Raw genomic sequence first — 69,935 nt, forward strand, 5'->3', positions numbered from 1 at the left:
TCGTGGGCAGGTGCCCGTGTGGCAAGGAAGGGCACTACTTTCCGAGGGCCCCACTTTCAATACCTCTGTGTCTGCTGAACACAACCCCTCCACGCTGCAACTGGGGAAACCCTTCTGACCCACCATTTGGACCGAGAGGGAAAGCCAAGCATTCCAAAAACTAAAATTGGCCCTTTCCCAAGCTCCAGCATTGGCCTTACCAGATTTGACCAAACCCTTTCTGTTGTTCATTGCAGAAGAGCACGGGATAGCAAAGGGGGTACTGACTCAGATGTTGGGACCATGGTGCCGCCTAGTTGCTTATCTCTCAAAACGGCTGGACCCAGTCTCTTTCGGCTGGCCAAATTGCCTTTGAGCCATCGCAACCACTATCTTGATAATAAAAGAGGCAAATAAATTAACTTTTGGACAGAAACTCCCACGTTGTGGCTCCTCCTGCAATTGAAACCCTCCTCCGGGCCCCACCTGACAGATGGCTCTCAGTGTGAGGGTTGTTCATACCAGGCCCTCTTGTTTCACTCTGACCTTATTGAATTCAAGGAGACTGTTGTCTTAAACCAGCAACGCTGCTGCCAGATGATGACCCACAGGAACCCATCCATGGTGGCATGGCCTTGCTCTACCACTGCCAGCCTTTGTCAAGACCGCACTGATCTTCCATGAGAGGATCCAGATGTTGAATATTTCACCGATGGTGGCAGCTTCCTTTTTGAAGGTAAACAGGTGGCAGGGGTGGCCGTAACCACTCAAACACAAGTAATTTGGGCCCAACCGCTGGATCAAGGCACCTCCTCTCAAAGGGTCGAACTCATTGCCCTCACGGAGGCCCTAAAGCTGGCTAGGGATCTAAGGGCCACTATCTACACGGACAGCCGTTACGCTTTGCCACCGTTCATGTGCCTGGGGCAATCTACCAAGAGAGGGAGGCTCCTAACTTCTGCTGGTTCAAAGATTAAGAATGCCCCTTTTATCCTGGACTTGTTAGCCACTGTCTGGCTCCCCAAATCTATGACAGTGGTGCATTGCAGAGGCCACCAATTGGGAAAGCCCATTTTCTGCCAGTTCTGCCACCCCTCCGTTTGCCCCAAATTGGTGTATTCCAAGTCAGATCAAGAGCAGGGTAGACAAGTGAAAGCAAAACAAGATGCCCCTGTGAACTGGTTTCAATTGCCAGACAGACAAATTTTAATACCCGCTGCTTAGGAGGAGACTTGATTCTGCAGACCCACCAGGCCTCACACCTAGGAGGCTCAAAACAGGCCGAGTCGCTTCGGCACAGGTACTTCATTCCTAAGCTGACTCAACTGGCAGAGGAAGTCAGTCTAAGATGCCCACGATGTCTACAAGTACATACCAAAGCCACCACCATCTCAGAGGGAATTCGATACCAGGGAACTTTTCTACAAGAACACTAGAAAATTGACTTCACGGACATGGGAAAAACAGGACCACATAGACATAAATATTTGCTGGTTTTGTTGGATACTTTCACCAGTTGCCCTGAGGGATAGCCAACAAAGACCGAATTGGCCTCAATTGTTCTCAAAAAGCTTTATATGAAATAATTCCTAGATTTGGCCTTCCCTTATCTATGGGGTCCGACAATGGCCCAGCTTTCATAGCTTCCATCAATAATGAAGTTGCTCAGTTATTACAGGTTGATTGGAAATTTTACTGTGCGCACCATCCCCAAAGTTCAGGTCAAGTTGAAAGGGTGAATCCAACTTTAAAAGAGACGCTTGGCAAATTGATTTTAGAGTCTGGTGAAAACTGGGTGAGCCTCCTTCCTTCTGTACTCCTGCACGTGCACAGTACTCCACATATAAATGAAATAACCCCTTGTGAAGCAGTCTGTGGGAGACCACCACCCCTGGTCCCCTGCCTTGATAGTACTCATTTGGCAGAGACCGCGCTAACCACACTTTAATTAAGTCCCTGCAGGCTCTTCAACCTGTGCTGACATTCATCCACCAACTCTTCCAAGACCACCAAGCCAAATCTCTGCCCACACCAGAAACTCGGCTTGTTGCTAATCTGGGAGATCAAGCGCTTAAGCGCCATTCCTGCAACTCTTCCCTTGAACCTCACTGGACCAGACCATACACCATCGTCCTCAGCACCCCTACAACTGTCAAAGTAGCAGGAAATCCTACCTGGATACATCACTCACACATCAAGGTCCTCCCTCCAGATACCCAGGACACAGATCAGTGGACTGTTACTTGGACTGAACACCCTCTAAGACTCAAACTGTCAAAATGTTCTTGATAATGATGGTTTCTCTTGCTTGTTGGGAAATGGTTGCTTTGTCTCCTGAACATGACCCATCCTTACCTTGGGAAGTATTCAAGGTAATAGAACTTGTGTCAGATCTGCTGCCTACCACCGCAACTCTAGCCCCTATGCAAACTTATGTTCTGACTGTATTGTAATAGCTAATGTCTCTTACGCACTGAGTCAACACCTGGAAGCCCCTACAGGATCTTGGTTTGCTTGTACTTCAGGTTTAACTCCTTGCGTCATGCTTGATATATTTACTAGACATACTGAACTCTGTATTCTTGCACATGTATTTCCCCAAATTTACTGGTATTCTGGCACTAGTGGAAAAGAACACTTAAATTTAGAATCTGACCTCTTTAGGACAGCTCCAGCAGCCCCTGTGTACCAATTTTGATGAGACCGGGTCTCTCTAGAGCCACAGCATTGGGAGCTGTATACAAGCTTAATAATTGGTGACCAAAGCTATCCAGAATTAAGTGCCCTAATAGCCAAAGGTTTGGCAACACTAGAACATTCTGTATCCATATTGGAAGAATCTCTGGGGTCTCTGACAGAAATGGTTCTCCAAAACCATTGGGGCCTAGACCTGTTATTCATGAAAGAAGCCTTAGGAGAGGCTTGCTGTTTTTAAGCCAATCACTCTGGAGTCATACAAGATAGCATAAACAAACAAAAAGACTCCATGAGTGCGAACAGCAAGGACAAACCGACCAGAATTGGTTTCAAAACTTATTCTGACTGTACCCTTGGCTGCCCACCTTGCCCTCCGCTCTGATAGGACCAGTTTCCTCTTCCCACTTGCCATGACCACTGGGCCATGTATTATAAAGTGCCTCTTGAATCACATCCAGGACGGATTTCAAGCTGTTAAAAATGTTTATACTTAGACAAGCAAGATATGAGACAGAGTCAATGATTTGGCTCAGTGACCAAAAGCAGTGGGGAACGTTATAAGCTCAAAACCCCAAATGTGCTGTACTTATTATAACTTGTTCTCTTCCTGTAAAACTTGGGCAATTGCCAGCTAAGTTGCAACCTTGTGACATATCCACCCTGTCACCGCCTCCCGCCTCCCTGGCTCCTGTACTGCTTGTTCTGCCTCCCTGGTTCCTTGTATGGGGATAAACTGCTCCTAAGACCCAGACGCTCCCCTGCAGTTTGCTACTTTATAACTCACTGCAGCCCCTGGCTTGGGCACACACTTTCCTGGCTGCTTTTCTGGGACAGTGCTGAGGCTGAACTCAACTAATAAAGTGCTTTTTTAAATTTTTGGAGTCCATCATCTTTCTGCCCATATCATTTTCCGTACATCAGGAGGTCATCAGGTAGGTGAGGGCGGACCCATAAAGGAGTTAGTCTGTCTCAGTTACTTTTTCTGTGGCTGAGACAAAATACCCAACACCCAAAATTGAAGGAGGAGAGGTTTATCTGGCTCACAGTTTGTGGAGGTTTCAGCTCCTAACCAGAGAGTTCCAAGCAGGATGGCTGAGGGACCACAGTGCATGCTGGTAGAAGACAGCAAGGCAACGCCAGGGTGAGAGGAGACAAGCCTCTGTTTAATGGGAAAAAAGTAAAATGAAATTTCAAAATGAAAACGTAGAACAACAGTGGTCAATGCATTATTTGCTCCTGCTCGGCTGTCAGACTTCTAGGGATCAGGACCATGAAGGGCAGCAAGGAGCAGAAACAGGAGACGAAAGAGCTGCGGTCTGGTGGGGCTGCCTCCGCGCAGCCTGCGACGTTCCAGGGTGAGGACGAGGGGATGGAGAAAGGGACAGGAGTCGGAGTACAGCACACCAAGGCCCCATGGAGGCCTCTCGCTGAGGGAAGGGAAGGAGGAAGCCGCACTCCGGGCTGCAGCGCGTTCCCCATGCGCTTGGGAGTCGAGTGTCACGGGAAACCTCACGGCCAGGAAACCTCACGGCCAGGAAACCTCACGGCCAGGAGCTCCTCCACAAGGCGTGGCTCAGGTGTCCTGTGGTCTCTGCACCAGAGCCTGGCTGCAGATCCTGCAGCTTCAGCCTCTGCCCACAAATACTGTTGTCTTTAAAGTGGATACTTAGTGTACAGGATACAGGCTTGTAAAATTTTCCAAACCATATTACCACAGACCTTTCTTTTCAATGAACTGCTAGAACTACTAGTATCACTAACTTACATGTTTTTCCCTTACCCCCACCCTAGTTCCTATTTCCTTTTGAACAGTTTTTTTCCCACGTTACAATATCTATTGTACATTTTCTATCTTATTTACTCTCAGTTTCTCATACCAGGGAGACAATATAATGTCTACACATGTAAATCTGATTTATTTTACTTATGAGTATGCTCTCTAGTTGCATCCATTAACCTATAAAAGTCTCACATTTGTCCTTCTTTATGGCTGAATGAAAAAGACCACATCTTTTTCATCCATTCCTTGATTGATGGGCAATTAGGTTGTTTCCAAGACCTGGCTACTTGGAATGAAATGTGCTGCTATAAACATGGGTACATATATGCTGTTGTGGTATGATGTTTTTAATTCTTTGGGGAAGATACCCAGGCAAGGAAAAGCTGGGCAGAATGAGGCCTCTGATCCTAGTTTTCTGAGGAAATTCCACACGATTTCCAGTGGTTGCACCATGCTGTGTGCTGCCACCAGCAGCTCCCCAGCAGGATTGCTCGGCCTGGGGCAGACAGCAAAGGGACTGTAGCACCAGCCAGCCAAGCCTTTCTGCAGCAAGTTGATCCACCTTCACCCACCCCAGGATTAGGGTGGTGCCAATCTGATCCGTGGACTGATCCAGCAGTCATGCCCCCCACCCCACCCCAGCATCACACTGCGGATCACTCTCTAGATTCAGCCACCTTGGAAAGCACCCTGCACCCTCAGAGGCCCTGGGAAATTCTGGCTGCAAACCGAGGAGTTGCCTGGCTGTGTGACACGTGCATGTGTGTCAGACATGCACTAGACCAGGCACCCTTGGCGGGGACAGCAGGGGCACAGGGGACGTGGGGGGTATGGCCAAGGCTGCCCTGGCCCAGGCTCACCTCTGCCCAGTGACTACACACATGGGGATCGAGAGGGAAGCCCCAGTCCCCTGCGATGTGACTTAAACCCTGTTTCACATCTACCTTGCATTGCTTTTAACTTTTATATGATCCTTGCATCGCCTGTTTATTTTCTTAGACCAGGAGCCCAGGGCTGACAGCAGGGAGTGGACCACACAGAAGAAATAAAATCACAGATGAAACCCTCAAAAGCTCAGCGCAGTGCCACGGCAGAGCCAGAGAGTGAAGCCTCAGGCCCAGGCCAGCTGCCCAGCGCTAGGAGCAGCTCAGTTCTGCGGGGAGGCCCCACCCGCGTCCAGGGCCCAGGCGCAGGGCACCCGGTTGCACTGCAGAATCCTTGAGTGTGGGAAATGCGGTGAACCTGTTTGGTCCATTCCCACCTAAGTTACCATCAGAGCATCCCCTCCACGCACCCAGGAGACAGCTCCAAGTTTACTTCATGTACTGGGAACTGATCTCAGGGAAAGCAAGCAAACATCCCCTACCCATTTATTACTTTATTTTATTTTATTCTTCTACTGAGGGTTGAACTCATGACCTTGCACTTGCCAGGCAGGCACACTGAGCTATATCCCCAGTCCTATTTTATTTTGTTTTGAGGGTCTCACTAAATTGCCTAATGTAGCCTGGAACTTGAATCCTCCTGCCTCAGCCTATTGCTTGACTGGAATCGTAGGCAGATGCTTCGGGGCCTGGTTTGAGACAGGCCTGTTTATAAATGTAATGAAGGTGGGAAAATCTTGGCTCTTTAGTCTGATGTTCAGCACCTGAGGCCACGCATGGCGAAACCACAGATGGTAACGGCTGTGGGAAACTCTTCAGCCAAAAATATCACTCCGTCCAACATTTGCAGTTCTTTCTCATGGAATCCTCGTAAGTTCGTCCTGTAGAAAAGTGCTCGGTGAGAAGTCAGGCTGCTGTGGACAGCAAGAAGTCCAAGGAGGAACTTGGAACGTAAGCAAGGCAAGCATGGTCCCAAGCTTGGGTGGCGAAGCCCTGGACGGACCCGGCCTGCCCTGCAGAAGCTGCTGCCACCCTCGGCACCAGATTTACTGTGGCCGGCACCGCGCTCACGCTGGTATTTAGCACAGGAGTCTAATACACGCAAGGTCTAGTTTTCCACGCTTTCTGTTTTCGTGACTAGCCTGTTTCCCAAGGCTTCTCCAATAATAGCCTCCATAGAGAGTTCCATAGAGTTTTATCTTCTGCCTTTCCAATTTCCTGCACATCCAGGAGTGAGTAAACACAAATTTACATGCATTCATTTAGCGAATATTGCGTCTGCCTTGAGCCAGCAATGAGTAAAATGTACAAAGTCTCTGGCTGTGGAAGTCACATCCTGGGGCAGCCAGAGGGGCTGACGGTGGCCAGAGCAGCCACGGGACCAAGTGCACCCAGACAGAGGCCCCGGGGGCTTGGGGGCCACTGTCTCCTCCCCGCCCTCTGGGCTGCCCTACCTCTGTCCTGTGCCTGGAACAGCGCTCTGTGCCTGGCACTGCCGAGGCTGCTCCTGGAGAGCTGCCCAAAACACGCAGGCTCTGGCCCTGGGCAGCCGCGAGCAGCACTGCAGACCCCTCAGCGAGTTACTGCGGCTGGGTCTCCAAGTGCCCGCTGCACACCAGCTCGGTGTTCACCCACTTCCCACATGGAATCAGCGCCAGTCCAGCCCACCCAAGCTCCCCACTCTCTTCCTCAGCCTTCGATCCCATCACCTGCAGCCCAGGGCCCTGCTGCATTTTTTGGTTCCAAACATCCAGCTGTGTTACTCTGTGTTTTTCACAGTGTGAAGCTAAATAGCAAGCAAAATAGCTCATCCTCCTCTAGTGCAGCTCGTCCGCTGCCCAGACAGAAACACGCGTGTTTACCTGGCATCAGGCTAGTGTGGTCACATACGGACCACCTTGTATCTGAACACACCCAGGTTTTAATTGCTGAAATCCAGATGCCTTACAGCATTCTCTGCTGAAACATTTTTATTTCTTAGTGCTACATAAGGTACTTGAGGTCTACCTTAGAATCATACCTTACCTCAAGGAGGTGACAGTAACAGATGGAGCCACAGACAATGAATGTGCTGGGTGCCCTTAGTTCACTGGGGTCTGCGCACCTTCACTCCAGACACAGCAAGCTGTACCCACTCTTGGGCATCATTTGGAGACAGTCAGTGAGAAATGTGTTCAAGAGCGCACAGCCTGAGATACTTCAGCAATAAAGCTTGTCTTGTGGTAGGATATGTAAACCATGAAGTTTTCCTTTTGACTTTTTCTTCCACGCTGGAGACAAAACCTAGGGCCTGGTGCATGTCAGGCGCACCACTGAGCTGCACTCTCAGCCTCAAACTTTAGGGTTAAATAAAAAACTCAGTGGTAAAATACTTGGCCTAGAATTGTAGGGCTGTCATAGCTATGATCACCAATACTGTGATCGCCACACACACACAAATATATGTATATATACACACATGTATTATAGGAAATAGTTCCTGCAGGTTTAAAGGTAAGAAGGGTCCATGTGGACATTTATATTATCATTTGTAGTATGTGTAGTATGGGCCCCCTGTGAGTATTTAACTGAATCAAAGAGCATAGCATGGTGTTGCATGTCTGTAATCCCAGCACTTGGGAGGCTGAAGCAGGAAGATCATTGTGAATTTGAGGCCAACCTGGGCTACACTGTGAGTTCAAGGCCTGGCTGAACTACAAAGCAACACCCTGCCCCACAATGAAACAGAACAAATCCAAAAAAGACTCTGTCTCACTATAAAAAAAAAATTAAAAAGGAGCTGGAGATGTGGCTAGTTTCAGTCCCCAGTACAACAATCAGTCAATCAATCAAATCAAGAGAAATATGGTCACTAGTTTGCTGGGGCCACTGTAACGGAATGCCACAACCAGGGCGGAGAGACAGAGGCTCACTGTCCTGCAGTTCTGGGGCTGGCAGCACAGGCTGAAGTGTCAGCAGTTCCTCCTGGCTTGGACACAGCCATCCTAGCCTGCCTCTTAGCTGATCTCAGCCTCCATTCTCCACTCGGCATTTTGCTGTGTGCATGAGTTGTGAGGGCCTAATCTCCTCCCTGTGTAAGCACATTTGTTATATTGGATTAGGGCCATTCAGTTCATCTTTCATTTAGCTCTTAAATACAGTCACCATTTGAAAAATGCCCAATATTTCCCCTCTGGTGGAGACACTGTCTGACCCACACTGGTGTTGAGAGTGCCTGCCACATTGACAGGGCTCAGTGGGCCAGGGCTGGGCTTTCAGCACAGACAGAACAGCCAGGGCATGCTGGGGCTGTGCAAGGCCCTGGAGGGCTCCTGTGCCTCCCTCCGCGGTGCCCTCTGCAGTGTTAGTGAGGGGGAAGATGGCACTCACTGCTTACCTCGAGGTGCATGTGTTGAGTCTTTCCTTGCTGCACCAGGACCTGGACTGTTTTGGGCCCAGCCAGCTGTAACAGCCTGACCAGAACCCTTTGGCCTGGGGTTAGTAGTTTTGGCCAGGCTGGATCTTTACTGGGTTCTTTTGGAGAAGAACACTGCACGAGTAGAAGTCCGACCAACAGAGTGTCCTGGAAAGTCAGTGTCAGCCTAGAGGTGAACGCCACTTCTGATGAGCTGCTTCATGGTCTCTGTCCTTGCTGCTGTCCCCGCTGTACCACTACCGAGGGGGCTCTTCCCGTGTGGCTGTGGAGGCTGCTGGTACAGGGTCACAGGCTAGGCCACATCCAGGGAGGCCTCTTGCAGGCAGGGAGGCTGCAGGGTCCCTGAGCACACAGCAGGAGGAGCAGCAGAGCTCCGAGAAGGCCCAGTGACCAGCTCACTCCTCAAAGCCCAGCCAGTCCCGCCTAGCACTGCCATACAGTGGAGGTAAAATTCCAGTGTGAGGCTGGTGGGGATATTTGAACCCAAAGGCAGCCTGCTCACAGCCGGCGGGCCCTAGACCCAGTGGGAGCACAGAGACCAGACAAACTGGGTGTTGTCAGGAGGGACGAGACCAGAAGCTCAGCCACCACGTGTGGTGGGACTTTTCTGTGCAGAGCAATTACCTGCATTAGTGCTTCTTTGTGGTCTTAAAAAACAAAACAGAACAGCTTCACCGAGATCTAATACACATGCAACAATATTCAGCAGTCTTTAGAGTAAAACTTGACAGGCTTTGACAAAGGTATGGATGGCTAGGACTCAGTCACAGAAGCAGCTTGTGTTCGCTCCTTGAAGGAAGACCTTTCCGCTCCCCTCCTGTCCTCTCCCCTCCCTGCTCTAGCCTCTGCTGCTGTCCTGGCACAACCGTTTCTAGAACTTAGCAGGACTTGCAGGATACAATATCCGTACGTGAGCTCCTCCCCTTGGGAGAGGCACCCACATCGACCAGGTCGTTTTCCCCTTCCATGGACCTCGGGGTCCAAACAGATGGATGTGCTGTTTTGCTCACTGTTGTCCCTCTCTTCACGGACCTCAGTAAGAAACTGTGCTTTTCTTTCCTTTGGACATGAAACTGTCAGGAGCTCTGAGCTCTGAGCCAAATGTAGCTGATGTAGCTGATTGGCAGGGTCCCCCACCCTGCTCCTGCCCTGCTGCTGTGATGGTGCCCGAAGGGGTCCCAGCTTTTGTGCCCAAGGATATCAGCAACACCAGAACAGGCCGGGTTCTCAGGCTGTGGTCTGAAGCCACTGTATGATTCCTAACTGTGATAATACACCACGGTGAAATTAGCAAATTTAGAATCACCAAATACCATTGAAGTAGGGGAACTGCTGTGAACCCACAGGAAGATGAAAAGACTGTAGAGTGGGCTACACCAGCCTGCTGTGTGGCTGAGAACCCTAGACAAAAGGCAGGATGACCTGCCCTTGTCCTGGCTATTTCATTGTACGGAAAACCCTGGCTGGTGTATGTGCCACAAAGGATCAAGACAAAAGTGTACATCCCAGTACTAGGGAGGCTGAGGCAGGGGTTACAGTGAGTTTGAGGCCAGCCTGGGCTACAGAAGCAAGTTCAAGGCCCGCCAACACTACATGGTGAGACCTTGTTTCAAAAAAAATTTTTTATTGAAAAGAAAAAAGCATACGGATGGGGTCTGGGGTGTCAGGAAGTGGTAGAACACTTGCCTTCCATTCCGTGAGGTTCTGGGTTCCATCCACAGCACCATATAAAAAAAGAAACAAAAGCAAAACCAGCAAGATGGGCATGGTGCACACATCGGTTACCCTAGCAGTCGGGACCGAGGCAGGAGGGTCACCTGAAGTTCAAAGCCAGTCTGGGTTATATACTGAGACCTTGTCTCAAAAAACCAAAACAAATAAAGAACAAAAAGCAATGAGTCATTAAAAAAAGGAATGCTGTCACTGAAGCCAGCTTGAATGAAATTGGAGCTCACAGCCAAGAGGAGTAAGGTTAGACGCAGAAGATAAGACGTCACTTACCTGTGGAGTACGAAATGGCTGATCTCGAAGAGGCTGAGAGCAGAATGGAGACCACCAGAGGCTGAGGGTCGGCACGGGAAGAGGTCACTGGTGAGGACAGTGAGGGGTCACTGGTGAGGACTGGTGAGGGGTTGTAGCTGACTAGGAGCTGGAAGTTCAGGTGACTAGATCAAGATAACAGGGCTCAGCCATTTTTTGTGTCTCTCAAACTACCCCATGCCTGTAACTTAGAGCAGAGGTTGGTTTTGGCTCCCAGTGTCACAGGTCTCCAGCATGCATGGCGGCCAGCCTCAAGAGACAATGGCACGGCGGAAGGGGCTGCTCACTTCAGGGTGGCCGGGAAGCAGTGCAGGAGGAGCCAGGAGGAAGCATCTGTGGTCACAGCCGCAGTGACCTCAGCAGCTGAACGCATCACCGATGACTCCTCTGGTGAATCTGGTGCCCCAGGATCCAACCAACCTCCACACATATGAAGTTTTGGGGGGGACTGTTTGGTCCTCCAACACGCAAGAGAGAAAAAGAAAAAACAGAAAGAGACCTTTATTGGGGGCACGAGAGGGCTACTGAACAGAGACAAGCACCCTCTGGAAGCTTCTGGGAAAAAAATTTGGAATTTGACAGTGGCAAGGTCAAAGGGGTGGGCTCCTTTGACAGCTGATTGGAGGAGCATTGTCACACGTGAAAAGCGGGAAGTTTAACTTCTGGATTCTTGAGAAGAACGCGGGGAGGTGCTGTCCAGGACCAAAAGGAGGCACTTTTAGCCCACACATGGGAAGAACCTATCAGGGACACCACAGACCTAAACCGTCACAGGAACCACATATTTCAAAAGCTGAGGCAAGAAGAGTTTGGATGTTTTCACCATAACTGACAAATGTCTGAGGAGATAAGAAAGAAAACTAACCTGATCTAAACATTGTAATGTGTGCATCAAAAAATCACATGATGTTCCACAAATAAGTATAATTTTGTGTATCAAAATAATTTCACATTTATACCTATGTATTTCATTTTTTAGTGATAATGTAAAGAGTATTCTGTTTTTATTTTTCTTTTGAAACAAGATCTCATTATGTACTTTAGGCTGGCCTGGAATTCTTGGTCCTGAACGACAGGATTACACCACACTTAGATTGGTACTCCTTTTAATTTCAAATTCCAGCTCCTTATTATTTGTATGTAAGAATGAGACTAACTGTTGTATACTAGCCTGGGCCATCCATCCTTGCTATAATCTTGTAATTAATTAATTAATTTGCGACAGTCTCACTAGCAGTTCAGGCTGGCTTTGAACTCACTTCTATAGCCCAGGTTGGCCTTGAACTCATGGCAGTTTGCTTGCCTTAGCCTCCACAGTGCTTGGTTTACAAACTAACACCATCATGTCTGGCCTATAACGAATTTTAGTTCCAAAAAAATTTTTTTTTTACATTTTTTACCTAGATTTTACATCATCTACATATAAAGATAGTTTTAGTTCTTTCTTCCCAGTCTGCACACATTTTAATTCTATTGGTCTGGGCTCCACCACACTGCTGAAGGGGAGGGTAAGAGGAGAGATCCCTGCTGTGTCCCCGTCTTATCAGGAAAGCTTCTTGTTTCTCACCATGGTGTATGACACAGCTTTAGGGTTTTTTGTTTTTGTTTTTAGATGGCATCAAGTTGAAGAAATTCCCTCTATTCTTAGTTTGCTCAAAGTTTTTTTTTTTTTCTAACCATGAATCAGTGTCAGCTTGTTAATGAAATGTATTACATTGCTTTTCAAATGAGTAAAGTATATTTGGAATAAATCCCACTTTATTGTGGTGTATAATTCATTTATAGATTACTGGATGTAATATACTAATATTTCATGAATGACTTTTGTATCTCTGCTTGGAGGAGACGTTGGTCTAGTTTTCCTGTCGTATGTCTTCATTTAGCTCTGGCATGGTGGTAATTCTAGCTTCATAGAATGAAGAAAGAACTGCTTCCTCTGTTTCTGTCTTCTAAAAGAGACTGCAGGGAATTGATAGCATTTTTTTCCTTAAATATTTGAAAATATCACCAATACACCATCCAGATATTGTGCTTACTGTTTGAGGTATAAATTATTGACTCAATTCCTTTCATGGTTACAAGAACTCTTCAGATTCTCTATCTCTCCTTGCATATGTTTTGGTAAACTAGGTCCTGGGATTAGATTAGGTTCTGTGCTTCCTGTTTTATGAGTTCATTCCTGTGATTTCAATTTCAGCCCCAGGTTTCCTGAAGCCCAAATACACGATTGCTTCCAGGTTCCACCCATACAAAAGAAACAGCCAGGAGGAACCCACGGAGACAGTTCAGGTTGTAGTGACTTTTGCTCACCGCTCAGATCCTGTCCACGGAGACGCAGAGAGGGAGTTCCTTGCCACTGGAAGAGGAAAAAAGCAAAATGCTGAGAAGACAAGGGGCGGAGGTTCCAAGGAAAGCTCGCCTTTGGCTTTAGAAGATCATCCTTTTCTTTTACCGTTGGAACCACACCCAGGAACTGGCCTGAGGTAGGCAAGTGCTTGTCACTGGACTTACCCTAATCCCTGGGCTACCCCAGGTGAGCGCTGGGTGCGGTTGGGGCCCATTCAGAGGCTGCTCTCCTCCTTGTCTGTACTCCCGGAGAGCTCGAGGTACATAATAGTGTGATGACTAAGATCACAAACTGTTCTTTCTGAGAATTCCCCGTGTCCAGGAACAGGTAACAACTTTAGCCACGAAAATTATTCACATTATCACAACTCTGCTTTACTGACTGCATGGACAGGTATAATTTGATGTTTCTTTGTGGTGCTGGGAATCCAACCCAGATTCACACGTGCTAAGAAAGCACTGTCTTGCCAATGAGCTACACCTCAGCCTAGGAATGAAACTCTGATATCTCACAGCAGGGCGTATCTAGGAAGCATTTCACTGAGGTAGGGTCAACACCAAAGGAGAAAGGCTATGCAATTCCACTTACATGAAATTCCACAACAGGCAGATGTACAGACAGGAAATAGTTTGGAGAGGAGCAAAAACCGAAGGACTAGTGGGGGATGAGGACCAGGAGTTAATGGTTCAAAGAACTTCTGTTGAGATGATGAAAACATTGTATTTTACATTAAAAAATTAAAACAACTTTTATTTTGTATATATTTTACATAGGGAAGCAATACTGAATCATGGCAATAAACAACAAAAATTTATTTTAAATACTGAGACTCATTTCCAAAAACAACATATTTTGGCTTAGTTTCCAGAGTTACCTCTTTGTTATGCAGTTTTGGGGGAGAAGCTACACCTTTTTAGGTATGGGTCGAGGCTCGAGGTTGGGGTGATGCGGGCACAGCGAGGGTTAAACCGGGGTGGGGGTGGGGATTGGGGCGCGCCTCCACCCTGAACCTCGGTTCTGGCTTCTTCCCGAGAACCCCAGCACCGCGGGCAGGAAAAACGTCGACCACGAAGGGACTCGAACCCTCAATCTTCTGATCCGGAATCAGACGCCTTATCCATTAGGCCACGCGGCCAGTGGTGGAGATTTCGGGCCACGTGGACCCAAAGACAGGGGCGCGGGGCGTGCAGGGACGCCGCCCCGAGCTGCCTGCTGAGCCCGAAACGCAGCGAGCGCCGGCCGGGGGCGCACGGCTGCGACAGCCGCCCTGATGCCTCGCGCCCGCCCGCCCGCCGCTCACGTGGGCGCCGCCGCAGGAACAGCGCGCGGGAGGGGCGCGCCCCGCCCGGGAGGCACGCTGGGCCCCGGCGGCCTCCGAGCGACGTCGTTTGAAAGGACGCCCCGCGCGCCCGTACACAGACTGAGGCCGCAGCCTCCGCTGCCCGGCGCGGCCCTCGTCGGGAGCCCTCCGCCCCGCTCCGGCCAGGCGCGGCCACCCCCGACCGGCGACGCGAGGTCCCGTCACCCAGGCCTCTCCCGGCTGCTGTCCCACAACAGGCCGCTCGGTCACTCTGAGGACACACAGACAGTATGTGGGGTGACGAGCGAGGCCCACAGACTGGGGGCGCTGCCGGCAGCCGCGGGAGTCTTTGAAAGGCGCGGCGCGGCGTGGCGGGCGGAAGTGAGGTCGCGGGGCGTGGCATCGAGAGCGGGTATCTGGGCTCCCGCACCTTCCGGTCCCCTGCTGCTACCGAGGAGAAGGTACCCCGCAGTTACTGCTGCAGTAAAGGAGCGCAGCTACTGAGGCAGGAGGGGCGAGGACAGATTCCTGCAAGCAGGAGGCCTGAAGGGCAGAGGAAAACCGTGCAGTCTGGCTCTCCAGAGCCCGTGGAGTGCCCGGTCCTGACAGCTGGCCGCAGCCAGTGGAGACGCAAGGCCTCCTGTGCTGTAGGATTCGGGGGACCTGAGATAAGCCGTCCGGAAAACACATGGAGCAGCCGCCTTCAGCGACCGAGCCTGGGGCGCGGGCGCAGTAGAATATGCTAAATGACTAAAGGTGACCCCACGCGGATGCAATCTCATTTACATTGTGGGTTTTTACCACCAGCTAAGAATCTGTGGACCAAAACCCCTGAAACATGAGCCAAAAGGAACATTACTCATTTTAAACTGATTTTCTCAGGTATTTTGTCACAGCAATGGATATCTGACAGCGCAATATTCTGGTCTACCAGTCATATCATGGGGTAGCATGAACCGAAGCTGTCAATATGAATCCAAACCCAAAATCATATATAAGGAATACATCCGTAGTCAGCTTATTCTACTCACATACAAAAGCAATAAAAGAAGAAAGAAAGAAAAAGCATAAAACCAATCTGTGTGAGGTGTCATGTATGTTTGTAATTCTAGAAGCCAGCCTGAACTACATAGTGAAACAGTCTAAAAAAAAAAAAAAGTACAAAGTTGAGCAGGGAAGGTCAAACCTTATTTGCAAATTGTACAGACATGAGGATGAAAATCCAAGGGAATCCACTAAAGACCTTGCAAAAGTTTTACATTATCTCTGCCACAATGCAAGCCTGTTTTCAAAAGCATTGTTTATATTCTCATGCACAACTCATTCCAGCTAAAATCCACAGCTCAGTTTCAAGTTTCTAAATTTCTTTTCCAAGGGGTATTAAGATTTCTTTCTTCTGCCTTTTCATTCTGTGGACAAATGGCCACGTCTAGCTTTTGTTTTGTTTTATTTGCTTGTGTTCATTTTTTCATGTCTTTCCTTTCCTTGTATTGTTAAAGAACGGTCCTCTTTATGTAGATCAAAATGGCCTCATTATGTCACTATGTAGCCAACACTCACCTTCAACTCATGGAGATCCTCCTGCCTCAGTTTCCTGAGTGCTGGGATTACAGGTGTTCACTACCATACCTGCCTTTTCAGTGCAGCAAGTTTAATGTACCTCATTCTACAGATTGTACTAGTATATACAGTCTAAAATTTTTTGTATTAAGCTTTAGATTTTAAAAAAATTTTTTGTCAATGCATATAATTACAAAGAATAAGTTTTGTGGCATTTTCAAACATGCATATATCATACTTTCATCATATGCAGCCTTCAAATTTTTGATACTAAGATCATTTAGTCTTGTTCTATAAGTTGTATTATGTTAATAATGGACTTTTATCTAATGATTAATCATTCATTTTGTTGTTGTCTTTTTTTTTCCATTTTTACCGGTACCGGGGATCGAGCTCATGACCGCCTGCTTACAAGGTAGGTGCTTATGCCACTGAGCTAAATCCCCAGCCCCCTGATTAATCATTCTTATGTTGCTGGGTCATTCTTATGTTGTTTAGGTCAGTGCAGTATAAAACTTAACATTTTCCACCCCCGGTGCTAAGATTAGAACCCAGAACCTGTACTTAGGTGGGCAGTGAGCTATATCCCAGAACACTGGCACATTATTAACAACTTTTGCAATTATTTACATAAAGATATCAGGAACAATAATTTCCTTTTGGGCTGGGGATTTAGCTCAGTGGTGTTAGTGCCTCCTTGGCATGTGCAAGATCGTGAGTTCAATTTCTGGTACTAAAAAAAAACCGCACATTTCTTTTGACAAGTATGTGTTCACTTCAAGACTTCAAAAGAACAGGACGAAGGCCATTAGAAAGAAAAGAAGACAAGAGAGAGGGAGGAAGCTGAGGCGGGAGAATCGAGGCCAGCCTAAGCAACATAGGAGACCTTCCCTCAAAAAAATAATAAATAAAATGATTCACCATCCAGGAAGAAGGAAAAAAAGCCAATGTCTCCACATAATATGTTTTTACTTTTAAAAAGTTCAAAAACGTCCAGCTTCCTGCAGGAATTTAAAAGGGCAATACAGTCCAGACCTGTACAACCGTTAACTTTCCATTACTATAACAAATACCTGAGTTAATCAACTAATAAAGCGACATTATTTTAATTCAAAAAATACACGTGATGAGGTTGGTCTCTGATTTCCCTTTCATTCAGTTTTGGCTTTTCAGTCGAAACCCGAAGCCGCGGTGATGTTGGCAGGTTGTCTCCGCAGCGCCCTCGCCTGGTGGGAGGTTGCACTGCGGGGCGCGCGGAGGACCCGGCCCTTCCCGCTCTGGGCTGCCTCCTCCTAGGACACCGTTCAGGTCGCGTCCCCAGGTTTGCTGGCCCCGTGGCTGGAACTCCAGCGTGACAAGGTCAGCCAGAAAGATCAAGAGCCCTGCAAAGCTCCCCTAGGTCTCAGGCGGGCGGGAAGCCTCCACTCCCACGCGCTCTGCGGACACGGGCATGCAGACCCCGGGAGGCCTTGCTCCATCGCTTGTTTGCAAACGCTTGACCCAGGGAGACACTCGGGAGAAGCGCGGGGCGGAGGGCCGGACACACAGCCTCCGCCGCCGCGCCGTCTGTTCTCCGGGTCTCGGGCAGCGATGGGCGGGGACCTAGGCCGCCGCGTCACAGGCATAGGCGTCTTTCGTGCAACTTCTGATGTCCGGGGGTGTAGCTCAGTGGTAGAGCGCGTGCTTAGCATGCACGAGGCCCCGGGTTCAATCCCCGGCACCTCCACTTTTTACTACAGGCCGCGAGGGCCTTTCGGTCAGTGAGAACGGGGCTCCCGGAAACCATCACAAAGAAGCCAACTCTCTTTTGCCTCTAGTGCGCGCGCTTCCCTACGGTCCGCTTCTGGGCCCGCCGCGCCGCTAAGCTTCCCGGCTCGTTCGCGGGCGGGGACGCAGCCGGGCACGCGCGCCGCCCAGAGCCTTGAGCACGCGCGTGACGGCACATGCCCCCGCCGAGTCCGAGACAATGCGCGCCACCCGACCCTTCCGCGCGCTCCAGGTGGCTCCCCGCCCTCATCTCCCGGGCCACCCGTTCCTGAGGCCGTCGGCGCCTAGGGCGAGCTCAGGCCGCGCCTCCGCCTGGCGCCAGCTTCCTCGGTGTGGGAAGCGCGGCGGGGACCCTGCCCCCGCCCCACCGCGTGCGCGCGCCGGGAGCCCGGCCAGCGCCTGTGCACTCGCCCGCGCTCCCGGCGGCCGGGGCAGGCTGAGCCCACACCTTCAAGGACGCGCGTGAGGTTCTAGGCTGGAAAGAGCGGGCTGGAAAATTAGAAAAGGCTGAGATTTCAAAACACGAATTTGTTATGATTTTCTGTTTTAAGAAAGGCAATGAAATGCAACTTTTAGTGGGAAAATGCTAACAGTTTCGTCAATAAAGGGACATTCTTAAAATTGTTGCGTGCTGCCGAAGCCCTCGTGACACGGACCGCGCGTGACTCGACCCGCGCGTGGGCGTCTGGCGGCGTCGCACTGCCCAGCTTTTAGAGCAGAAATCTTGAAGCCAACCGACAACTATGCAACTTTATTTTTAACAATATTATTGAGATGTGTGCAATTTTTCAAATATTTGACAACTGAATGAGATCAATTTGTAAATATCCAGACGGTCCCTGAGATGGAAAATTGAAGCGTAAATCATAACTTTAGGAGGAGGAGTCATAATAAATAAGATTTTAGAAAAGATTCAGCCATTCATAAAGCTTCTTCAATAACGTCTTAATAATTTTGAAAAATTCACAAGAATTTGTGACATTATTTGTGCTTTTATTTTTAAAATCCATTATACTTCAAGGATAAAAAGAAAGAAAAGGAAAAAACAACAAAATTTTTAAGTACATCAATCAGGGGTAACGATACGAACATTATGCATTGCCACCCCCAAATCATTCATCCAGAACACATTTGCATTCAGTTGTCCGCACAGTACCAACACAATCTCTCTCTTCAGCGAACTCAGAGGAGTCAGTAGTATAACTATCTCAAGTATTTTACATTTACATATAGTATGTACGCATAATCATATGTTTCTTTCAACTTCTCACACTAATGAAACTACAGTGTTTACACGTGTGTCTTATTTCATTAATGAGTAAGGTCTCAAGTTGCATCTATTTACCCATAAGAGGCTCCAGTATATCCTTCTTAATGGCTGAGTAGTATGTACTTTCATTTAATGTAAGCACCAAAATTCATTTCAATAGCCATGTTACAATGCCTACTACAATATTCCAATAGCTACAGTAGTTACCCATGACATTTTCTAGCTTTATCTGTCTGTCTACCTATCTGTCATTTTTCTCTTCTTTGAACCAGAGATTCACAGTGTAGCCCACTCTAGCCTTGAAACTCGCAGCAGTCCTCCCAAGTGCTGGAATTACAGACATACACCACTTGGCGCGACTCTAACTTTAGAACTGGGATCAACATTCATAATTGATTTATTTGAGGGATGTTGGGTTTTCCTCTAAGAAACACTCGGTATTTTCCCAAGCCGTTAAATATCCCTGCAGGTTTCTCGGATAGACCGTGTAGCGTCAGCCCAGCCACGAACACAGCGACGCTAGACTGGCAGCTTAGGTAACTTTGCCAAGAGGCTGCCGGCGTGGGGGGTGTAGCTCAGTGGTAGAGCGCGTGCTTAGCATGCACGAGGCCCTGGGTTCGATCCCCAGCACCTCCACTGTGTGCTGCTTTCGACATTCAAGTTCAGAGGGTGCAGTTTGCTGTAAATCCTGGAGTTTTGGTCTTTTAGAGATGTGAGTGGGGGCTGCAGTGGGAAAGTTTTTGTCAGAGAATCTCAAATATGCTTTTCAAAACAATCTCAGGTCTTTCAGTTCTTGATATTTATTTATTTATTCATTTATTTTAGAGTCCTGCTATGTAGTTAAGGGAGGCCTCAAATTCACTGAGATGCTCCTGCCTCCTCAATGCTGAAATTAGTTTTGCACCACTACACCACCACTCCCTGTGCTTTGATTGTTCATTCACATGAAGTGGTCGCACAAACCTTGCTCCGCTTAGGGTCGTTCAATGAGCGACCAGCACGCAACTCCCAAGCACCCCGAGCCTCCCTCCAACCCTACTCGCCGGCCCGCGCGCGCGTGTGTGCGGATGCGTGTGTGCGGGTGCGCGCGCACGGGGACCGCCTCTTCTTCCCGCGCTCCCGCATCCCGACCCTGCAGCACCGCCCACGTCCTCCGGGGCTGCGAGGAGAGAACACCGGGCGCGTGTCCACAGCGCACTTGCAGTTCCCGAGGCCGGCAGGGTCCAGCGTCCGCATGTGGCCGGGCCTGGCTGGGGACAGGAAGGGGCGCCCCCTCCACTACGCACCCAAACCCCACATCCTGGGACGGCGGGACCACGCTCCTCACTCAAGGCCCCTCTTAACCCCCACGCGGGGCGGCACTCAGTGGCACAGGGCCCTCGCAGCGCGCGCTGGTCCGAGAGGTATTCATGGCTCCATCTTTGTAACCAGATCCGCTGGCGTCACTGCGGGTGGCCGCTCTTTTCCCCCAGAGCTCTGGAGAGAGGACGCCGCTGTGGAGATCCCAGGCGTCTTGATGTCCTCGTTTGCTGTCGACAGAGAGCGACACTAGCGCTCCTGGTCTCAAACTTCACGGAAAGAGGGCGCCCACGTGGCTGGCTGCGCAGTGCACACTGCTTAGCCTAACAGCCATTTCCCTGGGCCTGCGCCCCTCCGCAACAAAGAACAAGAGCACAAAGAAGGCCAGGAGGAGACCGGGAGGACCAGGAGGACCAGGAGGAGATGGGAGGACCAGGAGGATCAGGAGGACCAGGAGGAGAACGGGAGGACCAGGAGGAGACCGGGAGGACCAGGAGGACCAGGAGGAGATGGGAGGACCAGGAGGATCAGGAGGACCAGGAGGAGAACGGGAGGACCAGGAGGAGACCGGGAGGACCAGGAGGACCAGGAGGAGATGGGAGGACCAGGAGGATCAGGAGGAGAGCAGGAGGACCAGGAGGATCAGGAGGAGCCCGGGAGGACCAGGAAGAGATGGGAGGATCAGGAGGGGAAAGGGAGGATCAGAAACAGGCAGGTTCGGGAAGCGTTAACCGCACTGAATCCCCAGCCCGGCTGCCCGAGCTGAAGACGCCAGGGCCAGAGCTCGCCGGGGAGCTGGGGTAGGCGGAGGGAAAGAGCAGCCGCGGAAAAGGAAGATAGTTTCCTTTGTGATTCCTTGGGTTTCTGAGCGTTGTAGACAGAAAGCAGGGAGATCCTGGTGCCGGTCCCCTTCTGCTCCCCAGTTTCCTTCGTGCTGGGCTTCACAATCAGACAGCTGGGCCTGTGCTAGACGGGGTGGGCGGTGACGGGTGGTGTGGAGCACCGAGGTTAAAAGGTGCTGACCCCACCACTAGAATGTACCTGGAAAGACGCTTCCGTGTAGCCGAAATAGCTCAGTTGGGAGAGCGTTAGACTGAAGATCTAAAGGTCCCGGGTTTCGGCAAGACTTACCAGTATTTTGGTGTAAGTTATGCCTCTTTTGACCATGTGTCCGCCCGGACCATATGGACTGCACTGGCTAAGCAAAGTAAGACCGTTCTAAGGCCTTCCAGAAAGTGTCGGGAACACAGCACAGCTTGCTTTCAAATTTAAAACCTAGAATATTAGTTTAAAACCCTAAGAACTTCGAATATACTGTACTGCGTGCTGTGACACTTGGCAATGCATTTCTACTCCGATGCTATGTGGGGGAGGCTGTTTGAACCACAAGAAACATTTAAGAAGAAGAACTGTACAGAAATTACAAGAGACGTGCAGAAAGAGCAACCTGGGTTAACAGCATTGTTAAATCTGGAATAAGGAAAATTGTCAGCTATTGCTAAGCTCTTAAACAGTTACTAGAACACCCTGATTTTCTTTTTTCCTTTTTTTGGTACCAAGAATCAGGCTTGCCAGACAGGGGCTGTTCTGCCCCCTGCACTCTGGCTGCTTTTGCTGTCTTCTGCCACCTTGAAGTGTTGCCCAGTGCCATGCCACCCTGCCTTGGAGCCAGCTGATAATGGGCTAAAACTTCCACAAACAGTGACCTAAATAAACCTTTCCGTCCTTCATTTTGAGTGTCAGATAATTTGTCCCAATGATGAAAGAAAAGTAATCAAGACACTGTGAAAAAACTTTTTGAAATCTTTCTTTTGAAATTTGTTCTCTATTTCATATGTGAAGAACCTCTTGTAAGTGTCTTGAACTTAACGTATCTAAAGCCTAACTTTTGAGAACCCGCGGCTCCCGGGATCCGGCCATGGTGGAACTTAGACGGCTGCACAATTTGCCCGCCCTCTTGGTAAGCGCCCCTGGCATGAGCCAGGAGGAGAACCAGTCAGCAGCTCCCGTGAGAATCAAACGGCCCCTGCCCCCGCCCCCTCCCACCGCCACCGGTTAGCAACTGGAGACGGAGATCTGAGCATCTCCTGGGAGGATGACTATATGCAACCATAGCAAATATGGGGGATTTCCTTCTATCTTCTGTTTGAAGGCAAAGGTGGTTTTCACTGTTTTGTTTTGTTATGATTGTTTTTCTCTATTGAATATTCTTTTCAATTGGTTTTATAATGTTATATTTTTTGTTTGATTTTGCTATACCTTTTTTTTTTTTTTTTTTTTTTTTTTTTGTCTTTTTGAGACAGTCTGTATTCAGTTCAAGCTGGCCTTGAACTCGCTTTGTAGCCCAGGCTGGTCTCAAACCCCGAACCATCCTCCTGCCTCGGCCTCCCGAGTGCTGGGATTACAGGCGTGAGCCATCACACCCAGCTTGCTATACCTAATTGACTGGACAACTTTTGTGAAGATAAGGAGATATACCATAGTTCCTATTACTACTATCCCAGGATCCTGCTGTGAACTTCTGTACCAATTTCACTGCATTGTCTTGATTGGCTTTGTTCTGTCTTGTTCTGTTATATTTTTACTACCTTCAAAATAAAATCTTTCTTCTCTGCCTTCCAGTGTTCCTCCTGTTAGACCGGTGTCGCAAGGAGGACTCCAAGGGCCTCGCTCTCATGTAAAAACAAAGGGGTTTTTATTATTCCGCGTACACGGGGTCCTCCAAACAGGTGGAAACGGAGAACCCTGAGTTGGGGCAGGGCTGGTGTTTTTAAGGATGAAAACCGCAAAGCAAGCGTTGTTACAGAAGCCAATCATAGCAGTTAGAGCAGAACAGTTGGTGATTTGTCCATTTGTGATTGGTCAGATCATGAGGGGCGACCAGTGGGTCAGAGTTGATTAACTGTCTTGTTTTGCACAGCTTATTTTTAGGTCACCTAGCTCCTGTGTGGCTTGGTTCTGACATACTTCCCAATCTTGATTAGCATAGTCAGCAGACTTTATCTCTGAGTTTCCTGACATAATTACCTTACTTTAGCACCACAACCTTTCTATTTGTAGAGGGCAACAATGGTTAACATATCAATTGGGTAAGATTTTACAATTCTTTACAGAAGAGAGCATTGATTAACATATCAATCTTTTACCCAGGGGAAAGGGAAGACACACATTTACAGTTACAGGTATTACTATGATATAAACGAAGCTATTTTTGTGAAGAATGTACAATCTAATACGATCTGATGCAATTAACACAATTTGTGATGGGGCTTCTGGATAGGGAAGACCCAGGATGTCAGGAGCTATTACCTCAGGCCTTTGTTTTATGGCCTCTAGGAAGTTAAAACTTAACCTAGTTGGATTTGAAGGGAGAAGGGGAGGGGAAGCAGCAGATGGAAGGAGCTTTCTTGGTCTCTTCACTCCCTCCCCAAAAGATGAATTCTGTCCTCTTTCCACTGTTTCTCCTGTTGGCTACATACTGTCATCAGACTGCGCTTCTCCGGGTTTCATTCTTCCCTCCTGACCGTGAGTCTGTCTTCTGCTGAAGGCTCACAACCCTCCTGTGCGCCCTGTCCATCAGACCACTGAGCAGCATCTGCCTTAGGCATTTATGATTTGCAGTATTAACAGCATGCTGAGGTTGCTTTGTGCTGAGGATGGAGTAAAATGCTACATGACTTGCTTAGCAGTTCATAACGAAGTGCCCAGCACATTGCTCCATCTCTGTTCAGAGCTGGCTCCCTGCCTAGTGCTGCTCAGGAAGCGGCCTGCAGAGTGTGTTTGGCAGGCGAGGCTTTAATGGCCTTTTCTTGTTTTTGGAGATGGATTTCATTATGCGGTTCAGGCCGGTCTTGAACTCCCCAAGTAGCCCAGGCTGACCTCAGATTTACTGCAATCCTCCTGCCTCTGCCTCCTGAATGCTGGCATTCTAGGCATACACCACCACACCCAGCAACATCCTTGTAGACTTCTGGAGGAAGCCGGAAAAGTCTCACAGTAAGACTTGACTCTTACCACCACCAAAGTATACTGAGGCTTCAGAAGTCCAGCTGCTCAGAACTGTGATGCGAGCGGCTCGCAGCCGGTATTTGATGCTTGCTTTCAATGTTGCCCTTTCATCGCAGGTCTTTCCACAGCATGCAATGATGAATTCACACTTATTTATTTATTCAGTGCTGGGGATCAAACTCAGAGCCTCCTGCACACTAAGCAAGCGTTCTGCTCCTAGCTAGAATCCCCTTTTATAAAATCCACGCAGGATTCAGAGCTTTGGGAAATTGGAGACAGTGCAGAGTGAGACTGCGTAGCTTCATGGTGACCACCTGCTTGCAAGTACAGTGCCCATCCTCAGCAAACCTTGTTTGGACTGAGACACGGGAGGGCCCTGATATTCTTGCTTTTCTGCTCTCCAGCCAGATCTGTGCTGAGTTTCTCCTCCAGCCTGAGCAGTGGCCAAGGAGCCAAAGGGGCCTCTGAGTCCACCTCTCCTGGAGACTGGCCAGCCAGGCGAAGCCCTCTGCTGTCTGCTTCTGCGGGTCATTTACTGTCATGGACTCCTGCTCCCTTAAAAGTTGCAGGGTTTGCTCAGCCTTCTTTCCTTTCTGGTCTTGACATCCTTGCAGATTTCTGAGATTCAGCATTCTCCCTTTAGTGATACTGTTTCTTTTAAATATCATCTTTCCTTATTTGTCTGGATTTTTAATATGAGGCCCTGGTTCAACACTCTGTACTTCTAGTCTTTATAGTTTTCTGGCTCACTGTTCAGACTTTACTTTCCAGTGAGTTCTGAGCCAGCAGCCAGATCTATTTCCTTCATGGCTGTGGTGTGTGCATGTGTGCGTGTGTGTGCACACGTGTGTCTCAGACCTTCTTGTTTCTGTTTCTTGGTAGCAGCCCCCACTCCACCCAAGACAACTGAGGCAGAAGGAGCCAGAAAGAGGAGGGAACAGAGTCAGCCTTCCTCCACATTCCCCATGGTTTACTGCCAGTTCCAAAAACTGCCTACCCTAGGTACAGAGGTTTCCCTGCATTTTTCCAAAAAGTTTTATAGTTTTGTATTTGCATCCCTGATCCATTTTAAGTTAATTCTGCATAAGGCATGAGAGTTATATACGTCTTATATCTGCATCCATTCAACTGCTAAGTCTGTTATGCTCCATGAAATTATTTCTACAACTTTGCCAAAACAAACAAACAAATAAAGTTAAGCCTACTCGTATGGATTTTTTGCTCCACTCTGTTAACCTGTGTATCTACCTCTCCCTCGGTACTACAAACTCTTAATTACTTAGGCACTTCTTAAAATCTGGTAGCTGACTCCTCACATGCTTTTTTTTGTTTTTTGTTTTTTAGTGCATATTAGACACAAAGATTAATGGGTTTTCTTTTGGCAGATATGTGCCCAGCAATATTTTTAAAGATTATTTTGTTTTTCTGATCCTTCAATTTATCAATTTTGGAATAATTTTGTCTCTATTTATAAAATGTATTGCTGGCATTTTGATAAAAGTTTCATTAATTCTGTGTGTCAGTTTGAAAGTGGCTCCTGGTCTAACCTGAGTCTTGCAAACTGTGAACATAGCATGATTATTTGTTTAAATTATCTCATACTTAAATTTTATTTATTTTTGTCTTTGCGTGTTTTATTTATTTTTACTTTTTTGGTACCAGGAGTTGAATGCAGGACCTTGTGCTTGCCAGGCAGGTACTTATACCACTTACCTATATTCCCAGTTCCTCATAGCTTCTTTTTCACAATCTAAGTCTTTGTTAGTTATACACCTAAGCCTAGTGTGCGGTCCCAGCACTTGGGAGGCCAAGGCAGGAGGATCCTCGTGAGTTTGAGGCCAGCCTGGGCTATGTAGTGAGAGCCCTGTGTCAAGAACAAAGGGGGAAAACCCCAAATGATACCCGCCTGATCAAGTCCCTTTTCTCAGGCACTGTCGGTTTGCTTCTGTAGCTGCGGTGCTCTGGGCGTGCAGGGTCAGTGCTGGACTACTGACTACGTTTTCCTCTACAAATTCCACAGTTTCGAGCTTAGGGTTAAGCACGTAGTCCATTTTTATTGGGTTTTGTACTTGGACGCCCGGTTCTGTGTTCCACGCGGATCTGCACCCTTCTCGGCGCCCGCGGGACCCCGGAGTCCCCGCCACTACCCGGGCAAGGCATGCTTCGGAGGGCCAGTGGCCAGGGAGGCCGTCCGGGGCGCCTCGGGCCTGCACTGCGCAGGGCAGGTGACCCCACGTCCTCGCGGGGACTCCTCTGCGGGAAGACCCCGGCTTCATGACCCCGGCGGGTTTCCCTTCCGAGCAGTGTCCAGGATCTGGCTTCAGGGTTAAACGTGAATTTTGCCCTGCTGGGACGTAGAGCTTCGTTTTTACACCGGGCCCCACCCAGCGCAGGGGGTGTAGCTCAGTGGTAGAGCGCGTGCTTAGCATGCACGAGGCCCTGGGTTCGATCCCCAGCACCTCCAGCGGTCCAGAGCCTAATTTCAGCTTCCTTAGGTATAACTGAAGGCTGACGTTTTTGTTTCGCAGACGCGAGCTTTCCCTAAACTCCGCAGCGGTGCCCACCCGTGGACGGGTGACCTCTGGCTGCCCGGAAAGCTGCTCTGCGGCCTTCGAGTTATTTTGAAGAAGCAGGAAGGACGAGCTGGGGGACAGCCTCGGAAGCACCCCCAGAGGCCCGCCGCGACCTCTGTCCCCGCCTTGCCCTCCGCCCGCGGAGGCCAGCCCCTCGCAGCGCCTGGAGCGCGCGGCCCCGGCTTTCCCTCTCGGAGCTCGCAGGCGCCCCGAGTTCAGCTCGGCAGGGCAGCGGAGCGGGCGGGGGCTCCCCAGGTGGCCGGCGGCCGACGCCAGGCTCCCCTCGCCCGGCACCGCGCGCCCCTTGGTGACTGGCGCGCGCTTCTGCGCCTTGCGCGCGGCTCCGAGAGCGGGCGGCCGGGCGCGCCGCCGCGGACGCGGGCTGGGCTCCCCTCGGGCCGGCTTGGCTGTGTGCGCCCGCATCCGAGTTTTCCCTGCTCCGCCTCCTGGACTTGTTAGCGCCTCTGGCTTCGTTCCGAGAGACACCAGCAGTCCCGGGGGCGCGGCCCGTGTGTGATCGCGGGAATCCACGACCACGCACAGATATCTGTGGGGGGCAGCACGGCGGGAGCCCCAGCCGAGCGCGGGCGTGAGCGCGCCCTCTTTGCCCATTCGGGAGCCGAGAAGAAGAAAGCGAGTTCGTCCTCTGCCCTACAACAGGAACAGCCACCGCCGCTCGACCGGCACCTCTGGTCCGGGTCAGCCCTCCCGGCGTGGGTCCCCGCAGATTTTTCGTGGCGAGGGAATTTGACGTCGTTTCCAAAACCCCGATTCATGTCGAACAGCTTGCAGCGGCCTCAGAAGGAAGCTGGACCCCGTCAGGGTGGGTGCGCCCAACGCGCCACTTCTCGGAAACGCAGCGTCGCGGTGACGGGAGCTTGTTTCCCGGAAACTCAACGATTTGGTTCCTGAGTCCTCACCCACGCCGGGACCTCTGGCCACGCCTGCTTTCGGGACCTCCACGACGGGGATACCGAGGCACCGACCGGCTGAACATCGGAGGACGAACCTAGAAGGACCCGCGAGCGCGCGTATGGGGCGAAGATCCGAGGCCACCCGCGCCGGGGCTCGGTGCTGGGTGCTCATTCCTCGAGGTCGGACTCGCCCGGTTGCGTGGGGTCAGGGACCCCCGTAGGGCGCCGGCGGGGTCTGCGGTTACAGATTGGGTGGGCACTCAGCGAACGCCGGCTGGTGTGGAACAGAACTAACTGCGGCCCAGGCCCCTGAGCCCAGGCGCCGTCCGCGCGCAGGTGGGGCCGTACTGTGAGCACGGTTTGGGGCGCGCTCTGCGGCCCCCAGCTGGGTCCTGGCCAGCGTTGGCGGGGTGCCCGGCTCCGCACCGCCAGAGGGATGCGTTCCCGCGGGAGGCCGCTGGGCTTTGTCCCTCTCATCCTGTGCGTTACCAGGACCATGGCAGAACCCCACCTACGAAACAGAACCCTGCGGCCGCCTCTCCTTCACTGGGGCGTGACAGAACAGGAGTGGGAGCTGCGTGAAAAAGAGCCCAAAGAGGAAAAAAGCGAGGTGGAGGAGCCGGGGTTTGAACCCGGGACCTCGTACATGCGAAGCACGCGCTCTACCACTGAGCTACACCCCCTGCCGCGGGGAGCGGCTGTGAAAACCAGCCTTAAGATACGAGCCCTTTTTCAGTTGCACTCACTGTGTGGACTAAAGAAAGGTCGCTGGCACGTTGACCGGGTCCGACGCTGGCCGCTTCTATCCCAGAGCCTCCCGCAGCCCTCACCAAGGCGATCGCAACTTCCCTCCCACCCCGCGCCCTGCGTGCGAGGAGGCGCCGGCTGGTCGCACTGCGGGGTGAGGCGCAGGGTTTTATTAGGACGGGCAGGACTCGGCTTAGGTGATGGGTGGCCTGCGGGTGCGCGCGGCGTTAGAAGCAGGTTCGACGTCAGCCGCGGGCCCTGCACCCGGCGCGGGAGCCTCGACCGCAGCCCGGACCTCCGGCCTCGCCTGCGGCCACGAGCACTGACAGTCCCTCGGTGCAGAGCGGAGGCCGCGGGCCCGGAGGGCAGGCTGTGACGGGGGCGGCCGGGAGCTCCGGGGGGTCCGGCGTGCTCCCACCCCGGTGTTCTGGGACCCGATCCCGGCGGTCGCGCTGCTTCAGGCAATCCGAGGCTCCGTCCTGTTTCCAGATGAGGCGCGGAGGAGGCGGCGCGGGGGCCTCCGGCCTGCTGGGCAGTGAGGGCCGCTGCGGAAACGCCGTCCCGGATCTTTCTCCCAGCTGCCGCCGCAGGGTTCGGTTATCCGCGGCGCTGTGCCTCGCTAACCCCAATCGACTGCCTTTTAAAAACCACATTCATCTCGTTCGTTCTCAGTTCCCTAGGTTAAAAGTTAGGGTCGGACCCGGTGGGCTTTCTTCTCCCCAGACGGGGGTGGGATTGCTCGCTGCTTTGCACGTAGTAGCAACCGGCCAGGCGCCAGGCCGAGAGCCTCCACTCGGGTCCCGTCCTGGCCTCCAGCCCCTCTCGGCCTGTCCTGCCCAGCGTCCTCTCGTCGCTGCAGACCTTTTCTGTGGCAGCTCCCAAAGAGGTGCCCTAAGAGAGGAAAAGCAGCTCCCCAGTCTTCTGTGAAAGGAAGCCACATCCATCTCATAGCCTTCAGGAGATGAAGACACCAGGAAAGAAATGAGCGCTGAACAGTTTCATGCCCCAGCTTTGGTCCCCTGGGGTAAGGGGACATGGTGGCTGCCCAGTGGCATTCTTACTGTTGGCGCAGCGCAGGGTTTTAACTTTGTTCTCTTCTGTCTCCTGGTATTGCATCAATCAAACCTATTTTCTATGAGAAGAGGTTAGGTAACTAAAGGAAGAAAAGTAGGATAGCCATCTCTGCATTATTTTGCGTAACTATCCTGGGAACAGAAAACATGACCGCTCTGGAGGTGCTGGGCATCGAACCCAGGGCCTCATGCATGCAAAGCATGCGCTCTACCACTGAGCTACACCCCCACCACTAGCTACTAATCATTTTTTGAGTCGTATTAAAAACTGTGAAGCGTATTTTCTGCATTCTCTGTAAGCGTCTGTTTTCATTCTTCATCCTTGTGTTGGTTGCTTTGTTTTGTTTTCTTGCAGTCGTAGTCTAAGGAGAACTGCATTGTAGACCAAATTGCCTTTCTCCGCAGCAATCTACAAGTACAACCTAAGGTTTAGGAAGCACCTCAGTCGTGGCCCTGTGAGTACGATGAGAATCAAGTTTATTTCCAGGGCAGTTGCTGTTTGCCTTAGTTGCGTATCCCGAGCAATGTTTTCATGGTGGCAAGTTCAGAAAAAAAGACAGAAGAGAGAAGGGGCAGGGCAGACAGACACACACATTTACAGGCTCGTCTTCTCTCCAGTCTTCCCTTCTCCTCCATTCCCAGCCTGACCTGCTCCCTGTGAATGTAGGTAGTTTGCATCTGTAGTTTACCGGCTGTCAGCAAGTGTGCGCTTTTCAGCAGATGACCGAGGACGCAGGCGGGAAACCAATCCCCAGAATCACCAGGAGGCCGAGGCCCGGGTCACCTGGCAAGTATTAACCTCAACTGTGCTTCTGCGCCTTGGAAGATTGTGGGAGATGAAGAATTAAAAGAGGAACATAATAAGGAGCGTCACACTTTCTCTGCAGTTTCCTTGGTTTGTGAAGAGAACACAGGGTGTGGAGAGCCAATACTGCCCGGCTTGGGGTCCGCAGGTGGGACCTGCGCGCTCAGCAAAGGCGAAGGCTGGGGACGCAGCGCCTCTGCGGTACGCTGGAGCCCCAACGTCCCTCGGGTTCCCGGGCCTCGGCAGGGCGAGCGTTTCGGTCCCCCTCGTCTCCACGACGCGAAGGGCTCTAAATTCCAGGCTGGAGTGGGGGAGCGCTCCGCCTCATTCCTATTAGGATGACACCTAGGAACAGGTTAGAAGCCGAGAGGGGCGGAAGGCGGCCTGAGTCAGGCCCGCGGCTCTGGCCTCCTTGCGGCCGTGGCCCCCCGACCCCGATCCCCCGATCCCCGGCCGGACCCACCCCACTCGTCAGCTCGCGTCCTGCCACGGAGCCGAGCCCGCGGGACCCTCGGAGCTGCAGGAGAGTAAAAATAGGCAGATCACAGATAGGAACCTGCCCACCTCACAGGCCCCGCTGGGACTCGAACCCAGGATCTCCTGTTTACTAGACAGGCGCTTTAACCAGCTAAGCCACGGGGCCCACATTCTACAGCTGCGGACTCCTCCAATCCGAGACCAGCACGAGTGTAGACCGCACCTGCCTGTGTTCTGTGCAGGGATCCGGCAGCGCTTCCAGCGAGTCACAGTGCATGCGGGTGTTCGGGTCCCTTGGGTCCGGCTGTGCCAGGGGCTGGGGTCGAGGTTAATGTGGAGGTCGGGCTCAGGCCCAGGGGTTGGGGTCAAGGTTAGGGTCAAGGTTAGGTAGGAGTCTGAAAGTGGCCGGGTAGAGGCCGGGCTCCGGGATGCAGGCGCCGCTGCCCACGCTGCCCACACCTCGAGGGGCGCAGGGACCCCGGCTCCCGCCTCAGGCCTGCTCAATGCCACGCTCCAGGCTGCAGCCCGCGGCGTGAGGCTGACCTGGGTTGCGCGGGGTCCGGGCAGGGCTGGGTGCTGGATTCGAACTGAGGGTCCGCGTTGCTCCGGTTTCTGTTTACCTCTGCGTACCCCCGCGCCGCACCGCACCGCAGGAAGCCTGGAGGCCGGCTCCGTCCAGCTGCCGCCCTCTCCACTGCGCGGTCCACGCCTTGCCAGGGGCTCTGCCGCAGAGCTGCACCTGGCCTGGCGCACCGCGGGGTGGGGACCCAGAGTCCTGTGATAGCACATGTCCCAGCGAGAGGGCAGGGCAGAGCCTGTGCGCCCCAAACACGGAGCAAACGCCAGAAAGACCTCAGAGGTCGGGCTGGGACCCGGGCGCAGGGACGACGCTGGCCTTCCCGCCCTCGTGCTCCCGAGCGACCAAGCGGGACACGGAGGTCCCCATACGATAGCCCTTCTGCCTGGTCGGGCGGTCCCAAGCCAACGAGGCCTGCCAGGTCGTGCTGGCTCCTGGAGATCTTGGGCCTGCCTGGGCTTCTCTACCTGAGAATGTTTTTCTACATTAATAGAAAAAGTATGTAAAGTGCCTTGATTTACAGGTTGTGTTTGTACCGGGCCGGGCACGTCCATATGGTTCCAGGATTCATCTGGGTTCTGCATCCTAGCAGACTGGAAAGTTTAAAAGTAGTGTTTGGTGAGCGAAGACATTTAACACCCGCACATCTCACCCTTGAGTCACAAGAGTGCAGTGACAAATTCACAGCCTGTCCTGGGCCACACACATCTCGGTACTTTAAACGTTTATTTTTTTCAATTTTCAGCGCTTATGCAGCATGTGAAGATGGTAAGTCATCTTTGACGGTCGACTTCACTCCTGAGTTTCAAATGTGTTAAATATTCCCGGGCTGCCAGGTGGAAGGCGTAGGTCTGCAGTCCCAGCACTCAGGAGGCTGAGGCAAGAGGGCTGGCACGACCTGAGGCCACCTTGGGGCACACAGAGTTCAGGGCACAGTCCCTAAGACCCTGCGTCAAAAACAAAACAGAACGTAAAAATTCGGCAGTCTACTGACTTATCATGTAAGGAGCTCCGCTTATTTCGGGATGCTGGGAACACAGGTCTGGGATCCAAGCAGGAGCCTTCAAATTCATCACCTTAACGCCTCTCCCTGTTGAGCAACCTCACCATCCCGTACATTTGGGGGTTTTGTCCATTTCTGTTTCGACTTTGCCCTCAGCTCTGCGCCCTCGGTCGAGGCCAAGCCTGGCGGCCCCACCAGCCCCGCATCCCCTCCCCTCCCCTCCCTCGCGAGAGAACCCCGGGGGCGCCGTCTCCACCGCCCGCTCCAGCGCAGGAAGCCGAGCCGCGGCCAGGGAAGCGCCGAAGAAACTTGGCGTCCCAGCACGCGTCTCCGAGGGGCCATGGGAGCCACACGGCGGGGACCCCGATGGGCTCGCGGGCCCGACCCCCGAGGCGAGGGGTCCAGTGACCGGAGAGAAGGGCCGAGGTCCACACTCGTCCCAGCCGGGGACCCCGACCCCACGGTGACCGGAGGGCGGGAGGGGCCCCACGCGCGCGACTCCCCTCGGGGACCTGGCCGGGGCCCTTCTCACGGGTGTCGGGTCAGAGATAAGAGGTCGAAGATGCTCCGTGTTTCCCCAAGTCTTGGGCGCCCTGCTCTCCGGCTCCGCGAAAACAATCTGTCCTGATCGGGCTCGAACTCTTGGCGCAGGCCCTTCGCAGGCGGTGGAGACCTGGCCTGCTGGTCACGGCTGCGGTCGTCCTCAGGCCCAGGCTTAGGGGGCTTGCAGGGGTGAATCGTCCGCCCGCAGAGGCAGCGATCCTCCGCAGAACCACACGTGCGCAGAAAGCGCAGTTCAGACGAGCTGTGTTTTCAGTGCTAGGGAAGCTGGGAAGACGCAGCGTGGCCGGCAGCAGGGGGAAGGACTCTCCACAGTTCGATGACCAGACCAGGAATACAGCCACCGAGGAGGCGGAGGAGGGCAGTGGGGCCCCCGGACCCAGGAACGATTCGAAGCCAGGATTGAAGCCCATCGGAGAGCGAAGAGAGCGCTCAGTGAAGACGAGGCAGGCAGTGCTTTCTCCCTGAGCCTCGACTCTCCGCATGGAATGGGCAGCGTCGGCCTGGCCACCTGACCAGGGGTGGCCCGGAGTCCTCCACCGAGGAACGCGCCTGTGGGCTGGAGCGGTGGGTGCTAGTGGACCGCAGTGGCCGGTGAGTTGTTCAGGTTCAGAGAGGGCGACTGAGCTCGGAACCCAGAGCAGCCACAGCCGGCTGCGTCTAGCAGCTCCAGGTTTCAGAGTGAGGAGAGCCGAGCTCAAACCCGCGGGAGGCCAGGGAGCCCAGTGCAAGCGGGCGGGAGGCACGCGGGGCGTTGCAGGCTGAACGAACAGGGCTTCAGCCGCACAGCCAGAAACCAGCCTGGACCTCAGTGGAGCTGAAGGCGCAGGCTCGCTGGGCGTATCCGCCCCCTCGCGTTAAATCCCGGCTGGCGAGCTCTCCGCTGGTGGTGATCAGCGCACACCCGGCTCTGCCGGCCTGCTCTGTCTACCAGCAACCGCACAGCGCAACCTCAAGTGGCATTTTTTTAAATTTCCTTTTTTTTTTTTTTTGCTTTCTCTTTTTTTCTTGACTGTTCTTATCTTTATGAGTGTGAATGTTGTATCTACTTTCACTGTTGTTCTATTCTGTTGTTTTTGTTTCTTCTCTTTCCATTCTGTCGTCCTCACCACTTTCCCAAAGTCAGTGTGATCTTCCTTTGTCCCCAGCCTTGTTCTAAGCTCTTTCTCTTCTTCTATTTCTCTGCCCCCCCCCCCAACTTCTTTTAGGTTTTCTCTGAGTGTAGAATCACCAGATGGAGGGCGTATTTACTGGATACAGTTTTCTGGTTTGTTTTAGATTTCATTATATAACCACAAATTTAGTTCATACAATTAAAGGTGGCAAATTAATAGTTATCACATTTTGTCATCTTCTGGGCTGTGTTTGATGCTATTGTTATTGAAGACTGTACTACTTCAGCCCAGCTGACATAACTGTTCTAACCAGTTATTCTTCCTGTGTACCAAGACTGATGCTGCTTCCGGGTCATAAAATACACTAGAGGTGTATACACCAAAGAACCAGGGGCTGGGCCAAGTAGGCAGCCAGTTCTCATCCCCAATCAGCTCAAGAGGTAGAATCTTGCAACAGGCTCAAAACTCAAAAGCCACACGGAAAGATATTCTTTGCTCTTGTCTAGGAAGAACCAATACAGTGAAAATGGCCACACTTCCAAATTGTTATACAGGCTTAATGCAGTTCTGAGCAAAATTCCAAAAGCATAACTCACAGAAATAGAAAACAATCCTAAAATTCATTTGGAACAGAAGAGTCTTAGAATACTAAAGGCAATTCTGGAAACAAAGACAAGGCAGGGAGGCTCACAATCCCAGACCTGAATTCCCCCCCCTCGGTCTTTTTCATTTTTATCAGTACCAGGGATCGAACTCGAGACTGCCTCCCTACAAGGTAGGCGCTTATGCCGCTGAGCTAAATCTCCAGCCCCTCAGACCTGAATTTTTAAATTTTGTTTTGTTTGTTTGTTTGTTTGTTGTGTTTTGCATTCACTATGCAATTCAGGCTGGCCTGGGACTCATTTTATAGTCCGGGCTGGCCTCAAACTTGCAGCGATCTTCCTGCCTCAACTTGCTGAGTTCTGCCTGCACCAACAGGCCTGGCCCAGACTTGAAATTGTATTACAAAGCCACTGTGTTAAAAACAGCAGGGTACTGTACTGGCAAACAAAACAAAACACCCCCCCACACACACACAACACACCCCACAGAATAAACCCCTGAGAACCAGTGGAACAGATTGGAAGATGCAGAAACAGCTCAAGATATATTTAGCTACCTTATCTTTGACAAAAGTGGAAAAACACAATCATTGGAAGAAAGATAGCCTCTTTAATGATGCTGGAAAAACTGGTTTCCACATGTTGAAGATCAAAAATCAGACCCATATCTTTCACCATGTACTAAACTTAAATCAAAATGGATCAGCAGGGCATGGTGGTGTACACTCCGCAATCCCTCAACAGACGGAGGCAGAAGGATGCAAGCCTGTCTTTCTTTATGGCAGGATAATACTCCATTGTATATAAATATTACATCTTCTTTGTGCATTCATCAGTTGATGAGCAGGTGGACTGTTTCCAAGATTGACCTGCAAGTTTGAGGTCAGTGTGGACTGACTACAAGGTAAGTTCAAGATCAGGCTGAATCTCAGAGCAAGACCTTGTTTTTTAAAAAAAAATCAAAGTTCTAAATATTAAAGCAGAAATGTTAATTCTGCTGGAAGATAAAATATGTAGAACTCTTGAAGTCACTGGTGTAGGCAGAGACTTTATGAGTAAAACCCGATCATACAGGAACCATCACAAAGAATCAACAACTGGAATCTCATTAAAAGACATTTTATAAGAGGAACCACCAACAGAGTGAAGAGACAACCTACAGGCTGCGAAGAAACAATTTTGTCAGCTGTTTGTCAAAGGACTACTACCTAGGAACTCAAAAAGATTAGATTACTATCTAGATTGAGTCCTAGATTACTAGAACTAATAATTACTAGATTAATATCTAGCACTCAAAAAATTTAAAGACCCAATCCAAACGTGCATCTGACATAAATATACACTTTTCATATGGAGAAGTACAAATAGCAAATAAATATATGAAAATGTGTTCAATATTACTGGTCATTTGAGCGATGCAGATTAAAACAATACTGAGATTACAACTCACCTCAGAAAGAAATCAACCAATGACAAATGCTGGAGGAGCTCTGGGCACAAAGGAACACTTCTCCACTGTTGGTGAGAGTGCAGACTGGTACTACCACTGTGAAAATCAGTGTGGAGGTTCCTCAAACTACTAAAACTAGAGGTTCCATTTGACCCAGCTATTTTTCTTCTAGCTAAATCTTGGAAACAGTCCACCTGCTCATCAACTGATGGATGCACAAAGAAGATGTAATTTTTATATACAATGGAGTATTATCCTGCCATAAAGAAGGATAAGCTTGAGACATCTCTAGCTAAATGGATGCACCTTGAGAACATATTTTTAAGTGAAATAAATTGAACACACATGATCAAATATTGCATGGCTTCTCTGGTGTGAAAAACAGAAAGTGTAAGTAAGTGGGAAATGGAAAGAAAATGCTCAGAATGGAAGGGAAACAAGGGACTGGAGAGGGGCACAAAAGAAGGGAGAAGAAAAACAGCTTTTATAAATGAGAAAAGGAGTTAAGAGAAGGGAAATGGGGAAAAGTTATATAACATACAGACGTGATGAATGTTCTTACATATATGTAACAGGTACCGATAAAAAATGCAAAAGAAATGCTATGAAAAAATTTAGAGCACGCAATCAGTTCTTTGTATGCCACAAGAATTAAGAAATTTGCCAAGGCTGCGCATGTTGGAGTAGGGCTGTAACCCCATCGGTTGAGAGGCTGAGGCAGGAGGATTGCTGCAAGTTTGTTGGCAGTTTGTTAGAGTGAGAACTTGTCCCCACAAGAAAAACCAGAACAGCCTGTACCTCAAAGGTCCAGGTATTTTCCATTTGACCAGTGTAAAGCCACCTCAACTATTGGAGATGCCGGGGATTGAACCCGAGGCCTCGTGCATGCTAAGCATGCGCTCTACCACTGAGCTACATCCCCACCTGTAAGGTGGTCCGCCTCGTCATCAGATCAAAGCCAATCTGCGCACTCGGGGCATCGTGCATGCTAATGCTGGCTAAAACAGCAGGACTGCCGAATCCAAAGCCAATCTGCGCTACTTGGTGTGTTCAGAGGGGCCCCGTCTCAGTCAGACAATCAAAAACTACCGGCATGGGGTTTCCATCACCGAGCTACATAATCCAGACACTTTTTTCAAAGAGGAACAAGGCCACCCACACTGGAAATGCGGGGTACAGAACACGGGTCATCGTGCACGCTAATGCGGGCTAAAACAGCAAAGCCAGCCTGCGCTATTTAGTGCCTTCAGAGGCAACCCGAGCTCAGGTAATCAAAAACGGGTGACCTAGACACCACCACGGGAGGAAGAGCCTCTCCTTCCACTAAGGTACAAGGCCGCCTATGCTGGAGGTGCCGGGGATCGAACCCGGGGCCTCGTGCATGCTAAGCACGCGCTCTACCACTGAGCTACACCCCCACCGCTCTGCGGGCCATCTCCCCACCCACCCGTGGATTTTCAGAGTTGGAATCAAGCGCTCACGGGCCCGCCCCGCCCGTCCGACTCTGGGCGCGCGAACTGAACCTGCGGGCTGAGCTCCGTCCTCCCGACGCTTGGCTGGGAGGCGCCCTACGCGGGCCTGCACTGCTCCAGGCCACAGCCTGGGAATCCACGGGCGGCACAAAGTGGCCATCGAGTCAACGAGGATGGGCGAAGAGACTCTAATTCAAACACAAGCAGCAAAAAGAAATCACCTCACAGCGGTTCCACAACCCCAGCACATTTCCGCGTGGGAAGAGGATGGTCTGTGGGCCCATCCATGCCCGGCGCTGCGACCTCATCCCGGCCCAGCTCGCACAGGGAGGGCTGCAGCCAGTGAGGGAAGCGAGACCAAGCCATGACAGTCTGGCCAGGCCCGCGTGGGCATAGAAGAGGGGCTGGCAGCATGGAGCCCAGAGATGCCCACGCTACCACGTGGGGGCACGGTCCAGCAAATAAGGTAAAGATTCCCGAGTCCACGCTGGAGAGAGGGAGAGGGACAGAGACAGAGACAGAAAGAAGCAGAGACAGACAGAGACTGACAGAGAGAGACAGTGACAGAGAGACAGAGATGGAGAGACAAAGACAGACACGGAGAGTGTTATGGTTTGTGTCTGGATGTCCACCCAAAGCCTCGTGCAGTCATGCTTTTCTTTGGAGGTGACTGACTCCAGAGTGAGTGTCTGATTGGTGCCGGTGCTGGCATTGGGGTGTAAGTGCTGCACCTACCCTAGGGTGGTTGTGGCCTGCATACAGCAGAAGAGACAGAAAGCAACTGCTCTCATGCTCTTCCTTTTTTGGCTCTTGTGGCTTTGCTGTCCTCTGCACCACGGACTGCTGCCTCTGGGCCATGGGCCACCCTGCCTAGGACCCAGCTGATCACAGACGGAAACCTGTAGGAACTGTGAGCTAAATAAACCTTTCCTTCCTTCATTTTATTTTGGGCATCTGGGATTTTGTCAAATCAATGAGAGAAAAGTAACCAAGACAGGAAAGAAGGGCGGAGAGAGCAGAAAGTGCTTCCTCAGGTCAAAGGCCAGTTCATAAACGCAGAGTGCAGGAGAATCATCCCCAAAGCTGCAGAAACCTGAACAGCCAAACTCCTGGGCAGCCAGAGCTGGGTCAGGTCTGGAGGAGACAGATGGCCTCTCTGTGACTGTGGCATTTCTGGGGACTCCCTGGAAATGGGGAGCCTGCCCAGCGTGGGGATGTCCACATCCTGCTCCCAGGCCGTGTGTCTCTCCCTGACCCAGGCTGGTAGGCAGGAACTGCTTCCCTTTGCACTGGGACGTCCAGGTCTCCCGACCGGACACAGCGAGGGGAAGCTGTGAAACGGAAAGAAAAAGTAGTAAATAGGAAAATGTGTTCAGTTCCTAGATCTACGCAAAGGCTCCTCCGACCTCAGACTGGAAGTACCACTCGTGAAAGGGAAAGTAGGACTCACTCAGAATCTGCACGTTTTGCTGTGTGAAGGACCTTGTTCAGAGAAAGAAGATACAGGCTTCAGGGTGAGAGAAAATATTTCCAAACCACATATTTCAAAGAAACTGTGTATCTACAATATATAAAAACATACGTTTAACTTTTTAATCTAGATAGCAGAAGAGGAAGATCCATAACAGAAGTAAAATAATTTGCAGGACAGGTCGGTAATACAAAGGAGGAATATTTTAATACACACCTGTCGTTACAATGTAATTCAGCTAAAAACAATGTAATGCCCCTTTTCAGTATTGTAGATTGAATTCAGACCCTTTGCAATGAGCTACATCCCAGCCCATTTTATTTATTTTTAATATTTTTTATCTTGAGATGAGGTCTTACTAAATCACTAGTTTGCTCAGTCTGGGCTGGAACTTGGGATTCTCCTGCCTCAGCCCATTGGAGTAAACATAAATATTTTGTGGGAAGAAAGAAAATAACAGACTGACCTGAGCTGACCTGTGTAGGGCTCACAGCTCCCACTGCAGCACACTCAGTGCATGCTGGGAAGTCAGCTCTGGACCCACGGTCACAGTGGTGCCACATGAGGTCTTCCACACTGGCCTGGCAGCTGTGGGTCCCCTGTCCACTACCTTCCTTTCCTTCTGTACTACTCTGACAATGCCTTCCAAAACGTTACAACATGGCTGGGCATGGTGGTCCACTCCTGCTGGCGATCCCAGCATTCAGGAGGCTAAGGCAGGAGGATCCCAGCATTCAGGAGGCTGAGGCAGGAGGATCACTGCCAGTTTGAGGACAACTTGGGCTACACAGTGAGTTCAAGACTAGTGTGAACCTCATAGAGAGATTTTGTCTCAAAAAACAAAAAACAAACAAAGAAAGATAAAATAAAATAAAAACAGCACTAAAAACATTACAACAAAGTTACAAGGTCTAAGCTAGGAGTTTGTAAATAAATTTCAAATCTTATCCAAATAAAATATCCTCCATCTCCTTTCACACGATGTGCCTAGAAAAAAAGCAAATGACTTTTAACCCTAAATTACCAAAGCAGCCTGATTTTTCCACAAATTCATAAAAATGACAAATAACATCAGAATTTTGTTATATAATTTTTAAACCTGCATTTTAAGATTTTTAAGGAATCTTTGAAGCACAGTTACTGGGGCCAGCAGAGCAAATCTTATCTGCCGCTTGTCTCACAGTCTTACTAACTAGGGAAGTGCGCACACACACAAAATGTTTTAAAACATTTTTTAGATAGTGGACAAAAAATGGAAAGGCTATTTCAGCACACGCGAGTCCCGCGATGCCCAAGCCCGTGCTCCGGTCACGCACTCCTCACTCCCTTTTGCATCCCGCACTCCCCGGAGCCCTGCGCCGCAGCAGTGCTGTGCAGACTGAGCCCTGCAGCCTCACTTGGGCTCGCGACGGGATCGTGGGGCCCTTGGGCGGGATGCTTGCGTGACGGCTCCTGTCCCTGTCACGAGCCCCGGTGCTTCTCCCTTGCCGACGCCCAAGTCCGCTGCCCCGCTGAGGCAGATGCGGGGAGGCGCGCAGGACGCTGACGAGTCCGCGGAGAGCGGAGGGAAGCGCAGGCGCCTGGGGGCGCGCGGCCGGGACCGGCGGGCGGCGGCGTCTGCACCCCGCGGACAGCGTCCTCGGCCCGGCGGCTTCCAGCCCTCCTCGGGGATGTAGTCAGCGCGAGGACCCCCGCTCGAGCCCTCCGGACCCCGGCCGGCGTGGTTCTCCCGGCCCGGCCAGCGGGGTGCTCGGAGCGCGCTCGGGTCCTGTCCGCGCTGTGCTCCCGGCGGGCCGGGCCCGGACCGTCCCGAAGCCGGCACCGCCCAGCCATCAGGTTCAGACCCGAATGCGCCCTGCCCTCCCCAGCCGTCCTCCTCCTCACGGGCACAAGTTGTCTCTGAAGTTTCACATTTGTGTCCGGAGGGTCTGAGCGCGTGGTTAGGTCCCGCGGGAGCTGGCGGTGCGCAGCACACCTCTAATCCCTTCCCACGGGCAACCACCCGCCTCCCCGCTCCCTGTTACGCTTCTCTCATTTTGCTCTTTAAAGACGTGCGCTTCGGGCTTCTCTCACCGAAACGGCGCGGTCTGAACCCTGCACAGGCCGCAGGCCAGCAGTCAGCGTCGGCTCCGCCGCGCAGGGCTGGGCGCCCCCATCCGGTCTGCCTGGGCGCTCCCGGCGCCCTAAGAAGCGCCCCTTCCTCCCTCTAGGCCCTCAAACCTGGCCGTGTGGGAGCCGCTGCCCCGACTGACCCGCGGGTGGGCCGGGTCTGCGCCTGCGGGACCGGGCTTTCTGGTGGCACGAATCGGGACCCGGCTCTCAGCTCGGGGATCTGGGTCGGGCCAAGGCCACCCGGGCCGCTGGGTCCTCCTTGGCGCCCGCTGCCCTGCCCCGGCCCCGTGGGCCTCGCCGCGGCGGTGGGAGGCTCCAGAGTCCCCGAGGCACGCGCTTGCGGCCGCTTCTGGCAGGTGTCCTCGCGCGGGCGCCTCTGTCCCCTCTTCCGGCCCTGGCCTCTGCCCTCTCTGAGCGGGTCCGCGTGCCCAGCCAGCGTGGGCGCGGGTCACGGGTGACCTCATCTCATCCCAGCCGTGGCACTCCACGGGTCCGGGCGCAGGCGCCGGATGATCCGTCCGGTTCCCGGCTTCGGGGGCCTTGGGTGCGGAGGAGGCCACTCGTCGGCATCGGAAACAGCCGGAATGTAGCAGGCTGGGCCCTTTGCTTCCATCTAGAAATGCTAAATCCAGGAGTATAGGGATAAGGACCGGCGTGGTGGGGGTGTAGCTCAGTGGCAGAGCGCGTGCTTAGCATGCACGAGGCCCTGGGTTCGATCCCCAGCACCTCCATGGTATTGTACTTCTGCTTTTCACTTAACTGTTACTCCAACTGGAGTGACTCTCCAGCAAGACACCCTACGTGGTAGATTCAATTTTAGAAACCGTTCTGTACTTTCTTAACAGTAAGTGTACTATTTTATTCTCAGCCACGGTACACGAGGTTTCCAATTTCTACACCTTTGCATCAACTCTTGTTTGCTGGATTTACAAAATGGTAATCTATGGGAGATAGGAGCTGACTGCAGTAGTGATTTACACTTGCCTTACAACTAGTGATATGTTTGTTAGCCAGTTGTGCATCATCTCTGCACAAGTTTCTGTTCAGGTACTTCGCCTGTTTTGAGTTGCATTTTTCCAGTTGTTGACAGTAGGAGTTCTTTACATGAGTTCCAAATATTCCATGTCTTTTGAGTCTTTTAAAAATTTTTCACAAGACCCAATGTCTACTTTTATTTTCTTTTTTTCTGAGCCCACTTTTCACTACGTGGCTCAGGCTGACCTCGAACTCTAGATACTCCTGCCTCTGCCTCTCCAGTGCTGGGATTACAGGCCCGTGTCACTGTGCCTGGGTCCTCCTCCTTTTCTCCTCCCCTCCCCTTTTGCCTTTGCTTTTACCAAAGAAAAGCATGACCACATTAGTGTTGTGAAGCTTGTCTTTTGTTTTCTTCCAACTTCATGCTTCCGCATGTGGGTATCCAGCTTTTCCAAGACTGCTTGCCGAAAACGTCCAGGCCACCTACCCAGGTCCGCTGTCCGGAGTCCCTCGGCCCCGTGAAGGTCTTGCCTGCACCCCGTTCTGCTCTGTTGGTCTCAAGTCTGTCTCTGCAGTGTTGCCAGTTTTCACAAGTAGGCTCCGGCTCAAACCGCCCCGCCCCGCTCGCCCCGCCCCGCTCGCCCCGCCCGCCCCGCCCGCCCCGCCCCGCTCGCCCCGCCCAGCTCGCCCCGCCCAGCTCGCCCCGCCCCGAGGCCCAGCAGCGCTGGTGCCGGACCGCGGGGAAGCCTCAGCCGGTGGAGGGCTAGGCTGGTCCCGAGCGGAGCGAGCGCTCGGAGAGGGGTGGGTACCCCGAGTCCGGGTGGACCTCGGCGCTTCCAGGCCAGTCGGTGTGGGGTCCTCTGTGTCCCAGGGAGGGTGTCGAGGATTTTCGTCCCACGGAAAGAAGTTTTACCCAAATTCTGTGCCGCTGGGGTGTCCATGCCTTCGGTGGCCTCAGAGGGCGCCAGCGCGGGTTTGGCTTACGCAGCAGCACAGCAGTGCCCCGGGTTCCGCAAAGGCCACAACCCGGAGTCGGGTGGTGAGAACTGGGTGGTGTGTGTAGACGCAGATCCACCGGCTGCTTTTGCCGTGAGTCTGCGTGGCGTGCCTATAAACCATCAGTTATAATGCGATTCCTTGGGCCCAGGACAGTTAGCAATAGCAATGTTTTCGCCTTACCTACACTTTAAGGAGATGCCTGTAACTGAACCTGGGTGCCTTTGTTAGCAGAGCATCTGGTTTTTGATTTGAGAGCCCAGGGCTCAAGTCCCGGTCACTTTAGTCCCAGTTTGAACACAAAATGTAGCAGCTTACTTCTCATCCTTGTTGGGCGCAGGCACTCAACATACCATACCCCACCCGGGACTAAGGACCACGCCAGCTTCCGCAATGCGCTACATCCCTCTTTAAATTAGCCAACCCGTGCGCACTTCGTGCTCACTCCTACTCTGTGGCAACTCCTGATTGGCCACAGCTGGATATAGTAGCCAGAGCCTGCGTCCCATTCCCGCCCTGCTTCCTTGTGGCAGCCTGTGATTGGTCATGGCCAAATATATAAACCAGAGCCCGCATAAATAAACCAGCAGTTAACTGTCGTCCACAAGATCGTCTCCTGTTTCATTGGGGCTGCGCCAGTCACATCCTGTGTCAAGAAGTGCTCTCTGGGTAGAGAAACACTGACCACTGATGAGGTGTCCGACTCCGGACTTTGGGGAGCTGTAAACTGAGGCCTCAGAGGAGTGACTGCATGCTCAGAATCTAGTCTCCTTGCTGGTGAAGTTATGATGCCTTTCACCAAACTACACTATTGTAAACCCAAGTATCGAGTTCAGTCATCCAAGTATCGTAATCCTCTTTCTAGTTTTCCTCACAATCTAAAAAGTTATATTTGTAATCCCATTGAGACGTTATTGGAATCCCAGCAGGTTAATTCCAATCTACCATCATCAGTGCAATCCATGGTCCGAGTAAGGACACAAAGGCATATTCCAAGTTAAGGGCAGCCAAGGGGTCCTAAGTCCAATCCTTGTGAGAATGTGCTGACAAAGTCCTTGGTCCTAGGCCTCTCCCAGCATTTATTATCTTGTGAAGAAAGCGGGTGGCTCAGGGATGAGTGATAGTGAGGATGGCGGGATTACTGAGTAACTTGAGCTGGCTGACCAGGTGCAAGAATGGCATCTCTGTAATTGGCAGAAATAAAGATATGTAGAAGGATCAATTTACATAATCCAATTAAGGTAACAGTGGAATTGTTTTAGGGGGGCTATCTTCGGTTTCTGATATGCAAACTCTTGTGCCTTGGGGAGTCATACCCTCTTATCTTGAGATTCCTACCCAGTTGACATTCCTGGAGCTATTTGCTCTAATATCTCGAGAGCTCAATCCTGTATTGTGGAGAGCACCATTCAAGCAAACAGGACTGTCTGATGGCTATAAACTTTGAACTTAGCACCTCAGCTAGCCTTATTTGCAATGCTCAGAGCCAACTGAAGAGAAGGAAATATCCTAGCCAGCCTTTTACATATCAGTATAAGGAAATGAGTCTCCACGTAATCAAAGTCACAGTAATTGTTTTGGATTCAAAGGGAGTCACGGGGGTTGTCTCCCACACCACACTACAGGATAAACTATTCTCTTCTGGTTAGTGATAGGTTACTTTCTTTTCACTTTTAAAGCAGGAGAGAGTGAATTTGGCTAATGCTTTCTGGGGATTCAGTCTCCTGTTTTGAGTGCTCCAAGGCAGAGACTTTGTGGTAGAAGATGGAGCAAAGATGCTTTGTTCTTGGTGTCCAGGAAGTGAAACAGAGAAACAGCACCAGAAAGGAAGGGGCAAGGAACCAGACACGATACTTGTGACCCACAAATGTGCTTTATTTTATTTATTTATTTTTTTTATCGGTACCAGGGATCGAACTCACGACCACCTGCTTGCAAGGCAGGTGCTTATTCCGCTGAGCTAAATCCCCAGTCCCTAGAAATGTGCTTTATTATCCCCCACCCTGGCCATTTCATAAGCCAGTCAAGTTTACATGATTACGATTCGTACTCACATCTCACCACTTGTCAACTTGACACCCAGCAAATCTTGGACAAATGTTTAATCTCCAAAGAAAGACAAAAGCAAGTTCATAATACCTCCTAATAGGATACAGCTATCCTGTGTATAATTAAAAAATGCAATAATCTATTTCCAAAGTCTCAATCACCCCAGCATTGCTAAAAAATCCAAGTCAACATCTCATCTGAGACTCAAGGCAAACTCCTAGTCATGAACCCCTGTAAAAATTAAAAAGCAAGTTATATAATCCCAAGATACAGTGGCACAGGGCAAACATTCTCATTCCAAAAGGGAGGATAGGAGAGTAGAATAAAATGAGATGACAGCAAGACTGAAGCCTTGTGCAGCAAACATTAAGTGCTTTGGCTCCATTCTGTCATCCAGGGGACATGGTGGTAAGATATGAGCTCCAGAGGATTTAGAAAGCCCTGTTCCTATGACCTTGCTATCATAGCCTGTTCTTGGACTTGTTCTTCTCTTGAGCAGCAGCTTTCCTTGGCAGCCATTCATATTCCTAGTGTCCCCACCTTCCTAGGGTCCCCACTGCACATTCAGCTTTACTCTCAGCTTCACATACTACTCGCTAAAGCATCTTGCTTGACCTCCCAGGCCTTCCTTTGACATCTGCATGGAAGTGCTGCAACTCATATTCTGCCTGCATGAAAAACCAGCATGACATGGACAATGCCAAAGTCTGCTGCCAGCTTGAGCAGTAGCCAGCCCCCCTTGGATCATGGTTGTAGCATCCACTGAATGCCTTGATGGATGAGCACCATGAAATGAATCCCAGGGAACAAATTCCCTAGGAGACCCCTTTGAGCAGGGTTTCCAGCTATGTCAGCTGCACATTGTTAGCATTCTAGGACCACAGTTTACACTGGAGCCCACTCTTAGCATTGCACAGTTGAAGGCTTTGGACAAATGAATAATCACTCAATAGTTTTACCTGTTACAAAAGGTCATATAGTTAGAATATAATTCTATTCTGTATCACCTTATACTGTATATTCTACATAGTTAGAATATAATTATATTCTGTAAGTCTTTCAAATAGTTTCTTTCTTCTAGCAATATATATATATATGTTTTTACTATGTTTTTTTCATGACTTGAGATAGCTTTCTTGCTGGGTATGGTGGTTCATGCTTGTAATCCCAACACTTGGGAGGCTGAGGCAGGAGGATCATTGGGAATTTGAGACCAGCATGGGCTACAAAGTGAGCTCAAGGCCAGCCTGAACTGCATAGTGAAACCCGGTCTCAAAAAGACAAAAAAAAAAAAAAAAAAAAAAAAAAAAAAAGACATAGCTTTCTTTATAGCATTGCATAACATTCCATTGGATGTGCAACAATTTACTTGCTGACTGAAGGACATCTTGGTTGCTTACAAGTTTTAGGGATTATTAACAATGCTGCTATAAAACATCTGAATCTAGGTTTTCATGTGGAAGTCAGTTTTAACTCCTTTGAGTAAATGCTAAGGAGCTCAATTATGAGAGTTTATTATGATAAGAGGATGTTTAATTTTGTAAAAAATGGTCATATTGGGCCAGTGCCTTCCTGGCAAGCACAAGACCATGAGAAAATGATATTCTGTTCCCCAGTGACAGAGTTTGCATTTCCCCTGCAGCAAGTGAGCATTTTGTTGCTCCACATCTTTTCACACTGTTCCCCTCACTCTTACTTGCTGTGTGCTGCAGCATAAGCCCTTAGCATAGCTGCTGTAGCTACTTTAAAATGTCTGCTAACTCAATGTCCCTGCCATTTCTACTTCTGATCTTTGATACCCATCTTTACGCTGTTTTTGTTTTGTTTTGTTTTTTTAGATGGCCCTAAAGTTTTCTTCCTAGCTGACATGCCGTCCCAGGTAGACAGAGCTGCTGGGAGTGGTTGTGGTACTGTGATGATGCCTCTGCCAGAATAAACCTTCCCTCCTGTTGTCGTTGGTACCTGTGTCCATCTGAGAAGCCCAGAAGCTTAGCTAAGTACCTCAGCAGTTCTACATCCTGGGTGAGAGGACAAGCCCCTAATGCTCTTGGATGTTATTCATTGTGTCAATTTGAGAAGGCCAAAAGTTTAAGTGATTCAGCAGGGTCCAGGGTCCCTACTTTGCTAACATCCTCAGCCTGTGCAAGAGGAGGGCACAGAGACGGTGTGAGTGCCACACCGACCCGAGGAGTGTAGCCTGCTTACGTCAGAGAGGAAAAGTAAGCTTGTTTGCCCTTTTTTGCTCCTGCTGCCTTTGCTGTGTTCTGCACGTTGAGCTGTTGCCTGGGTACCTCACCACCCTACCGGGGAGCCAGCTGATTATGCACTGAAACCTCCACAAACTGTGAGCTACATAAACTTTTCCTTCCTTAATTTTGGGTGTTGGTTATTTTGTCTCAGCAGTGTGAGAAAAGCAACCAAAATAGAATTTTTTAGGTCGTAGGTATTAGGTATTTTATCCCAGCAATGGGAAACTGACTAAAACATTTATGCTAAAAGTTCTTTCTAAATGGTCACCTTCCAGATACATATTTTAATCTTTAACGTGGCTCATACCCATTCATTTCACAAGTGACAGGTTTGTTAACGTTGTGTTCTTCTCAGAGCAGGCAGAGAGCAGGCTTACACAGCTCAGTGCCCAAGCGGGGGATCTGAGCCTGGACACCTCTTGTCCCACCACCCACTCAAGGACTCCTGATCCCAGTTAGACTGACTCCCGTTACAGTACACTAGGAGATGTCCCAGCAGTTTGCGGGAGTCATCCATGGCTCTCCTCATGCGGAGGCCAGTCTTTCCAGACGCTCTCAATGTGAATGCTTGTATTTATAGTCCTGCCAGGACAAAAGCCAGTTTTGCAGCCCTCGGATCTGAACTGAGCCTGCGCAGTTTCACATGAACTCAAAGCCTTGAGGGAAGCTTCAAGAGGAACACATTAATTTGCATAAATCTTTCTGACTTTCTAGACCTTTATGTAAATGTCACAATTCTTGTACAACGAACTATACAAAAATGTAGACAAGTTGTTAAACGTACAGAAAGAACAGACTGCCAGAGCTCCTCCCTCGAGCTGGGGGTGTAGCTCAGTGGTAGAGCGCATGCTTTGCATGCATGAGGTCTCGGGTTCGATCCCCGGCACCTCCAACTTATTATTTCTAAGGTTCCACAGTGCCAGGCTGAGTCTCACAAAAAAAGAGCTTCTTGGGTTTTATTTACCACTCCTAAGATTTCTAAGCAAGTTAAACAGTATCTGATCAGGTTCCGCCTGCTGCTTCCTGTTTTGAGGAACTAACAGTGTGGAAGGAAGCTGAGGGGTGAGGGACAGGGAAGAAACGAGGCGCTGCTCTCTCCTTTAAAGGTTTTTCAGCAAACAGCTCAGCAGAGAGCAGATCTTCCTCACAAATGCTTCTACTTCTCATTCCCAGAATCTCCGGGAGAATTTTCTCTTAACGCTGAAATCTTACCTCGATTTTGCAGCCTCAACAAAAGAGCGCCGGAGGCTGTTTCTCAGGCGAGCCAGGTCGCCCTGCTGCGACGTGTGGAGACGCTGCTTCGGGTTAGTGAAGGTAAACTCCGCTCGGCACCACGCCAGCTCGGGCCTGCGCTGCTCGGTGAGGGCTGCATCTGTGCGCACGCTTCTTTGCCAGAGCAGGGATTAAATTAAACTTTTATTTGTAAGACTGAACAGCTGAGATTCATTAAATATTTTAAATATATAAACTAAAATTAAATATTGTGAGATTTAGAATTTAAAAGCCTAAATAAATAAATACAAAGGGGGGCTGGGGATTTAGCTCAGCAGCATAAGCGCCTCCTTTGCAAGCGTACCATTGTCAGTTCGATCCCTGGTACCGATTCAAAAAACTTTTTAAATTAAAAAAAAAAAGCAAAACTGACCTTTTTTTTTTTTTGGTCTTTTTCCTTTTTATCAGTACCGGGGATCAAACTCAGGACTGCCTGCTTTTCAAGACAGGCACTTATGCCGCTGAGCTAAATCCCCAGCCCCAAAACAAACTGACCTTTTCATGAAACTAAAATTAAAGTTATTGAATATCGTATAGAGAAAAACCTTTGTAAATGACAAAAATCAACTGCATAAAAAACGATTCATTTACACAGGTCAAATTTAATATGATCTTTTGACAAACAAAAAAGCAAAGATAAATGCTAAAGGTGGTTGTAGTGTTAAAATGAATGGGAGGGCTGGATGCCGCGCGGTGGTGGGCTCTCCTCTGCCTGGGCCAGGCCCTGGCTCCATCCCAGCTCCTTCCCACCCAAGCACTACAACAACAGTGCGCGTTGGCGTTTGCAGAACAGTTTCCAGAAAAAGCCAATCAGGAAATGAGTACAATAATTTTTTTAAAAAACTTAACCAACAATTTCAATGAAAGTGGACTTTGCATCTGGTACAAGGAAATGCGTGCCTGGTGTAGAGAGGGCAGTGCTCCCGTGGAAGAAGAGCTGGAGGTGACAGCGATTTTGACTGAAAGTATTTTGGACAAGAGAATTTAGTATATTTTGTCTGAAACACTCCCATCAGGCAGTGGTATTTATTTTAGTCAATTTGATAAATTATGGTGTCACTGCAAGTAAAAAGAAGAAAGAGAGGCAGGCAGATAGAGAAGGAACAAAAGAAAAAGAAAAAAGACAGAAAGGCACTAATCAAGTAGTGAGCAAATGCGTAATGAATCACATTTTCTTATCCAAGAAAACTGCGCCTGTGCTTTCGCCTCATTACGGTCAGATGGCTATAACACAGTGTGTCGAAACCCTAATTCCCAGAACCTGAGCATGGTTGTGTGTGTGTGCATAGAATATTAACATTTGAGAAGATGGGCTGAAGGGTATATGGGAATTCCTTGCCTTATTCTAGGTACATTTCTGTAAAAATATTTTTTTAAAGTAAGGTTTAAAACGAGAGTGAGAAATGACCCAGTGCCACTGGCTGATGTCCCCGTTCAGCTGATGGCAGATCCACGGCATGCCTCAGACCTTGTTCTTCAGAACCCTGTGCTTTCTCCCTCGTACGCCTGGTCAACCACTTTATCACCAGCTTTTTCTCTGTATTTATAGACATTCTGATTTCTTTTGTTTTTGTGACAGTAACGATTTGCTCCACTGAATGAGTTTTGCTTTCCCCAAGGGGAAAACAGTGTTAGATCAAATAGCCACCCCACGTCCTGACCTGCAGGAGTTCTTTGCTAGGTTCGCGCAGAGAGGAGCCTGACTGCTCTCTGCTGAGCTGAAGACCTACAAAGTTCCTGTAATTCTCTTTGGATCATGTCTTAGTGGTTACTTGTCTCTTTGCTGGGACAAAATACCCAAAACCCAAAATTAAGGAAGGAAAGGTTTATTTAGCTCACAGTTTGTGGAGGTTTCAGTCCATATTCTGCTGCCTCCAAGACAAGGTGGCATGGCTGAGGGGCAACACTTCAAGGTGGTAGAAGAGAGCAAAGCAACAAGAGCCAGAAGAGGGAGAACAAGCCTCTTTTCCTCTCTTATAATCTACACGGGTCCCCTCCCACCCAGGACAGGTGTAGAATTACAAAATCTCCTTTCCCTCTTGCACAAGATGAGGATGTTTACAAAATAAGGACCCTGGCTCCTGCTGAGTCCCTTAGTTAAGCTTATGAACTTCTGAAGTTAGCACAATGTATAAATCATAAAGGATTATCTATTTTGGAGTTCAAAATAACATAGAAGACTCATCCTCCAATTTCTGTTAGCTTGGCAACTAGAAACTTCTGAGAATCAGAATACAGAGCTGAAGTTTCCATGGAGAACCCTCAGTTAGCACCACTAAATGCTTTCTAAAACATCAGCAATTCATTATCGTAGGCGAAGAGGGAAAGGGGAAAAACTTCATTATTATTGTTCTGTACCTAAGCAAAGGCTACTTTTTAGTTTGTTTTATTTTAAAGTAAATAAAACAGAACAGAATAGAGCCAATCAAAACAAATCAATGAAAGCATGATAAGACTAATGAAAGCATGATAAAACAAGATGATAGGAAATCAACAATGATTTCCATAATATATCTTGTTATCTTCAAAATAACTGCCCATACTATCAGACATAATAAAGTCAAACAAAACAAAACAGAATAAAACCAAACCAAACCAAACAATGAAAATGATACAGGACTTCAGAGCAAGATAATAGGAAATCAGCAATGGCTACCACAGTGCCTCTTGTTATCTTCAAAATAGCTGTCCAGATCATCAGACACAGGCATGTAAAATTAACCAGACAATATAAGAACTAAGTTGCTTCTTTACTTCAGTTATTATCTTTTCAGAAATTTCAGATGTGTTTCTTCTGATTTCTACTGTCTGTGTCTCCTGAACTTGTTCTGTGTGAGCTGGAGGTCAGAGGTTGCGTTTTGCTCCTTCATCTTGGCATTTTCCTGTGTTTCTCTGAATCAGCCCATTGCTGCATCCCAGGTGCTTCCTTTACTGGCTCGTGGTCCCTTGGTGTAGTGGATTGGAGAGGCATGGGGCAGTGGTTCACCAATGTTCCCCCAATGGTGGAAGGATCTTGGGGTACAGCTTCTGCTTTGGGTCCCCAATGGGCTCACCAGATCTATCAGAGCCTTGGGGTATGGCTTCTGGTCTGGGCTGGTGCTGGGCTCATTGGATCCCCCCAGGCTGCTGGCTTTTGGCCTCAGGGCATGGTTTCTTCCGATTAACTCCATTTGTTTACAGGTTTGGTTCAGCTCTGATATTTCTTTGCTGGTTTTCTGTCTAGCTGATCTGTGTCTCTGTGACAATGAAGTATTGAAGTCTTCCATTACAACTGTGTTATTGTTTATTTGATTTTCTATGTCTACCAATAACTTTTACATAGTTGGGTGCTCCTGTATTAGGCCATATATATATATATATATATATGATTGTTATGACATTTGTGCTGTCTCCAGCTTTCTCACTGTCACCAGTCAATCTTGCATTATTTTTGCTTCATCTGTAGCTGTTGGATTGATTTCTCGTGGTCTCTTGCTGTTTCTGAGATATCTTTCTTTTTCATGATTGCTAGCTGCAACTGTCTTCAAGACCTGAAACTACCATTTCATGTAAGAGTTGTGGGATGAGGGGATGTATCCGCTAGGGTCACTGGAGGAAGACAGCTCTACGAGGTATCTGACAACAGCTGCCTAGAGTCAGGTGTAGAAGACAGCAAAAGGGCCATTTGTGCACTAGAGAGCTGGAGGATCTAGTCAAAAGTTGAATGTCTGGAACTCAACACAGAGTTCCAGGTGAGCCTCTAGTGGAAAGCTGAAGGGTCCAGATGGACAGCTGAGGAGCAGGCGCTGGAAGCCTGGGGACAGACACCAGAGGTGATAGTTAAGGCTGGAGCTCCTCTGGAGGACCAAAAGGGGAGATTTCCTTCTTGCCTTGGCCCTCCATCCAGGCTATGAGCCTATGGGCTAGCGCCATCCACACCAGGGCGGGCCTTCCCTCTTCAGTTAAGTCCATCACCCAGACACCAGAGCTGTGCTAATCTGTTGGGCATTTCATTTTTTTTTTTTTTTTTTTTTTGTCTTTTTCATTTTTACCGGTACCAGGGATCGAACTCACGACCGCCTGCTTGCAAGGCAGGTGCTTATGCCGCTGAGCTAAATCCCCAGCCCCACTGTTGGGCATTTCTTACTCGAGTTGATACTGCAGTTAACTGCTACCCAAAGACTTCCATCAGAGGAAGGCCTGGGAGGCCAGGAAAGGAGCCCTGCACGACAGTGTCTGAAGTTTTGGGGCTGAAACCTAGGATGCTGTGGTGACCCTAGGAAGTCAGAGATGTTAGAGGCAGAGAGCGTCTGCTAGGGAAAGCTGCAGGCCATGAGTGGAGTCCACCCAAGCGAGAGTCCATGTAGGCTACAGCCAGCAAGGTTAGAGAAGTGGGGCTCCCCTAACCCCTGAAAGTCGCATTTTACCACTGTGTGCCCTGGTTGCCAGATATGAAGCTGCAGAATTTAATGTTTGCTGTTCTGGGTTTCGATTTTGCTTTGGTCAGATTCTTTTCTGTCCACATATTCCTTTCTTTTTGAATGGGAAAGTTTATCCAGGTGCCACTGTGCACTGGAAATGTTCACCTTTTGTTTTTGAATTTTACAGGAGCTTGCAGCTAAGAATTTGTCTTGAGTCTCAGAGGAGGCTTTAAACTTGGACTTTTCAGCAATGCTAGATGAACTAAATACATTTAATATGAAGTGGACCATGAGCCTTCAGCAGGTCAGATACAGGAAGTTATGGTTTAGATTAAAACATGTCCCCAGAGTCTCATGTGTTCAGAGTCAGGCAGTTAGAATGTGATAGAATCAGGCAGACACCACTCATCAGTAGATGGACCTATTGATGAGTTCATGCTAATGAGCTGTTAGGAGATAGAGCCCTGTTGGAGGAGGAGACTCACCGGGTTTGTGCCTTTGGAGCTTGTGTCTGCCTCCCCAGAATCCTCTCTTCTCTCCCTGCTTTCTGCCTGCCATGGGTTAAGAAGCTTTTCTCCACCGTGCCCTTCTGTCATGACTTTTCTGCTTTGGGGCTAGCCAACCATGGACTATATCCTGTTATAAATGTGCAAAAATAAACTTTTCTCCTCTGTATTGTGAGTGTTGGGTGCTGTGTCTCAGCCACAGGAAAGTTCATGTATCACCTAACATGGATAAAGGGATACCTTACACTGTTTGAGAGCAGCTTTAAGAGGGGGTTGTGCATGGCAGAGTTCCTCCAGAGCTGAGGTCAGTGACTTCATACCAAGAAATATAATTTCCAAGTATGGTTGTGCATGCCTATAGTCCCAGCACTCAGGAAGGCTGAGGCAGGAGGATCACCGTGAATTCAAGGCCAGTTTAATCTATATAAGAGAGCTCAAGGCCAACCCAAACTACATAGTAAGACCCTGTGTCAGGAAAAAAAAACTTTTTTTCATTTTTTTTTTAGGGGAAAAGAAAAGAAGAAAGAAGAATAAAGAAAAAAAATGTAATTTTATGGGACTGGCATGACGGCCTTGAGCAGACATGTGAATCTAATGGCCCGATTTAAATCGAGGAAAGTTGGGAGAGGGGATGTTCAGTGGTAGGGGTTTTCCAAGCTTGGGGTTCCATCCTCAGCCCAGTCTGCTTCTCCTCAAAAAAGAATATAGAAAGTGGTTCAGGGGTACAGCTCAATAGCACAGCGCCTGTGACAAGCGCAAGTCCTGAGTGTGACTCCCAGTATCAAAAAAAAAAAAAAAAAAAAAAAGCAAGCCAGGAAGTAAAATGTTAAACTGGGCACAGTGGCACGTGTTTAATCCCAGCACTCTGGAAGGCTGAGGCTGAGGCAGAAGGATGGCAAGCTTGAGCTCAGGCTGGACAACTTTAGGGTTAGGTACTGCCTCAAAATAAAAAAATAAAAAGGGGCTACGGGTGCAGCTAAGAGGGAAGGCACTGGGTTCAATCCCCAGTGACCAAAAAAAAAAGAGTTTCTCTTAACAGATTCAGTCTTTCTAAGATCCACCTGTGGTTTTAGAACTCTCCTAGGCTGCACTGAGGAGCCCACTTGAGCCTCACACATGCAAAAGTGGTGTTCACTGCTGGCTGCATTTCCAGCCCTAGTGGTTTACTCTGGATTCATGGAAGTTTTGCTCAGTGGTTCACGGACACACAAGAGATTTTAATGAATACTTTGAAAAAGTATTAAAAACTTTGTGTATGGTGCATTTGTGTGTGTTAATAAAACTCAGCTTACATGCCATACAATTGGAAGAATTATTTTCCTAAACCACCTTGGATGCTAATTTTATAAATAAGATTAGTTGGAAGCCAGGCATGGAGATGCATTTCTATAATCCCAGCATTTGGGAGGCTGAGGCAGGAGGATCACCATGAGTAGAAGGTTAGCCAGGGCTATTTAATGATTTCAAGGCCATCCTGGACTGTATATGGAGACCCTGTCTCAAAATAAACGAACAACAATGAAAAAATGAGATCAGCAGATATTTGAGTTCATGAGAAATACCAGGCTTAAATCCTAGCCTCATCCCCTACTTCTAGTCTATAATCTTTGGGCAATTTACTCTGCTCCCATCCTGAATTTCTTTTCCTCTAAATTATGTCGAGTAAAACTTACTGGAGGATTTCTGTAGATTGAGGACACTGAGAAAAGACATAAACAGCAGCACAGTGGAGTCCCGTGGTCATTTCCATAGATGTGTAATCTAAGCTTATTTGCACTTGGTAAAGTCCAGGGAGTGTTTTAAAAGATCATTAACCCGTTTCCGGGTTTATTTCAGGAGTCCATGTCCTGACAGGTCCTGAGCACCAGGATGCAGTTAGTCCCGTGGCCCTCAGTCTTCAAAACGCAGATGGCACTCTAAAAGATAGATGATCAGAAAGATGAGCTTGATGTGAGGAAAGACAAGGCCCGGATCTAAAACATTCTCCCTGCCCACCGAGGCCCTGCTGGGATTTGAACCCAGGATCTCCTGTTTACGAGACAGGCGCTTTAGCCAACTAAGCCACAGAGCCGGCTGTGCGCCCCTGTCCCTCTGTGATCAGATCGTGTTCAATCAGGAGAAAACCCGCGTGGCAGTCGGGGTCCTCCGGCTCGCGCCTCCGGGAGACGTTCGCGGCCGGCGGGACCCGCCACGACCAGCGGAGCCCAGAGGCCCGAGGGCGCCGGCACGCTGCCCGGCCAGCTCCAGCTTTCAAACACGCCGCCTGAACCCTGCGGCCGCGCGCGCGCCCGCCCGGGAAGCCGGACGCCGGAGGCGGAGCCGGAGCCCCCGCTGACCTGTCCTGCCGGGGCGCCGGGAGCTGCGTGCCCGGAGGACGGCGGGCTGGTGCCGAGCACCGCGCACACCCGGCCGCCCGCGGATGCGCGGGACTGCATCCAACGGCTGGTGTCCTCATGGCCCAGGGCACCATCTCTGTAAGCTTCGTCTCTATGACAGGCCAGCGCAGCCAAAATCCGTTTATAATGAGTATTTTCAGTCTGGGTGGGCGGAATCTGCAGGTGTAGGGCCACGATACACAGCACCTACGGTAAACATTAGCCATTCCAGAATTAAGAAAAGTCGTTGAACTGCTAGGGACTGAGCTTAGTTTCCTCTCATTAGAACAGAACTTGGGGCTGAGGCCGGGGCTGGGACGTGGCTGAGTGGTAGAGTGGGTTCAGTCCCCAGCTCCACAGAAGTCAGCAAAGCAGGCGCTCACCGCGCAGCTCCAGCTCCTGGGGGAGAACTCGGATGCTGGCTTCACCAAGCAAAGGCCTGCAGGCCCCAGCCCGGTGAGACTCCTGAAGTAATTAATTTGTTTGGGCCAGGAAACAAACCCAGAGCCTTGCACATACTAGGTGAATGGTTTACTACTGAGCTACACTTCCAGGCTACTGAGACACCCTCCACCACCCAGTCCCAGTGAACTAATTTCCCCCCAATCATATGGGCATTCCCAGTTTGCAATCCCACTCACAATATTTTTTCAGTGAATATAACTTATCTTCCTGTTAATCAGCAGAGTAACATCCTGTTCTCCTCCTCTTCCTCTTCTAGTACCAGGGATGGAACCCCGGCCTCGCCTCCGCCCTGCCCCTGGCTCAGATGGCACTATTTGTTTGTTTGTTTGTTTTTTAACTTAATCCAGGCTGTGTAAACAGTCACATCACTGCTTCACTGATGTGACTTTCTGAATTCCAATTAGCTGAATTCAGTACGACCAGGGCTACATAAATCTCAGCCACAGGAGTAGCATTAGGAAACATTTGCAGTGAACAGTACTGGTTGGTGCCCAATGAGAGTGAGGTGGTGAGTACCTACTGTGTGCCAGGCTGGGAGGACCACCTGGGCCGCTCTCCTTGAAAGAAGAGCAGTTGTCTGCCTTTTAACTAAACGTGGCGCAGTCTCCATGTCCTGACAGGCACAGACTTTTCCTTATCCCCTCAGGAGGCTTTCAGCAGTGCAGGTGGGTCTAGCCGGGTGCTGATGTGTAGTCTTTGAAGCGAGTAGAATGTGTGGTGTTGGGCTGCCCTGTAGCTCCCAAAGTAAGGGAAGGAGAACTACAACCCTGCCAGCTGTCACAAGGAGGAGACTGCCCAGGGCACAGACTACACATCAGAGCTGAAGCCCCAGCCATGAATCACTGCAGACTGCCTCAGCTGTGCTTTGCAGGGTGGGGAGGAGCCGGGGTCTCGCCCACTCCCTGACCCCTGCTCACACCTGGCCCAGCTCATGGCGCTCACATATTTCCCGCCTCCTCACAGTCACTCTCCCTCCAGCCACTCCCTTTTCAACAAAATCTGGGTGTGCGCCTGGGTCCAGGCCTGGTGCTGGTGAACCACCGTCTTGGCTCCTCATAACTCTTGTCTTAGTATCTCTATTCTCGCTGTGAGTTGCACTGGAAGTGGTAGATTGGAATCAACTTACTGGAATTCCAGTAACTTTTCCATGGGATCACAAATGTGAACTGCCCTGACCAAGATGAGGACCGGGACTGGCTCTCTAGACCAGGCTTTGAAATCAGTTCTGTGGCTACAGCTAGGCATGCGACAGCTACGGGTGACAGGAAATCAGTGGAAATGTTGGAAAATTACGCAAGGATAATAGAAGTGCAAGGCTACGGTGAGCACCGCAGGGCGGCCTCCGGTTCAGGACACAGCGCAGCACGCTGCTGCAGGAAGTTTCTATATTGCTCAGTTACACTAGACCTTAATTTCTTCCCTTTAATTTATTCAAGTTTTGTTGAAAAGTGGGTATCCTGACCACTTTCTGTTCTCTGAGACATAGCACCCAGGCCCCTGTGTTATAACTTGGGCCCCGGTATAAAATCCAAGGAGGCAAGAGACCGAAAATTTAGGTGGCAAAGGCTTTATTTCCAGGCCTGGCGACCAGTCTCTGGGAGCCAATTTGGAGACTGTGTCCCAGAGACTGAAGGGAGGACTTTAAAAAGAGGCTGGAGGAAAAGGATGGGGGGAGAAACAAAGAAACATGCAGAGCCATCAAACTTGTTGACCCGAGTCTGGAAACTGTATTGCTGTCCACTTAGCTCTGACAATCTCGGGAGTTCCTGGTGTTTCTCAAATTACTCCCATCCTACAGACTGACATTATCTCGGAGTGGCACATCTGCAGCAATATTTGGAGAAGAAAGTGGGGAAGTTAATTATCCCAGGACAGCTCGTCTTTGCTAGTGAGTGCGAAGGGGTCACGAGTTATGAGATGCTGGAACTTAAGTTTTACAAAGATCTGATATCTAACTCATTTGATACATACAGAACAAAAGGAAAGCACCGATCGGGGTTTGGGCCATAGTATTACCCGGTAATTTCTTTGAAGCTAAACAGTTCTTAAACTTTGGGGCAGGCTCATTTTATGACAGATCATCACCGGGTCGGGAGGAGGTCACCAGAAACCCAAATTCTTTATGGCCTAGATAGATAGGTGAGGGGAGAGGGAGGCAATAAGGCGCCATACAGAACAGAACACGTTATGTGTCAAGGTCAGGGTAAAGGGTTAAACTCATATGCAAATCTCTCTGCACACAAGCAGGTTACTTTAAACAAATGTAAATTAATTGGCCATTCTAGTTTTCTTTAGCTCTTTAGCGGAGAATAGAGGCGCCTAGCAGTGATTAACAACCCTTGTTAGCTTGTTTTAGCACAACTTCTGTAGTTTGTAGAGGGCAACAATGGTTAACATATCAATTAGGTGAGACTTTTGCAATTCTTTACAGAGGAGAGTATTGCTCAACATATCAATTAGGTCACTTAACATATCAGTTAGGGAAAAAGGATAAAACAAACACCTTTAGTAAGCCACTTTACAGGTTTGCTATAATACACATATAACGAAGCTATTTTCTTAGAGTACAACACCTGGAACTTAAAAGGGGAGAGGTTTATTCTGGCTTCCGTTTCAGAAGTCTCAGTCCCTGTACTGTTATTACAGGCAGCTGAACTGGATAGAAATATTCTAGGCAGTCAGACAGGGATGGGCCCTCAAAGGAGACCGTGTGCAAGACCAGGCCCTTGCAACAGTGGAGGAGACAGACACCTCCCACCGTGGGCCAGACATCAAGACAAAAGACAGATCAAACGCACCCACATCCTGAGGACTGGTATGCTAAATAGTTCTCTGTCACCCTGAGGAAGCCAGGAGTCACAGCCGAGCCCCTACAGGAAGTCACTGCTCTGTTTGCATGCCCGCTTGCTGTGTGACTTGCTTCCCCATTTGTCTCTGATTTAATGAATTTTGCCTGAGCATTTAACCTTATTGGTTGAGCATAGTTCTGTCCCACCTCTAGCCCACTTTGCAAGTTCCCATGTTTTCCCGCCTTCGAACCTTCCTCACCCTGTGGTTTTGTTCTATAGAAGTCCCTAGAAAACACAGCCTTTAACAACCCGCTTGGGACCCCTTCTGTCTCTCTCCCAGACAGCAACTTTCTTTCTCTCAGTAAATATATTCTGCTGTTAGCCTTCATTGTTCCTAAAATTCATTCTTCGATTTTAGAGAACACAAACTCCTACCAGACATCCAGTAGGTGGGGTTTCTTTCCCCTGTGTACTGTCTTCAGTGGCAAGGCAGGACGGGCCTGGGTGAGGGGAGCTGCTCACCCCCCGCTGCCAGGAAGCCTAGAGAGCCAGGAAGAAGGGGGAGCCAGGCCTGTCCCCACTCGCTGACCCCGCTCTGCTGATGCTGATAACGGGGAATGAAATTCCCAACCTGCTATATGTCCAGTTTGAGTTCACGTTCTCTAAAATCAAAGAATGAATTTTAGGAACAGTAGAGGTTAGAGCAGAATATATTGGGAGAAAGAAAGCTGCTGTCTAAGAGCGAAACAGAAGGGGTCCTGAGTGGGTTGCCAGGGACTCCGCTTTTCTTAGAGACTTTTATAGAGTAAAATCATGAGGTTAAATGGGTCAAAGGTGGGGAAAAGTGGGAACTGACAAGGTGGGCATAGGCGGGACAGAACTGTGGTCAACCAATAGGATTAATTGCTCAGGTAAAATTGATTACAAGGAACTAAGAGGGAGTGAGTCACATAGTAAGCGGGCAGGGTTAACAGCAGAGACCCTTCCTGTGGAGGGCGGGATGCTGACTCCTGGCTTCCTCAGGGTGATAGAGAACTATTTGGACTGTCAGTACTTAGGATGTGGGTGTATTTGCTTTGCCCTGTGTCTGAAGATCTGGCCCACAGCAGAGGTGTCTGTCTCCTCAGAGGTCACAAGGTATCTAAGCTTCTGCACTGGCTCCTCTGAGGGCCCAGCCCTGCCTGGCTGCCTATAATATTTCTAACTGACTCAGCTGCCTGTAACAACCCCACCTCCCAAGAGCAAGTCAGCTACACCTGCCCTGAGACCTTGGGAGGTGGTCTCCGTCTAAACCAACACGGGGGCTGCCCCATGGGCTCTCTGTCACTGAAAGCTCTGAAAGGTTCACTGTCTCTGAGGCGCTCAGCATATTTTTTGGGTATTTCACAATGAGTTCCTGACTATATTTGGCCTACTTTCAAGTTAGTGTCATGTTTAACCCAAAGAAGGAACGTCTGCTGAGGTGGAGGGGAATAAATGTGCCACGTCCCAAACCGGGAAGACCATTGCGACATTTGAAGAAACATCATCATGAGACCATAAAGCGATAGTATCAGCGGTTCGATACCCAATTCTGTCCTCGTGGAAGAGGAATTACACTCACGTAAATGAACACATGATTGAGAGAAGCCCCGTGCGTGGTCAGGCTAACCTGTGCTCAGCTCCCTCCAAGCCAGGTCAGAAGAAGAACCAAGAAAAACACTTGAAGGGTTGCGAACAGGTGAATGAGAGGAGGAAACCGGCACCTCCCTGTCTGGACAGATTCCTTAGGAAAGACTGGCGACTCCATGTGTGTTAGAGGGAGTGCAGGGAAAGGAAAAGTGGATCAGATGGCAGAAGAGGAAGGGCGGTGCTGACAGGCTGCTCTGCCCAGGTTTGCTTTCACAGACAAGCCTCAGGCTTCTCAAGGCCGCTCTCACCCTGCGGGCTGGTGATCCAGGGAGGGGGGCCCTGGGCTGCCGTCCACAGCAGGGATGCAGGCAACTGAAGGGAACAGGGTGTGAGCAACACAGGCGAAAACCCACTCCCTGTGTCAGGGAGAGGCCCCGGAGGCCTTCCATGGGTACACCTCCAAGTGGCCGTTCGGGTTCCTGCCTCCTGGGCAGTCAGGTGGGGCCAGGACAGAGGCTGCAGTACCCCAGTTGAGGAACACCCTCATTTCCCCATCCAGGATCCTGTGAACACGACTCCAGGTTTCCCACGACTGACCCAGCTCTTGATGTTGGGGGCCGGGGGGTGACGGGAGAGGATGGAAAAATAAAGGACGCAGGCTGGGTCAGCCGGAGCCCTCTCTCTCCTGATGGGGGAAGGAACTGTCCCCTCACTGTAGGGGTGCACTCATACATTTAGCAACTTAGTGTCGTGTGACACCCTGTTGCCTAGTAACCAGCATGTATGGCAACCTAAGGGCTTGATGCTTGGAGATTCACCCTGGTGTGGTCAGACTAACCTGTGTTCAGCTTTGTTCCCAGACTGGCTGGCCTGTGGATGTGGTCAAATTCCAGCCTCAGTGGCTCCGGGCACAGGTTCCTAGCCTGTGTCCAGGGGCACTGTCCTCTTACTGTCAGGGCTGTCCTAGTGGTCCAGCTAGGCATTGTTGAGGCAGCAACTATGATTGTGGTTTGCCTTTCTGACACTGGTGGTGATGAGAATCTTCTCAATTGCTTATTGTTGAATTGTAAGAGGTTCTTATAAATTACAGATACAATATCCTGGTAGATTTAAAAGTAATTTTGCTCATTTCCTATTCTTTGTATTGTATTTTCGATTTCTGGATGGGATCCTTTGGAGCAGAAGAAATTTTTAATTAATCTAATTGAATTTTTTCTTTTTGTTGCTTCTTCTTTTGATGTAATTCAGAAACCATTGCCTAAGGTGAGGTGTGGTGTGGCATCACCACAGTCCCAGCTATTCTGGTGGCTGAGACAGGAGTATCACCAAAACTTCAAAGCTTACTTGGGCTACATAGTGAGTTCAAGGCCAGCTACATAGTGAGACCCTGTCTCAAAAACTAAACTAAAAATGAAAGCTGTTGAGGTAGCTCAGGGTACTGCATCCTTTGGTCGAAATCCCCAGCGCTAGAGAAAGGAAGGAAAGAAGGAAAGAAGAAACAGAGAAAGAATTGCCTAAATCAAAAAGATTCTTTTCTGGGTTTTTTCCCCAAGGCTTTCGTAGTTTTAATCCTTGCATATAGGTTTGTGTGCTGTTTTTAGTTGTTAGGCATGGTGTACGTATTCTCATTCTTTTGCATGAGAATTCAGTTGCTCTGACAGCATCTATTTGAGAAAGCCTTGCCTCCTACACCATGTGGACAGTGCCTTCCCTTTGGGTTGCTGGCCTAAGAGGGCCCCACTCTGGGATGGAGACCAGTTCACCCCCGAGCAGGCTGTGAGGTCCTGACAGGGCCACAAGCACAGAAAGGGGGCCATGGAAGGAAACGGTCACAGTGGGATGGGAGTCAGTATGGGGGTGCTGCTAAGGGGAGCACAGGGCTTCAGCGTGCACAGGGAACGGTGATTTGTTCGCCACGGGCAGCGCTGAAGAGTAGCCGGGAATTGTGGCCTGCAGCTCAGGTCACAGGGCCTCAGCCATTTGTCAAGAGCAGGACTGAGCAGTGGCGGGAGTCACAGGTTGAAGCTAAGGTCACTGGCCTTAGCAGCCTGTGATTAGGCATTCCTAGCAGGTTGCGAACAGGGTGCAGGGTGTGGGTTTGATCTCAGTTCAGCACAGAACGGCAGCAGTCCTGTTTCTTCCCTGTTTTCCTTAGGTCGGGGAAGGCCCTGGGCTGCTGGCAGTGCCTACAGGGGATGCTGGATTGCAGGTGCCTGCTGGGTGGCATTCTCCGAGTTCCACCTAAGTGTCCTCCCTCCGGGCTTCGTCTGGGAGGCCACAGGGAACAACTCACCCCAGGGCTCGAGCATCTGCTGAGGTTACTCTGCGGCCCACCTGCAACAACACACTCCGGTCACAGGTGTCTGCGCAGCAGGGCCGTCCTGGGCTCCTCTGCCCCGTCCTTTTGTACTTGAGGACCCAGAATGAATTTTACTTCAAATTATTGAGATAAGGATAACAACCTAAGGATAATCCATGCTGAGGGCCTGCTCCCTGATGCCTTCAGGCCTTCTTCAGCCTCGCCCTGGGGCACCTGCTGTGCACAGCACACTCAGAGCCTCAGAGCAGGCTGGGGAACTTGCTGCTAGTAAACCGGATTCCTCAGCCTTCCTGCTGAATCCAAAGGGGAAGAATCTCCCCAGCTGTGGCCACAGAGAACAGCCCAGGGCAGGGGAAGGAACCTAAAATGGACGGAACTTCCATCTGTATTCGCACTAGTTCCCCAAGGTGTGGGTAATTACCAGGCGTTACAAATATAGGCAAATAAAAACACCTAAAAAGAAAAGAGCTTACACCTACATTTTACTCTCACTGTTTTTCTGAGACAAGGTCTCACAATGCAGTTTAGACTGGCCTTGAGCCTGCTATGTGTCTTGGACTGGCCTCCGCCAGGAGGGGACCCTCCTGCATCAGCCTCACCAGCGCTGGGATCACCAGGTGCATCACTGTGGGGCCCTTTTGCTCTCTTTAATGTTCTTTTTGCAGATTGTAAAATCTATAGAAAATGAGTTGCACTATTATCTGGTATAACCATCTCTTGAAATATTGTTAAACACAGTTTTATTTTCCTGTCAGGGACTCATAGCCAGGTGATAATAACTAAAACCAGGCTCCCAGCTTTCCAGGACATAAATTTGCATTTCAGAACACTGTTGCCTTGCCTCTGTCCTCACTTCCGTCCGCACTTCTGTCCTTCCTTCAGGCTGCGGGTGCAGAGTCCCTGTGGCCACTGAGGAAGCAGGAAGCTGCGGGGCCTCCCGCACACATGCGTGAAACTGCAGCCTGGCTCTTGTTTCCGCTTTGTGGGAACTACAACCACAGAAAATGCCCTGGGGCAGAGTCACGCAAGTCCTTTGGAGCTCATGTCTTGCCACAGATTGCCTCGAATGCTGGACATGGAGCTACAGGACTTAATGTTTGCCCTGCTGCATTTTGAACTTGCTTTGGTCCCCATCGTTTATATTCCCATTTGTAACTTTTGGAATAAAAATGTTTATCGCATGCCATTGAATATTGGAGGTGTTTACCTTTGTTTTCATTTGTAAAAGAGTTCACAGCTAAGAGTTTGCCTTAACTCTCAGAAAAGACTTGGGACTTAGACTTTTTAGCATTGCGGAAACTGTTAGAACTTTGGCAACTCTTAGAGATGGACTAAATGCCTTTTGGATAAAGGGATGTGCATGAGTCTTTTGGAGGTGGAATGTGATGGTTCTAATGTAACAACTGTATCACTCAGGGTTTACTAGAGAAACAGACATAACATGAGATATACAAATGTATAAGAAATTACAAGATTGCCAGGGTTTAGCGTAAGTACCTGCTTGGCAAACACAAGGTTGTGAGTTCAATCCAGTCACCAAAAAATAAATAAATAAATTTTAAGGGCTGAGGATTTAGCTCAGCAGCATAAAGTGCCTGGTCATGAGTTCAATCCCCAGTACCAAAAAAAAAAAAAAAAAAAAAAAAAAAAAAAAGCCTAATAAGAAATTACAAGATTAATTTACAGTAGTCAGCCACAAAGTCGGATGCGGGAGTGTGCAGAGGGTGTCTGCGTGCTAGAGGTTAAAGGGTCCAGCCCAAGGGCTGCAGCTTTCTGCAGTGTCCCGTGCAAGTCTGTATGAGGAGGCTGATGGCTCTGTGATGGAACACTGAAGAGTCTACAAGGAAGGCTGAAGAGTCCTAGATGGAAGCCTAACAGTCTGTGCCAGAAGCCATGAGATGACACCAAGCTGAAGGCAAAGACGGGAGCTGCTCTGAAGAACCAGCCGTCAGTCCCTCCTCATCTCCCTTTTATTGTATGTAGGCTGCTCCCCTGGGGTAGGTGAGCACTCACACCAACTATATGTCCTCTGGGCACTGAGAACGTTACAAACTGAGGGCCCTGGCCCCTGCTGAATCACCTAAACTTCTGACCTTCTCAAATTGACACAGTAAACAATACCCTAAAATGGTAATGGCTTGTCCCCTATACCCGATGTAGAGCAGCTGAGTCAGTTAAGCTTCTAGACTGCTCAAGTTGACACAGTGTATAAACTGTAACAATAATGTTGACAGACTTAATACTGGTTCTTAAGGACTGTTAAACCTGTGTTATAATGTTTATGGTAAAATGATGAGAATAAGCCTGTTTTGTATCCGGAAACTGGTTTAAAGAAATGTTTCTGGTTGTCAAGTTGACAAGAGGCGGGCTGTAATGGTTGATTATTGTGTCAGCTTGAGAAGGTTAGCTTAACTGACTCAGCAGCTTTGACATGGTGGGAGTACAGAGGACATGCTGGGGTGTCTCTTCACACCTTAGGATGTTGCAATAATTGATCCATTGTGTCAATTTGAGAAGTTTAACAGCTTAACTAAATGGTTCAGCAGGGGGTGAGGGGGTCTTCCTTTGTACTACCCTCAGCCTGTGTAAGGGGAGGGTAGGGAGACAGTGTGAGTGTTATATCCCTCCCAGGACTGGTAGCCGGCTTATAAAGCAAGGGAGAAAAGAGACTCACTTCTCCCCACCCTTTTTTGCTATTATTGCTCTGTGAGTTCTGCTACCTTGAGGTGTTGCCCCTCAGCCATGCCACACTGCTTTAGAGCCAGCTGGTTATGGACTGAAACCTCCACAAACTTGGCACTAAATAAACCCTTCCTGGGGCCAGGAGTTCAGCTCAGCAGCACAAGTGCCTGCCTGACAAGCACGAGGTCATGAGTTTGATCCCTGGTACATAAAATAAAATAAAATAAAATAAACCTTTCCTCTTTTAACTTTGGGTGTAGGATATTTTGTCCCAGCAATGATAGAAAAGTAACTAAGACAGCAGTCCAGGTAGCCTAAATTGGCCTTGAAATCATGGTGATCCTCCTACTTAGCCTCTTGAGTGTGGGGATTATAGGCATGTGCCACCACTCCTGCCTCTATTGTTCCCTAAATGTTTTTTTTAAAAGGTCATTCATACTGTCTGCTGATTTATAACCAGTTCCAATTAGCCCTTGCTGCCCTTAAGTTCACACTGATCCTCCCGCGTTAGGCTCTGAGTGTGGAGGGCTGTTTTGTTTTTTGAGGCAGGGTTTTACTATCTATTCCAGGCTGGTCTTGAACTCACAGTGAGCCTTCTGCCTCTTGAGTGCTGGGATTACAAGCATGCACCACAGCTCCCAGCAATCTCTTGTTTTTAAGGTATCTCTGAACACGTGGTTACCCCCATAGAGGCCGTCTTTTAGTTCAGACAGTCTGTCCCCACATTGATCACTTTGCCACTAATGCCTTCAGTAGAATTTTTTCTCTCCTGGTACACTTTCATTGATTTGTAACTCTTGTTTTGTGTCATTTTGTTTAGCTCAGCTAGCTTTTATTAGTGTCTTCTGTGAACTCATTGTTAGTACTGGTTCTTAAGGACTGTTAAACCTTGTTTATTGTTTTGTTTATTTGGTTTTTCAAAACCTGATCAGTAGTCCAAACTGGCCTTGAACTCAGCAATTTTCTTGCTTCAGTTTCTTAAGGGATTACAGCCCTCTGTCACCCAGCTCATTATTTATTTAATTCTATCATCTTTAAGCTCACCAAGCACCTTGTTGGTCTAATTTTTGTCTTCTGTGTCGGTAGTTGTTCTAATGCCAAGTCTGTGACTCCTCCTGCAGGACTCCTCTCAACACAGAAAGGAGACAGCAAGGACAGTGAGGCATCTTCTGGCGTTGCTGTCTGGCTTCCAAGGAACATGGCTTGGGGTAACACCCTGGGATCTGGAGAGAACCAGATATGATTATCTTTCTCTTTTTGTAAGTGACATTACTTACCTAGAAGAAATGTTTTTTAGCTAGGTGTGGTGGCTCATGTCTGTAATCCCAGCACTTGGGAGGCTGAGGTGGGAGTCTCATTTGGAGTTCGAGACCAGCCTGGGCTACAAAGTGAGCTCAAGGCCAGCCTGAACTGCATACCGAGACCCTGTCTCAAAAAAAAAAAAAAAGACACACACACAAAAAAGAAATGTTTTTTAAAAAGTTTAGTTCTCTCAACAAGTTGTCACAGTAAAAGTGCATTAATTAGATACCAAGCTATAAAGTATGAGGCACAACATACCGGGAGGAGACTGAGCTTATGGTGAGTCCAGGCCACCAAAATTAAGCAACATTTTTCAAAATCACAAAACAATTGACAGGCAGATCCAAGGCCATTTTTTTTTCTTGTCTTTTTCCTTTTTATCAGTACCAGGGATTGAACTCAGGACTACCTGCTTACAAGGCAGGTGCTTATGCCGCTGAGCTAAATCCCCAGCCCCATGGCCATTTTATTATATGCTATCTCTCCCTTGTAACTGCAGTTTATCCACTGCTGAGTAATACTCTACAATTTTTTACAGTTTGATAAAAAGTCTGTCTCATGGCATCTGGGGGCTGGGTCTCAGGCTGGGCAGTTCTGGCCCCGGTTGTGTTCTGGGGTTGAAGTCACAGCATCTGTGGGACCCCAGGTTTACCTGGCCACTTGGCAGGAGGCTTACTTGTGTGGGAGGGAGGCCTCGGCCCTCCCTGCGGGATACAAGGAGGATGCACAGCAGCACTGAGGGCACTGCAGGAAGTGAGTGCCCGAGCTGAGGCTCAGGAGGCTCTTGGAGAAGGTGCTGAGCTGCGGTGCCCCGAGTGCACCGCCATACCTGCCACGGGGAAGTGCCCTAAATACTGAGAAGCAGAGTGCGTGAATGCACGGGTAGGAAAGAGATGATTTTATAAATGAATAAATGGCAGAATATCTTTGTTTGAAACCATTTGATTCACAAACAGAAGCACTGACAAAATTTTGTTTTTCTTTGCAAAGTCTGCATCAAGTGACAGACACGACTGCGGTTGTCTTTCCCACACTAGCAGAAATGTGCCGCCTTTTCCAGAATCGTGGAAAGCAGTAAGTTCGTGAACTAAGGTAACACTGTGTTTTCAGCAGCCACTCAGGAAGTTTAAAATATCAGAAATCTTGAAATTTGCCTTGAACTCTCAATTCCACCAGAAGATATGGAAAATTTATTTTTAAAAATATGTTATCAACAATAAGAAAAGATAGAAAATTGATTCAATAGCTACTTAAAATTGGATCCGGAATTTTAAATATTTCATAACATAATTTCCAGAGCTGAGAATGATGGCTCAGTGGCACAAGCACCTGCCTGGCAAGTGGAGGTTCCTGAGTGTAATTCGCAGTTCCAAAAAAATTATCTACCTGTGTCTATCTATACATATCTCTACATCTATATAAGTATACATATATTTACATATAGATGGCAAGTTCTATAAAAGCTTAAAGAAAATAATTTTGTTATATAAATGTTCCATAAAAATTTTACTGCTGTTATTTTGGAGGATAAGTAAAATAGTGACGTGAAAACCTAAAGGAAACAATGCAAAAAAGGAAAATTGTGGGTTTTCTTCATCAATAGAGGCAACATCTTAAAAATAGCCAAGCAAGAATAAAAACATTTAATAATACTTCACCACGGAACGGGGTGCTATACCTGTGCATCTGCGCCCCACTGCGGGGATTCGGAAGGCGGGGACCCCGCGGTGGGGACGGGCAGGAGAGCTGTACAGGGTCCAGCCCCGGGAAACCGCCTCACGGTCAGACTCCCGCCTCTGGAACTGCGTGAGTGTTCGTTGTTCACCCAGCAGTCCCTGCTGTTCCGCTGTGGCAACGTGGAGTGGCTGAAACGTGGAGCTTTTGTTAAGGGAGACGCGTGTCCATGCGTGTTACAAAATGTGTTAACCGTATTCATACATTGCGGGGTTCAAAGAATGATGATCTCAGTATTGCCAGGTATTTTCCTCACTGCTAAGAAGAAAATGGAGGTAAAAGTTCGAAACCACTTTTCCAGATCTGACATTTACATAATTAACCCCGGACCACTTTGGATCCCAGAACATACTGGGAAGCAAGGAGTAAATCCTTTTTCTTTCTGCCCTTCTCCCTCCCTTCCTTCTTTCCTTTTTTCCTTCTTAACAGAAAATCACCCCGTAGCTCAGGCTGGCCTCAAACTCACGATCTTCCTGCCTCAGCCTCCCCAACGCGGGGATAACAGGTGTGCACCGCTGTAGCGAGGCCGTAACTGTTAACATTCACGGAGGCAGTTTTTGAGCCACAGGTGTGCGTGCAGCCTTCAGGCAAAAGGCGGGCGCGGGCCTCAGTGGAGGAGCCGGGGCTCGAACCCGGGGCCTCGTGCATGCGAAGCACGCGCTCTCCCGCTGAGCTACTCCCCCGGGCTGACTCGGTCCCCACCGCGCGGGCTCTTCCCGGGCGCAGCGGGGCTCCAGCGCCGGATGCTGGACCCGGGCGAGGACCGCGCCTGCCGAGGCTGACCCAGCTCCCCGTCGCTCTTCTTTCTCAAGGCCCGCTCCGAGCACGTAGACCCGCGTGGGCCTCACGGTGAGGTGTGCCTGGCCTCGCTGAGGGCCGAGGGGGGACCTGGACGGGCCAGAGAAGCACAGG

General features: G+C 49.6%; 13 non-coding genes across 13 annotated transcripts; 5 read left to right on the plus strand and 8 right to left on the minus strand.

The window, feature by feature from the left end:
• Nucleotides 1-14,204: 14,204 nt before the first annotated feature.
• On the minus strand, nucleotides 14,205-14,277 carry Trnar-ccg (transfer RNA arginine (anticodon CCG)). Its single transcript has one exon. It is a non-coding gene; the product is annotated as a tRNA-Arg (tRNA).
• Nucleotides 14,278-17,656: 3,379 nt separating this feature from the next.
• Trnaa-agc (transfer RNA alanine (anticodon AGC)) lies at nucleotides 17,657-17,728 on the plus strand. Its single transcript has one exon. It is a non-coding gene; the product is annotated as a tRNA-Ala (tRNA).
• Nucleotides 17,729-19,603: 1,875 nt separating this feature from the next.
• Trnaa-agc (transfer RNA alanine (anticodon AGC)) lies at nucleotides 19,604-19,675 on the plus strand. The gene has a single exon. It is a non-coding gene; the product is annotated as a tRNA-Ala (tRNA).
• A 7,063-nt stretch (nucleotides 19,676-26,738) lies between these two features.
• Trnaa-agc (transfer RNA alanine (anticodon AGC)) lies at nucleotides 26,739-26,810 on the plus strand. The gene has a single exon. It is a non-coding gene; the product is annotated as a tRNA-Ala (tRNA).
• A 1,634-nt stretch (nucleotides 26,811-28,444) lies between these two features.
• Nucleotides 28,445-28,516, minus strand: Trnaa-cgc (transfer RNA alanine (anticodon CGC)). The gene has a single exon. It is a non-coding gene; the product is annotated as a tRNA-Ala (tRNA).
• Nucleotides 28,517-29,810: 1,294 nt separating this feature from the next.
• On the minus strand, nucleotides 29,811-29,882 carry Trnaa-ugc (transfer RNA alanine (anticodon UGC)). The gene has a single exon. It is a non-coding gene; the product is annotated as a tRNA-Ala (tRNA).
• Nucleotides 29,883-31,027: 1,145 nt separating this feature from the next.
• On the minus strand, nucleotides 31,028-31,101 carry Trnat-agu (transfer RNA threonine (anticodon AGU)). Its single transcript has one exon. It is a non-coding gene; the product is annotated as a tRNA-Thr (tRNA).
• A 5,992-nt stretch (nucleotides 31,102-37,093) lies between these two features.
• On the minus strand, nucleotides 37,094-37,165 carry Trnaa-agc (transfer RNA alanine (anticodon AGC)). The gene has a single exon. It is a non-coding gene; the product is annotated as a tRNA-Ala (tRNA).
• Nucleotides 37,166-37,589: 424 nt separating this feature from the next.
• Trnaa-agc (transfer RNA alanine (anticodon AGC)) lies at nucleotides 37,590-37,661 on the minus strand. The gene has a single exon. It is a non-coding gene; the product is annotated as a tRNA-Ala (tRNA).
• Nucleotides 37,662-41,957: 4,296 nt separating this feature from the next.
• Trnaa-agc (transfer RNA alanine (anticodon AGC)) lies at nucleotides 41,958-42,029 on the plus strand. Its single transcript has one exon. It is a non-coding gene; the product is annotated as a tRNA-Ala (tRNA).
• A 6,358-nt stretch (nucleotides 42,030-48,387) lies between these two features.
• On the plus strand, nucleotides 48,388-48,459 carry Trnaa-ugc (transfer RNA alanine (anticodon UGC)). Its single transcript has one exon. It is a non-coding gene; the product is annotated as a tRNA-Ala (tRNA).
• A 7,283-nt stretch (nucleotides 48,460-55,742) lies between these two features.
• On the minus strand, nucleotides 55,743-55,816 carry Trnat-cgu (transfer RNA threonine (anticodon CGU)). The gene has a single exon. It is a non-coding gene; the product is annotated as a tRNA-Thr (tRNA).
• A 13,818-nt stretch (nucleotides 55,817-69,634) lies between these two features.
• Nucleotides 69,635-69,706, minus strand: Trnaa-cgc (transfer RNA alanine (anticodon CGC)). The gene has a single exon. It is a non-coding gene; the product is annotated as a tRNA-Ala (tRNA).
• Nucleotides 69,707-69,935: the final 229 nt, after the last annotated feature.

Source organism: Cavia porcellus, unplaced genomic scaffold, assembly GCF_034190915.1.
Source record: "Cavia porcellus strain 051 isolate PalLab524CR breed Dunkin Hartley unplaced genomic scaffold, mCavPor4.1 scaffold_13, whole genome shotgun sequence".
Taxonomy (NCBI): domain Eukaryota; kingdom Metazoa; phylum Chordata; class Mammalia; order Rodentia; family Caviidae; genus Cavia; species Cavia porcellus.